Source organism: Nymphaea colorata, chromosome 12 (assembly GCF_008831285.2).
Source record: "Nymphaea colorata isolate Beijing-Zhang1983 chromosome 12, ASM883128v2, whole genome shotgun sequence".
Lineage (NCBI taxonomy): Eukaryota > Viridiplantae > Streptophyta > Magnoliopsida > Nymphaeales > Nymphaeaceae > Nymphaea > Nymphaea colorata.
The window spans coordinates 5,177,369-5,249,457 of NC_045149.1; the positions used below are offsets into that span (position 1 = coordinate 5,177,369).

Sequence of the window (72,089 nt, forward strand, 5' to 3'; positions counted from 1 at the left end):
AAATGAGACTTAATAAACATAGGAAATAAAAATCACTCATTAAGGGATGAAGGAGGGAACCAAAGAGTCACCTTGGTAAAGAGGAAGAAAAAAAAAATGGGAGTTGAAGGCTTGTGGCCTTGTAAATAGCTTATTTAACTTGGTGTGACAACTTTTTACTTATCCTTTTGCAGCAGTACTAGTAGAAAAAGTTCTAGCAACAAAAAATTTGGAGAAAGGGAGATATATCTCCCATGTTCTATAGTATCTTTGGTTGGAAATGAAGTCGGTAGTGTCTGGGTTGCCCCTCACAATCTCAGCCACAGAACAAGGAGCTGGAGGAATTGATGATTGAGGCTTGGTTTTATTCAGTTTAGTCCATGATAAATATCTAGGTACATAGAGTTTGTCATAATGTTAAGGTTGTAATATGAAGAATTTTAGGTTGCAAGAAGTGAAAGGTAGTGCTGGCAGAACAAGGACTGCTCTGATTAACAACCGAAATCTAGTAAGTGGCTTTTACCTAGCTCGATGGTTACAAATATTAACTATGTGAGTTTGTTGAGAAGACATATAGTATATTTATTTGCAAGGGTAGGAGCAATTTAATTGATCTTGGAGGATTGAAATGGAGTTAGCAGTTTTGCAAGCAATCTAAATCAGATTCATTTTAGATTTACAGGCAAGTGTAGCATGTATTTCATGTACGTTTTATTAGGTTTCCGAGAAACAAGTAAATATGAATGTGTAGATGTATTCGTGTGTATGCAGAAATATAAATATGTATATTTTAGGTAATGGATATGTTGTTTATGAGCCATCATGTGGAATGTGATATTGCGTTCAAGACATAGTCATATGAAGGATACTAAAGCATCTATGTTTTGGAATAAATCATGAAATATTTTTCTAGTTCCATGAAAGTTTTATGTGTGTCATGATTGAAGATATGTATGAATGTAGATGTACATGATTAGTTTGAAGTATGAGACACATTGAAATTAGATATTATGGATAGTAAATTATGAAAAAAAACTTGTGTAACAAAAATATAGGATATTAGTTAGTTGATATAATTCTACTTGAATACTCATTTCAGATATAGAGAATTCTCACGATGTAGAAAACTGTAATGAAATGTATAGCAGCTCATATTTGCTTAGGCCCAGACATATACCAATGAGTACTCAGCAGTAATATGAGACATTTACCAATAAGAGTATAACTAAAGCACTATAAACTTACTATGATAGATTAACATATACAAAATTAATAGGTTAACACTAATTGACACGGGACATGATTGGCATACGATAAGCCACTAATGAAGCCTAAGATGGGGTTGCATTGCATTCGATATGTAAGATGTGATTAGTTGTAGTACAAAGAACTTTTGTATTTCATGAACAATACGTACATGATTATTATGTGAAAACCATTGTGATAGAACTACTTCTAAGTGATCGAAACTATTGAACTAAGAATGTATGAGTTCTCCTATGATTGATTTTGTTGATCAGTAAACTCCACATGAAGTTACCTATGCAAACAAGACAAACATGCCAAACCAATGAAAAAATATTTCTCCTCTATTATGTTTCTATATTATTCTTATTTCATATTCAAATCATCATGTAATTTCAGCAACCTATATCTAACAAAATAGTTCCATTATTATCTTATGCTAGAGCTTGCATAATCCATAATTTACTAAAAAATGCTATCATAATACATGACCAAGGGAGCTTTGTTGAGGCCATTGTACCCATTCTTATTGACTCAAAACATGACGTGTAGAGGCCCTGGGTGTAGCATAGAGTTATATATATTTGTTGTGATTGTATAGATATAGGAACATCTATGTTTTACAACTGTTCATGAGATTACCATGCTGAAAATGATATAGTGCATCAAATCACCGGTGTACAATTAGTCTTGGTTGTAACTTTCTTGAATTTTTTGTGGAGATCAAGTGATAGAGCCCCTTGGCTCTATTGAATCGTATAGTGATGTTATAAGAGAACATGTGTGAAGTTTGAATTGCTTAACAAAGTCACACAAAATTAATTAGAAGACTTCAGGTTATGACATGAGGTTTCCTTACACTGAGTTCATAAACAATTTTTCTTGATTAGTTTCATCAAACACTAAATTGATAGTCATGCAATCAGACCCAATAAGTTTAGTAAGAAAGAATATTATTTATTTGTATTGATTCTATACTTATAGTTGTTACAAGTTAAAGTATCATTACAGTGCATCAACTCTGTAACAATACCTATAACTAGACTTTAAATTTTGGTGACAAAAGCTTATACAATTGAAAATGCATACAAAAATATGTACACTGCAAGAATAAGGACCTTGTTTTCCATGTCAAAACCATGACTAGTATGGTACTATGTCATGAAGTATAGTTGTGTGAAAACTATCATGTATGCAAGCTTGCATAAGTATTTGTGGAATGGAAAAGACCTGCGCTAAGGTCTCTCTCTCTCTCTCTCTCTCTCTCTCTATATATATATATATATATATATATATATATATATATATATATATATATATTTATTTATTTATATTTATGTATTGGCATATGTACATTCATTGTATAAGACTGAATTTATATTAACAGTGTAGATACGTGAAATAGATTTTATGTTCAGATATAAAGAAAAAATATATGTGTGCACTAGTTTGGGTTGAATGTATACATGGTAAGTATAAATACTTGTATATCAAAATGTTGATAAAAGACTATATATGAGTAACTTTTGATGTGTGGTTTATGTTGGTACACCCTACTACCTCTCGGGTTTGGTGACCCATTAATTGGTTTACTCTTGGGAATTGTGCCCAAGGTCATGGAAATAATAGGCATTAGCAATGTAGGTATTAAATTGAGTCTAAGTTTTTTGTGGATGTCCTGCTAGTTGAGTCTATGTTTGTCTTTATTTAGTTCTTAAATGTGTCTTTGAAACTATTGTACTCACATATTTTGACTTATGCAGTATCATTACTCAAGTTATTATTTTATTCTAATGTTTAGATGTTAATTTTTACTTTATTGAAAACAAAAAATTTGGTAAAAACTTGAATTGTGACAACTTTTGTATCAGAACATAGTGCCTAGAGTCCAATGCCAATTGCCAATCACAAAAAGGCTGAAAGTCATCTGAGCCTATTATAGAAGGGTATACTTATGGTTAAGTATGGGGAAAAGTACCCAAAGTTTTATTATAAACTTATAGGTTTTATTTAGCTACATTTGCAAAAGTTTGCCTAAGAAGATTTTTACTACTTTGGATGTACCCAATAACAAAAATGTTCAATTTGAAACGTTTATCCTGAAAGGAGACTCTAAAAATTGGTCGCTAACACAATGTAAGGTGAAGTTCACTGATCACAAGGTGACTTGGGAGGAATTCAAGGATGCATTCAAAAATTCTTTCATACCAGCATTCATGCAAGAAAAGCACATGAAAGAATTTTTAGAGCTTCAACAGATAAATACGAGTCTATACGAGTACATGGTCAAATTCAGGCACTTAAAGAAGCACTACACACACTATAGATGCAAGGTGACGAGTAGATATCAAAAAGATTTGGACGATGCAACTGACATGGCCACACACTTTGAAGAAGACTATAACGTGACTCATGGAACATGCAGGAAGAGCAAAACTTTTTCAAGTCTAAATCGAAGTCAAATATATTCAAGAGGAAGCATGGTGACACGATGAAGTAGGGGGGAAGGTTCAAGAATAGGGTATGACATAATCCTAAGAATAGATTGGTTTTACTATCATTATGCAAACATATACTGCAAAAAAAAAAAACTGAGTATTTTTGTGGCAAAGGATCAAAAATAAGAATTTGAAGTGAAGATGCCTCAGGATGAAAGCAAGTTGATTATCTCAACAGTCAAGGCAATAAGATACACGGAGAATTGGTGCATAGCCTACTTACTCAGCATAGATGCAACAAAAGTACAATTAATAACTATTGTGGAGGTACCATGGTGAAGAACTATGGTGATGTGTTTCTTGAAGATTTGCCCGCATTGCATCCTGTACATGATGTAGAGTTATGGTGAAGAACTATGGTGAAAACAAACATATACCTAAAACTACACTCATATCTAAAGCTCCTTATAGATTGGCACTAGTAGAATTGGAAGAGTTAAAGAAATATACTCAAAATTGGGCAAGTAGGGTCTCATTTGACTGAGTGTGTCAACATGTGGTGCACTAATTTTATTCATGAACAAGAAAGATGGATCAACATATCTATGCATTGATTTATCGAATGTTGAACTAGGACACAATAAAGAACCAATAGTTGTTTCTTAGAATTGAGGCTTTATTTGATAACTAAAAAATGTAAATGTGTTTTCTACTATTGACCTTGTAGATTAAGAAAGAAGACATTCCCAAAATATTTTTTCGCATATGTTATGGGCATTACAAGCTTCAAGTAATGTCATTCAAATTAACCAATAGACTTGCAGCTTCCATAGACATCATGAACTAGATATTTTATGATTATTTAGACAATTTTGTCGCCATGTTCATTGATAATGTGCTATTGTACCGAGAGTGCGAAGCGTCACATGCACTGCACTTTGATCTGGAATTAGAAATATTGAGCCAAAATCAACTTTCTTACAAGTACTCTAAGTATGAATTTTGGCTAAATTGGAAGTTTTCATGGTTTGGCTAGTTATATGAAAAGTTTATCCATGATTTCTTGAAGATTGCAGCCCGATGACTAAATTGTTGCAATGAGTTTTCAAACCTTAAAGGAAAAATCGACAAGTGGTTCAATTCTAACCTTGTGAAAAGGATAAAAGGTGTTTGTTGTTTACACTTATGCGTCAGGAATGGGTTATGGGCAGTGCATATGCAGGAAGACAAAAAGATAACAATTAAAATCACATGAGAAGAACTGCCCCACTCATGACTTGGAGTTGAGAGACTTAATGTTTGCACTAAGGATGTAGATGCATTATTTCTATGGAGTATTTTAAGGTATTTTTTGTCAATAAGTCTCTTAATTATCTATTCTTTTAAAATCAATTGAATCTAAGACAAAGAAGATGACTCGAGTAACTAAAAAATTATGATTTCCAAATAAGGTACAATCCTAAAAGGGCTAACGTAGTGGCAAATGCACTTGACAGAAAGGCTCATGCAATGGCCTATGGCTACTATAGACGTGGAACCTAATAGAAGACCGTACACAATAGCATCTGATGCAGGATGATGGTAAAAAGGTAATGTGTGCTGCATTGATTGGAAACACGTTTTTAGAGGAAATCATTGAGAGGCAAAAGCAGGATGCTAAATATGAAAGGTTGTTGACTGAAAATCAAAAGTTGTAGCATATTATCAAGATGATGATAGTTCTATATGGTTTAATAATAGGTTATGAGTTTCAAATGATCCATAAGTGAAAAATAAACTACTGGAGGAAACACACAAGACAAGGCATACATATGAAAAGCAACAAAATATATCAGTATATAAAGAGAAATTTTTGGTGGCAATGAATGAAGAAAAAAGTTGCAAAATTTGTCTTAGCATGCTTAGTATGCTAGCAAATTATAGTGGAATACCAAGAGCCAAGTGGTTTGATGTAGGAAGAGATCTCTCAGTGAAAGTGGGAATACATTACAATGAATTTTGTACTAGTGGTGGACTGCTTGACCAAATTTGTGTACTTCTTAGCATTTAGGATTTCACAATCTTTTGACAGCTTGATAGGCTTATACATTGAAAACATAGTTAGACTAAATGAAATACTTGAATCAATCATCTCAGATAAGGGTCATATGTTCACATGTAAGTTTTTGGAAATATTACAAGAAGCATTAGGCACTAAAGTGCATATTATATTTCATTTCCAAACTGATGGACAATTAGAATGAACCATCTAAACATTGGAAGATATGCTGAGAGCTTGTGTATTACAATAAAATCGTGAATGACACAAGTATGGGATGCTGACAAAATTCACCTATAATAGCAGTTACCAATCTAGTATTGGGATGCCTCAATTTGAAGCCTTCTATGGTCAACTTTTTAGATCAGCAACTAGTTGGACTGAAATTAGAGACAGCAAGATTGAGGATTCCCTAGTGGTCCAACATTACACTGAACAAGTTCACATGATAAAAAAAAAAAGCTTTTGCCTGCCCAAAGTTATCAAAAGAGTTATGCAAAGCAACGCAAAGAGAGTTGGCATTTGACATGGAAGTTCAGGTATTGGTTTCACCTACTAAAAGTATATTATGGTTTGGAAAAAAGGGAAAACTGAGACAAGATATATTTGCCCATTTGAAGTTTTGGATAAGATTGGAAATATTGCATATTGGATTGCACTTCCACCATAAGATAGCCATGTCCATCTAATATTTCATGTGTCAATGTTCTAAATCCTTCACACGTGATAGACTATGAAGAAGTAGTTTTGCAGAGGATATGACTATGGAAGAAAATGCCACTTCAGATCGTGGATTGAAAGGAATGTGAATTACGAACAAAGAAGATTTCAAGTACAAGTCGAATGACAACATCATGGAACCAAAGAATGTACTTGGATCCTTGAAGATGACATGAGGAAGAGTCATCCTTAGTTGTTTGAAAAAGGTATGCCCGAATTTCAGGGACAAAATCTTTTTTATGGAGAAAAGGTGTGAGGACCTACAATTTCATCCAAGGTGAAATTATATATATGCATGTAAATACATATGGCTTAAAGATAATAATAAGTAGAGGCAACATATATATAAGATCAGGTGCAATTCCCCTGATCTTCTACAAAGGATTGGAGGTTAGGGTTTGATATAGTAAGGTCAAGGAGGGAACATGAAGATGAAGGAATCGTTGATGGACATACCTTCAGATGTTGGGAGATCAGGGAATCAGGGATTTGTGATGTCACTTGAGGCTGAAGCAGAAGCCCTTTCAATCCAACTCCTACCAAATGGATTCATGATGATGCCCCATGTTGGAAGGAAATGGGGATATCGGTAGAAGAAAGGACGGGAGACAAAGAGAGGGGTTCATAGCAATCAGGGGAAGAAGGGTTTTCCCCATAGGGAGGGAGAACGAGAGCAACAGTGGAAGTGGCACTTGAGAGCTGGAGAGAGTGAGCAAGAAGAGAGATCATGAGATCGGGGGAGAAAGAGAAAGAGGGAGGGCAAGAGTGAGCAGGAAATGCATCATTCCTTTATGTGTCCTTATTTTTTAAGGAATCAATGTTGGTTGTATGATGGTGTCAAACCAAACTTCCATCATTTGGTGTCCCTGACGTCATCATTTGTAGTGTCACCATATATATATATATATATATATATATATATATATATATATATATATATATATATATATATATATATATATATATATATATATAACGTTGATAATGAGTATAATATTGTGGTCAATGATACACGATGCATTGAAATATCTTTGACAGAAACTAGGTGGAGTTGCAATGCATTTAAGATGTAAGATGTAATCAGATTGTACAAAAACAACTGAACTCATGTATTTCATGAAGCATATATACATGTGTGTTAGGTGAAATGATATTGTGGAGGTAGAACTATGCATGAGTAACCAAAACTGTTGAATTGAGAATGTCAGAGGTCTCTTTGTTATTGGCTTTGTTGATCAATAAATTCCAAAGAAAGTTAGATGTGCAAACAGGACAAGTAGACCAAATCAACCGAAAGTATTGCTCCTTTATTATGTTCATGTGTTATTCTTATTTCAAATTCATATTATCATGTCATTTCAACAACCTATATTGGATGATGAAAAATAGTTCCATGATTACCTTATGCTACAGCTTGCATAATCCATAATATTACTAAACAAAGCCATCATAATACATAATTGCGGTGCTTTATTGAGGCCGATGTAAATGTTTGTATTGACACAAAACATGACGTATAGAGATATTGGGTGTAGCTTGGGTGTTATGTATATTTGTCATGACTGTATATAAATATAAGAATGTGTATGCTTTATAGTCGTCCAAGAGATTGCTATGCTGAAATTGAATTAGCGCATCAAATCACAGGTTTATGAAGTTATGCCTGGTCGCAACTTTCTTGAAATTTTAGTAGATATCAGATTATAGAGTTCCTTAGTCCTATTGAATGGGTATAGTGATAAGAAAACACATGTGAAGTTTGAATTGCTTAACAAAGTTACGAGAGATGATTTAGAAGACTGCATGTTCTGATATATAGTCTAGAAAATATGATAAAGAGAGTGTAAGACAAATTAGCCTGTCTTTGAAGTAAAGTGAAAGAACATGTCAATGTCATCCTCTTTGATGTAATTTTATAATTTCATCCTCCTTGATGCAATTATTTTTATATCGATGCATTTGTTTGTATTATGACATAAGAATATGTACAAAAATATGTACAGTGCTAAAATAAGGATCTTGTTGTCTAGGTGAGCATGATGACTAAAATATATGGTACTATGTCATGGAACGTAGCTGTGTGGAAAGTGCCGCGTGAAGAGGCTCGCACAATTATTTTTGGAAAGAAACTTGGTATAAACCAGACCATCAAGTCATGGACAAAAACTAGATTGTTTAAATGTGATGTTTAAGGTACTCTTTAAGCTAACCTTACCGATATGATTTTAAGAATATGTTGATGCAAAACATATTAAGTTTATGAAATTTTTGGACTTTAATAGTGTTTTATAATAAGCAAACATGAATGACTCTCACATCATCAACATTTTGATAACAAAAAAAAATCCACATTTTTCATAAAAACAACTTGAATCAAAGCATGTTTTAGATCAAAATAGTTTTTAAGATATATTAAGTTTAAAATACTTTTTTAGGGTTTGGTTTTGTCCCTAATCTAATGGTTATATATATATATATATATATATATATATATATATATATATATATATTGAAATGATTGTTCTCACACATTTTGGTTTGTTATGTACTATCATTACTCAAGTTATGATTATATTATAAAATTAAAATGTTTATTTCTGCTGTTTTGAAAAAAAAAAGGATAAAAACTTGGGTCGTGACATCTCCTAAAGTTTGTCTTCGTGTTCGAACTAGTGTCCATTTATGCTCTGTATGCCTTGATTCATGATTCACTTTTTTTGGATCTCTCTTTCAGTCAGGGTTTAGTACTTATGGGATCCTTATAGAATCTGTTAAAAGTATTCATATGCTTTGTTTTCACCTAGAGAGATCCTTTACTTTTCAATATTTATCTTATTTAATGTCAGTGACGTACATAGCAACTCATTGTGAGATTCTGTTTAGAGGACAACTGGTTCCCAACTGTGTGTATATTCCCCTTTTATTATTTTAGTTATGTGAGTTTTAAGAGTTTTTTCCTGCATGGCTGTATGATTTCTTAAGTTACTCAGCCATGTAGTCATTGTGCATCCATTTTCCTGCTTCGGGATTTTTATTGGTGGTCTCCTTTTAACCGTAATTGCCAGTGGTACCCTCTTGAAGTCTGTCGTCCTCTGTGGTTCACGAACCCCTGATCCCTACATTTTTGTGATTACAAGTCTTATATTATTTGAATTCAGGATCCTGCTTTTGTCTTTTGCACTGGGTTTGCCTGATCATACTCAGTTTTTTGTCAAATAAGACATTGTATTCTTTATAGAATTTTTTTTCTTTATGTATGATGTGCATCCTTTTAGTGTTACACTTGTTCCCCTTTTCCATATGCATGTGGCATTGTGCCTTTAGTGGTACCTGAGGAGCTCTTCATTACGATGATTCCTATTCATGAACTATGTGTTCCATTGATAACTGAAACTTCTTGTTCTCTATATGACTGTATATTTGCATATGGTTTAATTTGAGGGCTAATTAATTCATGTCCTATCCTGTGGGTCTCGGTTTTTGTATTCATTAAGCCGTTGCGAGAACCTATGCCTGGTTGCTTATTTATTTGAGTCTGATATTAGATATCAAGTTAATAACATCTGATATCAGCTGTGTGGTGTGAATGCTTCATATATATTCATGTGAGAGAGACATTCGGCTACAATCAAATGGTTTTAGAAGCCAACACATTAGGCAGACGGGGTGTGCGACAAAGTAGTTTGTGGAGCCCGGCGCTACTATTCCTAGACTGCAGTTTCGAGCGAAGAGCTTGCCCGAGTGCACTCCCCGCTCAGTCGCTAAGATTAGGATTTAAAAAAAAAAAAGTGCACGTTTTACCTTTCACAATATAAGTCTTTATCCCAATCTCTCCCAGCATTTCAATGTTATTTCTAACATCCTTTGTACTGTTTTAAATACTCTTAAAGTTTCTTGAAAACATTTCAAAATCATTTTTAAAAAATTAACCCCTGAAAGCCATTTTTATGGGTTTCAACAAAAGCAAGGTAGCTGATCCAAGATTGAAATCCAACTTCCCAAACTGGATTAGATCAAACCCTTAATCCAAATCGTAGGTCCAAATCCAACCGCTTAGACTAGATCAACTTAGACCCATGATCTAGATTATAGATTCAACCCTAACTTCAATACATAGACCAGATCATATTAGACTTTTGATCAAACCCATTTGACCTGTAATCAAATTCCACATATGGTCAGATCTTTTACCCAAATTTTCATCATACATCCCAGATTCAACCCTTGGCATCAAACCCAGATAAAGGAAATACTCCTTAAAATAGTTCCATGGCAAACTTGTAGTTCCCATAGGATTCTACACAAAATTTTCACTTATGGATAAACACAAATGTCTACACACAACATGATCTCCCAAGAGATTAGAAGGTAGGTACCTGGACTTGAATGAGCAAAAGTCCACTATAGAAAAGGTACTATATCTTTAATATTTCCTTAGATGCACCTTGCCATTTTGAAAAGCTTTGATGAACCTTATTTTAATTGAAATCCTTCTTTGGTAATTTGGAAACATGTAGACTAAAATTTCTTTATTTTCAAATTTGTATTTGGATGCTACTTTTCTTGAGTAACCATTGGATTGTTTAAATCATAAGAAGTATATATTTAATTCTTGGTTTGATTACCTTGGTAAAGGTCCAGGAATGGTCAGACCTTATACAGACAATACAGGTCTCATCTCCCCATTGGTCCCATATTGGGATCAATTGGAAGAGTTCAGGGACATGATCACTGACAATTGGCTGAGATCCCCTAGGGGGTGCCTGACGATCAGGCTAGTTATGAAGTTGCAAGCAATGAGAGACAAGCTGTGATAATGAAGCAAGCAAGTTTGGATATTTTAGATTTGCAATATTTGGAATCCAATCAGTTTGGATATTGAATCTATTAATTAGATTTCAGATTTCAGACAATTGAATCTGGATTTATAGACATGAACATACAAGTGCAAGCTGACCATTCAGCTGAACACATACTGATTTGGGCTCTCACATCCAATATGTAAGCATTTCATTTGCATATTTTTAGTAGTTGAAAGACTTTCAATTGGGATATGAACATTTTAATAAATATAATGCACTTGCTATTAGCCAGACCAGCTACTACATACCATGGTTGCCAATGATGTTGATAGGCTAGCAGTCTGGATAGAACCAGATCTGACACAAAAGAATTTGCTAATTTATGCCTTTAGTTGATACAGAAAAAAGCCTAGTGCCTTAGCTAGCTTGCGCAGGTTCGCACGAACTTGACCTAACCTTGATCAACTAGTGCTCGTTAATCAGAAAGATCAGGCTGCTCATTCACACAACCAACTAAAAAGTCTGAAGCAACACTATCCAAAAGATCTGTACAGAAAATTATGATTAAATGGCATGAATGAGAAACTCACCATATTAATTCCAAGATGGAATGTTGTTCTATACACTGGACAAACTAAAATTCATTCATAGAAAGATCAAGCCACTGAATAGCAAAGATGGAAGAACTAACAAAGAATCTTGAAGGATGAACTTCTTGCAAGACTTTGAAGACCTTGGTGGGGTTTCTCCTGTCCCCGATTGTGTCTCATCTGCAAACAGAGACTTGCTTTTAAGTAATCACAATAATGAAGCCAATGCTTAAAGTCTCTCTCAGATCTTCATACGTTTAGCAAGATATCTAACTATTAGAAGAACTACATGAATTCCACAAGGGTCAAATACTAGTGAATTCCCACGAACCTTGAAGAATATTAATTACTCCAACAACTTGTACTTTAGCTTTTGAATGGTTAATTTTGTGCCGTTTTTTAAGTTAGAACTAATTAATTCCAAGTATCCACCTACAATTTCTCTACTCATATAGGAGTTTGGTTGGATTAACACAAATCGACTAGATAATCATGACTTGGTACTTAAGATTCATCTTTCTCACCATCAGCCCAAAGCAAAGGAGAGACTTTTCTTAACTGAGGATAAGTACTTTTTGGCTTTTGCAATTGTGCATCAGACACTGAAACAGGTAGAATACAAAATAATCGTGTTTTTCTCCTTAAATTAAAGCAAAAAAGAAACAGTAGAGATCCCTGGCCAACAGACTGCTGATCGCACAAGGCTTACAGTGGGGGTTAAAGGGCACCTAGCACGATCCAGACTCTGATCCTAACCGGGATATAAGCATCCTGGAGAAATACAAACTCTGATCGTGATCCATATAGCCCGAACCCTTGAGCTTGCCTATGATCACCAAACATAAAGGCAATAACACGTCTTAAAGATGGGTTGCAATAACGTTCATTCGGATTTGGTGGAACTGTGAATTGGATTCTGTATTGGATCCATTTAGGAGATTGGTTTCCTATATATGGTAAGGAAGGAAAACAAGAATGATTAGCTTGGGAACCTGCATGCCATGGCTTTCTCTCTCTCTCTCTCTTGTTAAGAAAAATCCAAAGCATGCGGAAAATGTCAAGATGTATTAAACTTTTATTCTCAAACTACCAGGCCTTACGGGAAAACAGCACGATGTGAAAAATCAGAAAACAGAGTGATAGACTTGATCGGCTTGACACCCATTACAATCCCCCCTTTTACTGAACTTTGTATAGATTAATTTTAATTGTAGGTTCTGTTGACAAAAAATATATATATATTTTGCTCTGGGCACCCACATATTTCTTTCGGTTGCCCATATTATTCATTTAAAATTGTCATAATAATTGGCATGGACATGAATTGAGCCATGGCTTCGTTATGTGAATCCTTGGATTCCATTAGGATTGCACGAAGCGGGTTGGATTTGCTATGAAGGGCTTCGACGTTATCGACTTGTAGTACTTTGGGACTCGTCCAATTTCAGAACGACCTTCAATGTATTTAGCTGTCTCGGATCCGAACCCTTTGCAGTTTTTCACATCTCTGGCTTCACCTCGGCTTGTCGAGAAGGCAGCACGGGTTCTACATTAAAAAGAGAAGGGAGAAAACGTTTATTCAAGCAAATGAAAGGCCCATTTTTTCACATTGAGGAAAGGAGAAATGAAGAACTGAACAAGTTCAAGATTTGTTAGTTAAGCCCATGTTAATAATGAGAATCGAATGGAAGGTGTTGGATGGTAGGTGCGACGCTGCCGCCAGTGAACAGTACCTGTGGCCGGCGGTGTTCTCCTAGGTGAACTGGGGACACCTGGAAGTCGGGGACGTCCCGGCGGTAATCCTCTTGACCAAGGGCGTCCAGGGGCAGAGGGAGGCCTTTCATGCGACGCCACTGCTTTGAAGAAAAATAACGACGGAAACTGTTACTGTTTGTTTGCTTGTGTTCATATGTACATAAGAAATGAGTAAAATCAGTTTCAAAATGAAACTCAACTTTTAAACCCCCTTTTAAGATTTCACTAATCTGAAAGTAGAGAAATGGTTGTGAAGAGGGAAAAACGAAAAAAAAAAAAAAAGAGAGAGAGAGAGAGAAAGTGAGAGAAAAAAAAAAGAGTTGGACAAGCTAACCCTCTCTTTCTCCCTGTTTTCATTGTCCCAAAATCTATATCTCTAAAAGGTTGAAACTTGAAAGAACAATCGTAGAGGTAATTTACATGTATGAAGCGTATAAATCAACAAAATATCATGTTTCTTGGAGATGTACTTCACAAATTGATCTTACAATATTATAAATTTCATATATACATATCAAAAAAACCTTGTTTGTTATTCATTTATAATGTTTCCAAAAAATGTAAACAGTTTTACAATGAAAATTTTATGTTTGTACGTCAAATGAACTTAAATCAGATGACTCACATATAAACAAATGTTGGTAGCTGCCAACTCACCAATATAACTATCATTGTCTTTTCAAGTGAGTTATTTGGTATGTGTTTATTTATGAGTTATCTAATTACATTGATGGGATGTCCCATGGTGGTGCATACAAGCACTATATATACACACTGACACACAGAGAGAGAAACGCACGTGCACAGTTTTGAAATATGAGCATTTGTGTGCACTTACCAGTTACCACTGCTCGATCATCTTAGAACAGCTGTTATCGACTGTCACTTAAATGGAAGTTGTTGACCAGACAGAACGACTGCCATCCAACCACTGGGAGAAAAGTTCTTTACTAATAAATAAAAAATAACACGTTAAATTTATTTAAAAGCACCTTCAGCTCTTTTATATATGTAGTTCAGAGGGGTGTTATGTAGCATATTTCATTTTGGAATATCTCGACTACATCTTCTAAAATTCCAATTGGTTTCTTTTACTTTTTTTGTTTAAAAATTGTTAACACACATCTTTCTCATCAGATCTTAATGGTTTAAGCTTACGAAAATGTTTGAAAACAGCTTAAAATTTTGGAATTATGGCTTGAAAGCAGGGATGGGAACCGGTGGAACTTGAGACAGCTAGATACATCTGCAGCCGCATTGAAATGGACCGGGTACAACAAAACAATGGCGAATATCATACCACATTCCGCAACCCCATTTGAAATTTTGACAGGTATCAGCAGACCAAATGATCCCTCTCTCTCTCTCTCTCTCAGCAATATATACATCTCATCAACAAGGTTGAAGTTGATACCTGTTGGGGTCTCTAACATATTATGACAGGTATGATCACATGGATAAGGGCAATCGGTTGCCTTTATGGTTCCCCTCTCAAAATACCAATCTCCAACAGCCTCAGCAATGGTCTGGAGACATAATTAAGCTTGACAAGTTATTAGGTGAAGATATTAGTATACAAAAATAGCACAAAACATGTTAACATTTAAAGCAGATGCTATCAAGTGCAAAACTGAACTGTCTATCCAGTGGAACAAGTATATCAGTACTAAACCCACCAAGACTGATGGTCTATTTTACAAAGCACAGCTAAATCAAGAAAATTCATGAAATCAAGGACATATGAAGGGCGGTAACTTCTAAAGCACCACTCGTATGTTAAGACAACAGAATAACATATCAAGTTCAGTGCCGAATGAAAACCACTATACTGATTGAGCAGAAAGTGCTCTCTCTCTCTCTCTGTGTGTGTGTGTGTGTGTGTGTGTGTGTGTTCATAGTGGTCACCTCCAGCACCATTGTTGCATCAGTTCAGCCTAGATTCATGGTCAGATGAAAGCCAGCAATAGTATTCTTGCCGTAAAAAGAATGCCGAGTTCCTAGAGAATCTCCATAACGCTGGACTATCTCCTCCTACAATGGACTATAACTGAACCAACACAAGGTTGTATATGACCCAACAAGTGAAGAAGAATGAATAGTAAATTGAAATATTTTTTTCATCAGCGCATGATCCTAAAGTGGGGAAGGGTACTAGAGGAGTTTTAGTGGTAGCTAAGTTCTAATAAACTGATCTCTTGAAATAATACAGTCAAAGGAAAAACTGTAAGCTAGAATTGTGAAGCAAGAGAACAAAACAATTTGACCTCACAAGAACACAAGGAGAAACTAATGAGACCTTTCCTCTCTATGTACAGACTTGAGTTGAAGGAGCTAACTTCATCTTGTAGAACCAGGCAGCTATCCGGCCTGGGAAGTAAAATAAACTCATAGGCTGACAAGAAGAGTCTTGTCTTAGTTAAAGAATGAGGAGCATTAACCAGAAATCTAGAAATTTCACAGAATATAACTATCCAGCATGCTGAAATCAAATTGAAAACTAAACCCTTAAGTCTGTAAAAATTGGTCCAATATAAAAGGCTACCTAATCTCCATTAATAGACTAGCTGTTCTTTCCATTGGTAAGGACAGACAATGGACTGCAATTCTGTATCAGACTTGCTATTATACCCCAGAGGAAAAGGACAGCTGGACAGGTGACAGGTTAAAGACCGGTGCCGCACTTTCCCCATCAAAGAAAGACTAACCACCATGAAATTCAGCCCAATCCATGTATCATAGGAGGAACACAGTCAGGATGAAGGTCAAAGAGCTAAGAGAGAACTTATTTATGGGCATCACCAAGAACCAAAGACTGAATAATTTGTATCAAGTTGAATAAATCTTCAGATGTGACCATCCATAAATTAACCAGGCCCGAGTTACACAGTAGAATCAAGCAGGAATCAGGACAGTGAATTACAGAAAGAATGATGACACCAATTGCTCAAAACGAAGAAGAAAAAGAAAGTTGGAAACCGACCACTACAAACAGATTCAAACCATTTACAGATTGGCACGCTAAGCTTGAACTCTGCTTACAAACCTTATTTTGCAGCCTTGGAGAATCTAAAGCAAACCAAGTATCTTGTAGCTCACTCTGGCAATGAGTGAAACATGAATTTATGAAGGCACCTCCATTACGTGAACCTAGAAAGGATCCCAATGCCATTAACATGTCAATTCTAAAACCTGTAAAGACAGGGAGAGATCAGTATTAGAAATTTTGAACCATGTTTCATCAAAATCCAGAATTCATCCAATGCAATTTTAAAAAAGAAAACCCTGAAATTATGATTGTAGGATTCATAAATAAAGAAAAAACAGAGTAAAATTAATCATTCATACTCTTGTTATTTGCCATTTGGTTTTCAGACAACCCAATCAAGTCTCAGTGAATCACCTTGTTTTGGCAGAGCAAAATTTAAAAAAAAAAAATGAAAAATGAAAAGAAATGCATCCAAATATTCACTATGTTTGACATAATTGTCTTAGGAGGATGCCTGTGGTAGAGACTGCCATCGGCTATATGTGAATTGACCAGTTTATCATATAGTTAGGTCCTTGGAAATTTTGTACACCAGTTGTATGATCTACTACTAAGGATGGTCATACGTCATGGCTTTCTCTAACTAGGTGCCTCTTCCTCCCACCCATTTTCCCCAAAGCCTCACCTTCAAAAATTCAATTCAAGTAAGCAAACCTTGTGTATTCCAGATAGACTAGTAGATAAATGAATCATGATATACATGGTTTTATAGTTCGGACATTATAGCATCTACCTCCCCATTCAACCAAGAGTGCAACATTATATGGTACTGGGCATAAACAACGCAAACATACACGCCCAGAGTCCTAATATTACAGTAGGAAGAAGGTATGAGTAGCTTGCATATTCCATTGTGCAACTAGCAATCATCTCAGATCATGTAAGCCTTCCTACAAAAGTGCTGGTAATATCAGATTTGGGTATTTACAAGAAAGTACAACTTTCATTTGCCAAACATATCGTATGGTGCAGATAATGAATGATCCATCTTGTCCAGACATTAAGACAAGCCAAATACCAAGTTCATTGAAAACTGCTTTCAAATTATAATATCATTTCTCTAGAAGGAGTTTCTTCCAAAGTCGCAGTCTTGCATAATCTCTATTCAAGTTATTCAATTTACAAACAAACCCCCGTAATCTAACCCCACATCATAATGAATCAAATGGAGAACTACTTATATCAGTGTTGTACGTATCGTATGATTTCGTATCGTATCGTTTATAAAATACGATACAATACACCCCCTATATCGTAAATAGGGGTGTATTGTGCATGTATCGTACGGTACGTACGATACATGCTGATTTCAAAAAAGGGAGCTTGAATACCCCTTTTTCGATTTTCTTTATAAAAACCTGCCCCTTCTTCATTTCTAACCTAGAGATTGTGCCGCCATGGAGGGAAATCATCGATTTCCATCGTTAAATCATCGATTTTCAAAGTGAAATCATCGATTAAACCATGGATTTATGCGTGGGTGGCTGATTCCCGTTGGGAGGAAAGGGGTTTTTATAAATCGTGAAGATGAAGATGAAGAAGAAGATGGAGATGAGGATGAGAATGAATATGATGAGGATTATGAATGAGAGTCGAGAGTGCTTTCATTTTATATGTATTGACATTGAACATTTTCACAATTTCATTATCTTGTTGAATTTTGATGTTTACAAATGATGAACCATAACTTTATAGCAATAATAAGTCTATCATTCTGTAAAACATGTTTTTTATGAAGAACATATTATTCTTGATTTTTACTGATTTTTTAATAATTTTTCGAATTCTTTTCCTATTTTTTCTGATTTATTAAAAAAACGATACGTTTACGATATGTTATGATATTTTACGATACGGTGTATCTTAAAGGCAGACTAATACTGCTTAGGATACACTTTTTACAACATTGACTTGTATAAGTATTGTTCTTAATCAAGATATGTTATATCTGTCTAAAATAGCAAAAATGAGTCAATAAATAGCTCAGAAACCTAAATAAGTGCCAAAAAAGCCTCCTAGTCAATATTCACACTAGAGCACAAGAAAACAACTAAATAAAATAAATAAGAATCTAACCACGATAATTTTTCAAAAGGGAAAAAATGATCACTTTTGGATGCACTAACATTTTAGGAAATATGTGCAGTGTTAAGGAGTTTTTCGTTCATAGAAATAGTTAGATTAGCAAGTTCCTTTTGGTTGTGCTTAAGCAAGCTTTGCAACAATAAATGATGGTGTAGAATTGATATTCTTGTATGTTTAACCGTTTTAGGAGGAAAGTCGTATCAGAAACATGAAACAGCAATAAAAATCCACTATAATCATTTTTCTTCATATTGCCTTAGATCGCAAAAATTTAAGTGTTGAGTTGAAGTTGACAAACTTAAAAAGGAAACACTGGAAGCATAATTAGATTTTTTACGCTAGTATGTGAAAACATTCTCAGTAATAGCCTCGTAACTGAAAATATAGTACAACATTTTCCAACCTTAAAGACAAGTTCTAGCAAGGGAATGGAGAATGATATTTCACATCATGATGAACACATGAACTTTTAGGGCAAGGAAAAACAACCTTGAAGAGTCAGTATTTCATCTGATGTACACAAAGCAGGGTTCAATTTGCATTTGCCCCAATGTCCTAGTGGATCAGCTGAAGCAGGAACTAGAATGTGATTGAACTGTTGGCAGGGAAAAAATCAGCATTCCTTGCATTATACATGCCATAACAGGATATTAGTTATGCAATAGGAAAACACAAGCAGAAAAGGCAACAAGACTCATCAGAGGTTGCATGTAAAAGATAGACAATTTAGCTTATCAATAATTTGTAGCCTAAAGTAATATTTCTCATAAGCATTTTCCAGTGACAGCATAAAGGAAAAGTAAATCACCAGGATATGTCATTAGAGATAGATAACAAACCAAAACTACTTTGATTTTGGTTTACAGTTTCCAAAACAGCTGAATTCATTAAGTAAGAGCATTTCAACCATATGCCTTCCATATGTCAATATTTAAACACAGATATAAGACAACAAACTGAAAGGGGAAATGAAAGAAAGGTATTCATATCTTTATGCATGGCGTGCTAAAAGCTCACGGCTAAATAAAAATCTCTAGATTGTTCAGGCAAAGGCAGATGAAGGATTTTCCTAGCCATCTTCACAACTCGACGTGAAAATGAGAACATGCAGAAGATGGTAAATGGCACAATGACATTAGACAAATAAATCCTACCAAATATCAAATACCTGTTTAAGGAGAAACCCTGGTGCCAATTTTCTATTGATCAGGTCAGGGTTGGAAAAAAAATGTCAAGTCAAATAGAGGTCAAAAGCTCAATAATCATGCTACATCTCTTAATTGGGTATAATTTAGAAAGGTACCTAACATTAGTTAACAAAAGTAATATACCAAAAACGTGTAACATGAAAAATTTTCTTTTGCATGTTGATTTGGAAGCCTTAATTTCAAAATAAGCCTATGACATATGACCTGCATGCTACTGTCAAATAGGAGACAACCTTTATTATTATTATTATTGTCTCTTGTCTCAGGTTAAAAGCTCAGTTAGATTGTACGTTATCTGGAAAAGAAGGAGCTTTCGCTCTCTTGCATGAACTTAAACTTGTCATAACTGCTTTAGAATAATATTAATGTATAACTATAACATCCTTTATTAAACTGAATAAACACCCTTCAGCTCCAAAGAATGCACATTTTCATGTTACTTAAAATTATAGATTTTTACCTAAGGCCCTCTTTTGTCTTGGAAAAAGGGATTGACTTGAATGATTTTTTTCTTTAAACATAACAGATCAAAATAAGAAGTACTTCCTGCAAGTCACAGTTAACTGTCTTTCATTGATATTCATGGAATAAATAATTTTATATATCAGCTACATAGAAGCACTGCAAAATTTCAATGATTGGGTAAGCATTTGCCTATTTGTAAGGATTATGTTTGAGGCACACAAAGGTGTTAAGAGCATCTGATTAACCTTTCTTTTAGTGGATAGATGGTTATGTTACAAACGAATGCTACATAACAAGGGTATGTTGTGCAAAAACATAAAAAATGACAGGTACATGACACAATTGAACACATTAATCAACATTAGGAAGTTTCTTATAAGTGACATCATGTAGAACATAAACAAAGGCCTTATAGGAATAAGTAAACACAAGCAAGTGGCACATATTAAAAATAACCTTTTAACCACCAGAGCTGAAGATACACTCTTACCTGATACACATCATATGCTGCATTGAGAATAAAAAGTGGTGTTTGTATATAAGCCGATGCATACTGTGGGAAAAAGCACTGGCAAGAAAGCAATATACTCAAATCATGCAACTCTCCTCATAGCATTAAAGAATTAGTGTTGTACAGAGGGTGTTAGATTGAGACCTGAGAAGGAAAATGCTGAAACATGGTGCAATTCTTTGCAAGATTTTGAGTCACCTCCTACAAAATTACACCAAAGGAGAAGAATGAAAGAATCAACTGCAGAACTTCCAAGATGAGAATAACTACCATGGAGACTATTGAAACCAAAACACATCAGTCTTCATGGGCTCTAACATGGGTTCCAAATTGTTGCATAATACATTTAAGTGTGGAACTTCATCTGATGTAAAAACCAAGGATTTAAGATTGTAAAATGATTCAGGATTAGGGTCTCATCATGTACCTAAAGCAAGAATAAGCAAGTTGTATGGCAAGCATTAACTATAAACCATACCTGAAGCATGACCACACCTTGGAAGAATGACCTCATTGTATAATTACCAGCTATGTCTCGTCTGAAAAATGGAGAAAAAAATATAAAAAAAAATATGGGTTTATCTACAAAGGACACACATGTACACCTAAAAAGAGGTTCATAAAGATCCTAATAAAGGTAACAATATATTTTCAAACTTAAAAAGGGGAAGGATAATTACGCATCAAGAAAAAAACCGCCATCACTTAAGCATTTTACAGTAGTGGTTTCTGGAAGTAGGCTGGCGAAATCATCACAGTGTAGTATGGCAGACAGACCTCCAGCAGAGCAACCAGAAAGTAAAGCCTGAATAGAACATGTATGCACAGCAACATAGAGATACTGGGAATCAATATAAGTCAATGGATTTTCTTTTCTTTGAAGAGAAAAGAGAAAACATGAACAGATACAAAGAAAGTACAGGTCAAGTACCATATTCTATTAAGCAACCATCTTAGACAGCCAAGAGTAATCTAACAAATATTTTAACCATGACCAGCAAAACTATTGCTAATATTTCTTTCGTTCTAGTAAAATGAGCAATAACCTTTCCCAAACCACCCCAATGGGATAAGTTAAAATGGAACAATACATTTATAGTCTTTGTTGCTTGACGTGGAATCATGATGATGAACCAAGTAAAGCAAAGTACATGTACCTGTGCATGCTCAGTTGAGAAATATAAAAAATTCAAAAAAATTGAATAAGAAGTCTTAGGTCCCTTGAAAGTCTACATTAGTACCAAAATGCATCAATTGAAGCTCAAAACAAAATGAACAAACAAAACAAAATTCCCAGAGAACTAATGAAAATGTGTTCCAATGTGTGTTCATTATGTTTTGTTAACCATGAATTTTTAGTATAATCATATTTTTATTTGCAATTCATGGTGGGTAATTATGCATCCATATGTTCTGTAAAATATAGATCTCATTGCCCAAAGTAAATTGCTGATTTAGACCAAGGGAACTCCACATTGCAAATAAGGGATTTTCAATAATTGTTTAGTTCATATATTTTATAGATATCTAGTCAATTAGAGAGCAAGCGATGACTGAATTTATGAACCTACTGACATTTTGAAGAGGAAAAGTGGAAAGTGGGACTTTTTAATATGGTAATGGGTTTCTTAAGGTAGCCAAAATTTTAAAATAAGAACTGTCATGTCGCATTGAAAAACATTAAACTTTTGGTTGTACTACAATGGTTGTGGAAAAAATGGAACCACAAGTTCTAATAGAATAACATGATTTGAAAATAATAGTCATGGTTCATCCCTGACATTGTATTAAGGGCAAAGAGACATAAAATGATAGTCACATACCTTCTTTGCTTTTGACATTCCTTTGGAAAGGAGGTCAGCAACAATGGCACGCCATATCCTTTGCCCTCTGAAATATAGTTTTATAGTCTGAACCAAAAATCCAAAAGAAAATGAAATTAGTAAGAGAAGAAACTTTCAAGTACCCTATTAAGAAAAATTAACTTAATTAGCAAAGTATCCACACTTCTAACTATGGATTGCTTCTTTCAAATACGATCTATTGTGCTTCTTTTCCCTTTAACTTTACATTTTTTAGTAACATCAGTTTAAGTGTTCCATTGCTAAGGGATCATTTTGTATTTAACTGACTAATCAGCTCCTGGCATCAATTTAGTGATGTGATTGATTATTTATCAATTTGCTTCCAAAAGCCATAAACTACTTCGAACTATTTACAATAAATTTTTTCTGTTGTCTGAACCTGAAATTTCACTTCTGATCCCTCTATTGCATCTTTCCTTGTAGCAAGTGTTATTCTCGTCTCTCTTTGAAAAGGTAAACTAATGCTGGTGCTTCATTCTGTTGAGGTTTTGATTTCTCTCTCCCTCCCCTCTCTATCTCTCTGATCTTTTTCCCTTTGGTTATTATTCATTTGTAAAGACAATTTAAAATGTAAATAACTAGTTTGATCAAGGGGCAGTGTGACTGGTAAGTCTTTGACTAAAGATTTGGTTACTCATAAGTTAGTGTCACAGAGATCGCAATATTTTCGAAACGATCGTGATATTAACATCAAAAATAAGAAAAACGAAAAAAGGGGAAAAAATCATGACATTTTAAAAAATGGGAAAAATATTTATTGCGATATAATCGCGTTTTTCAAGTTTTTTTTTCCCCATTTTTCTATTTTTTAGTATTTATATTATCATGGATTCAAATTTAAACTTAAAACAAATTATTTTCATCATTTTTATTGTCATTAAAAAATTTTTTTTATCACTGTTATATGTTTTTATTTATGTTTTCCTACTAGTTTCTCATTTAGTTCATTTATACCTAATTTTTTTTATTTTTTAAATTTTTTCCGAGCTTTTCCTTCCCCAAAAAACACCTTCGTGGTTAGAAACCCAAGAAAAATCTTTCCATTCAAAACCTAAGAACGATATTTGTGACAATGCTCATAACAATTGAAGGGTTTTTAAATTTGTTAATGGAACTCATTTGATTACGCAATCTTAGAAATAAATAATATAAGTCCTTTCAAGTGGTCAACCATATAGCACTACCTACTTTTCATGTCACAGAATGTTCTTACCAAATTTACATAATGGTTATATACTTAAAATTTAGGATTTGATTGGAAACAGAGAAAATATATTTATTCCTTAGAAAGAAAGTATGCATGACATATTATCCCCTTTCATGTTCATTATGACACCCAAAACAAAAAAAAAGAGAACACATTTTCAGTAGAACATCATGAAAAGAGAATCTCATAATATTCCGCATGATAACTTGTAGTTGTCTAACTATTTGACGGAGTGATAGTGTCGTCTTACCTTTGACCAAGTTGTGGACCAAAACAATGTTCAAACTTAATCCACAAATTATTTTGCATTTCTTTGACAACTTTAAAGTTTAATGCCATTCCACCAACTAGATCAATAGGAACCAAGAGATTAGCATAGTTTAGGAGCTTTGATAAGTAGGTGGGAGGTTCAAACTTCATTGTGACAGCCTCTGAGTGTAGGGCCCCATCCCTCTGTGGAGTGAAAGTTCCTTGGGTTCAACCAAGCCCTGCCCGCAGGGTTTCAGATTGTTGGGAAACAACCTTAAGCATGACAGATTAAACCAGAGCCACCAGGTCTCCCATGTATATATATATCTATATATATATGCAGGTCGACAAAATTTTCCACCTTGAACTAAAAGAAATCCTCTTTATGTCTACCGAGATGTTTAACATACGAGAAATGTATAAACAGAACAAAAATGTATACTGTTAGAGAAATATTAAACAAAAAATAAGACACATGATGGTGAAAAAGGCAAAAGAAGCAAGTAGAATTATACTCTAGTACTTTGCAGGGAAATTGTTAACAGCCAACAAAAATGATCTCACGGGACTTACTCCATGACGAAATTCGGAATCTCCTGCAAAAGATGCTCCGTCACAGTACCGAAGTTTTACGCGATTCCAATTATAAAAGTCTGAAGATGGCGCCAAATTGATCAGTCAATACATATGTCGCCCTAAGAGAAGGTCGTGTATGCATAAAAAATGAGAAGATTGATAAAACTTTTGAATATTTGCTAACGTTTTTTGTTAGTATTACTGCATAATTGGGACAAGTGAATATGTTTTTCCTATAGATACAGTTTCACATTTTCAAATTTTTTACTTATATAAATTACGAAATGAAATTCGAGAATCTGCACCAGTTTCAGGAGACGTTAGAAGACGCTCGCGCCTCGGTTTCCACATTATTTGGTGCATCTGGACAACTGGCAACAGGTGGATGTTCGATGGCCCCGACAGGAGTGTAATTCTGCTGCGAGAGGTATATCGGGGAGATGTGTTGATCGGTTCATTGCGCAACTACATCAAGATCCTCTGCACTTTAAGGAGATGCAAGCTTGTAACCACTGGAATCACGGTGGAGGATTGGGCTGATTTTGGCGAGGATGAAAATTTATCGGCAGATATTAACCTAGAAAACTGCCAGGAAGGTCCTTGCAATCAACGAATTTATACGGGAGAATAGGGCTCATCCGGTAACTGGGACTCATCGCTTCTGCGCTGACAAGGTCATTCCGGAGATGCAAACTCTTCGTTTCTAACAGCCGCGATTGTTTTCGAAGGACTTAACTCCTAACAGCGCTACCAGTTCCTTCCTTGGCTCTGCCTCAGAAGTTCTCGGCCATTGCTACATTGCGCTTCTCAAGAAACCATTACAAATACATTTGAAAAGTGGCTTCTAGGTCACGTTTTCTCGCGAATAATAAGATTTTAAGCATTAAATCATCTTCTGATTGAAATATTTCAAATTTAATTGGTTATAATCTAAATGAAGTGATCCAAAAACTAGGCGCGTGTACATATAGAGAGATGATGTATAAAGAGAAACAGGCAGCTACTAAACGATGGTATACCAAATCTAATGGAACCATTTGAACCATCAATGCTTTTCAAAATATCAAAACACCCTCAAATAAGTTAATTGTCCACATTTGCTTCTTTTTCCCTTTGTCTTTCCTCCTTTGAGAGGTAATTTGTTTCTATAGTTTGAGACTTTGAGTTTGATCTTTTCAACTTAATTTCCACCATCTAAGTTACTTAGAATCAAAGGATCAACAATTCTCATTAACCCTAATGCATAACAATCTTGTAGCTATTTTGTATATGTATGTCAAAATGGTTCTAACATCCATAGGGCCTCTCACGGCACGTGAGCAGGTGCGTTGTCCTGCCCATACGCACCAAGGCACATGCTGTGAGTCCACCCGCTCTAAGAACTATTTAGGCTGTAAGAAGGGAGGGAATCCCATATATATATATATATATATATATATATATATATATATAAAAGTGAATGATGAGTGATGACTTTAGCTCTCTGGAGTCAATTAACTCATTAGGATTGTTTGATCTATCGCTGATCATTAAGAAGAAAACAAGAAAAAAAGTATGAACTAATACTAAATAATAAAAAAAAATTGTAATCCTCATAATGAATTATGAGGTCTCATGATAGTCAAAGTCACCATTCAATTTTCCTATGTATATAAAAGGTGGAGAAAACTATCCTACCTTCTGTCCAAGTAGTAGAGAAATCTAATATTTATTATATATAGATTAAGGTTGGGCATCGGGCCGGGCCCGACAGGCAGGCCGGACAGCGGGCCCGGGCCGGAGAGGCCGGCCCGGTAGGCCCGACTACCTCCCCCCTTCCCGTCTCCCTCCGGGCCTCCGGCCTCCCCCTTCCCCTTCCCCCCTTGGCCCCTTCCCGTCTGAGCCATCTCCCTCCCCGTTCCCCTTCCCCTTCCCGTCCCCCTCCCCCTTCCCGTTCCCCCCTTCCCATCTCCCTCCCCCCTTCCCCCTTCCCGTCTCCCTCCCCCCTTCCCCCCTTCCGTTCGCGTCGTAGCACACCAAGCACGCCATCGCCGCCCCAACGGACGTGCCGCTGACGATGGCCTCTCCTCCACTGGGTCGCCGGACACCGTGACAGTCGCGACGAAGCCGGCGGTGGCTCCTGCGCCCCATCTCCCTCTTTCTCCTCCTCTCCGCTCGCTGCTGAAGTCCGGCGGTGTCCATCCTCTCCTCCACTGGATCGCCGGACGCCGTGACAGTCGCGACGAAGCCGGCGGTGGATCCTGCGTCCCATCTCCCTCTTCCTCCTCTCCGCTTCTGTGTCCATCCTTTTTGGGCCATCAGGCGTCGGCACGCCAAACGGGCCGGGCTGGGCCTCGTTTTGGGTGGACCGGCCCGGCAATATTACGGGCTGGGTCCGGGCCCAGGCTTCAGGCCCGACGGGCCGACCCGGGCCAAGGAAAACCTGGCGGGGCCGGCCCAGCCCGGCCCGATACCCACCCCTAATATAGATGAACTGAAATTGTCCAGCCCATCAACCCTCCATAGTTATGGGTCAGTCGTTGGAAGATTTTTCTGTCTAACCCAAATGGATATATATATAGCAGTTTCGGTTTTAATCCCAAAAATGTTAGGAACAAAAACAATCATCTATTCAATAAATTCAATAACATCCTTTATAAGTCTTTGAAGACCCCTCAGAATCTTCCATACAGGACTAACTTTTTATTTTGTGTTACAATCTCCACCTCATCTTAAGGCACACGCGTCCACGTGTGTGGGACCCTAGGTCCGAGTGTTGAACCGGCCCTGATACCACTGTAACAATCGGAACCACTTCTAGGTTCGAGCCCCTACTTTGGCGGATTCCAACCTGCCCCTAGCAGTTTTGGTTCCAACCCTAGAAATGATAAGAACTAAGACAACCATCTATTCAACAACCCCCTTTAGAAGCCCTTGATAATCCTTCACAAGAGACTAAATTTTTTAGCGATGTTACAAGTAGCTACATGTAGACCTTCATATATTAAATTTGATGAGAATTGTATTGTTGTTGATTTTAAGAAGATCTAATGGTAAGATGGAGATTATGTTGAAAAAATATAAATCATCATGTATGTTCAAAAGACAGAAATACCCTTCAAAAGAAGTCAAGAAATATCGATGATCTTCTCATGTTGGCAGTTTGTCTCTAGAAAACACAACTTGTTCCTATTTTCTCAACTTAATATCCCTCATCAGGTCCTCTTAAAATAATTGTTTGATTTTCATCTACCCTGATAGCTATTATCTATATATATATTGAAAGAGAGAGAGAGAGACTGGTAAATACCAGACCACCTTAGGTAAAAGACAAAAACAGACCAACAAAAGTTAATTATAAAAGTGCTTTTATGCAATATAACTTTATAGATATGATCTTAAGGTAATTTGATGAAGAATAGAAATTAAGTTAGCTATTTTTAGAGTTTATCATGACTTTTTTAAAATAAGAATGAATGGCTCTTATAACATCAAAATTTTGATAGTAGAAAAATCAAACTTTTTTTTACAAGAATCATTTGAATCAAAACATGATTTGCATTGATTTATTGTTTATAAACATGTTAGGATGTTCACATTTTGATTACAATAGTTTTTAGCAAAACATTAAGAGATCTAGTTTTTATCTCTTGCCTTAGTAGTCTAATATTTAGAGAATACTCACTTTCCTCTCTCTCTCTCACCATATATATATATATATAGTAAGTGAATTGTGAGTTTAGCTATCTACAAAAAATATGAACCTAACATTAGACGGTGAAAATGTCAATCATATTTTTTTTCTCAATTGTTCATCATAATAGATCAAATTGTCCTCATAAGCAAGCTCGATGATTTTAGATAGCTAAAGTTGTTACTATATATATATAAAGAGAGGGAGAGAGAGAGATTGGGCGGCCGACCCCAGCAAGATTGCATTGGAGAGGGAGATACTAAATGCTGAGTCTTCCTATTTAGATGTTTGATGGACAACCCATTTTTTTTCCCCACCTATCCACCTACCCAATCCTCCCTCGCTCTCTCCTACAACCAACCACCAGTTGCCCCTCTGCCCTTTGCCATCAGACGGTCTCCTTGCGCCGAAGGTTGCTTTTGGCAGAGGGAGGGTGACAGTGGTCTTAGTGGGGGAGGGAATTGGTGGAGGAGAAAAGAGGGGCAACGGTTGCCCCTCCCTCTTTTGTCATGGTGTCTGCAGGCCACTTATACAATGCATCAGGCAAATGTGATTAAATATGTCACTCTATTCACTGCATTGATCCATATGTCTAAATCCAAACAGCTACAAATTATATATATATATATATATATATATATATTATATTCTAACATTTTTCCCTGTCTTTTGGAAATGTTCTATTTGCAGGAAAAATATTTCCGTGGTCCCATGTGACTAGCTCAATGGAGACTAGGCAGTCAACTGAAGAGGCTCTTGCATCAAGAGAAACCCAAATATTGTCCCATGTGACTGGTTCAATGGATACTAGGCAGTCAATTGAAGAGGCTCTTGTTCCAACGGAAACACAAATAGGTAGTTGATAGCGACATTGGAGCCAAGAGGAGGAGTTGCTTTTAGGAACAAGAAATCCAACTTAGGACATGTCACCTTCTAAAGTGAAAAAGGCACTCCTGTCACTTGATCAATGAATGTCAAGAAAATGGTAATTATTCTGAGGAATAAAATTTTTAAGTTCCTGTTATTGTGTATTTTGGTGATCTAACGTGCGCACAAGAGATTGTTAACAAATTGAAGTTTAAGTGATTGGCTTCCAATAAAATTTTGGTGATTGGTAAACATACATGCTAAAGCCTTCCATGCTGATAAAGAGCATCAAACTTTCCTCATGATAAATTAAAACCTCCATGTTATTTTTTGTCAAGCGAGTGAATCATTAACGTGTTCAAATTACTACTTATTCTCTAAAAAACAACAAGAATTGATCATGTTTCTCATCGAATGCATACCAAAATCCATTGATGAAATGGAGGGGGTCCTCTGGATCTTCTAAAGGCTTCCATAACGTGTACAAGAAACCTATAGGATCTGAATAGAAGTGGGTGGATGCAGGGGGGCTGGTAAGGGCCATGGCCCCCACTCACATTTTAAAAAATTTAAAAATTTTACATGTAAATTGTAAAAATTTTAGTTTAATCTATGTAAAAATTTTTGAAAATTATATTTTGGCCCTTATTAAAATTTTAAAAATATGTTTTGACCTTTGCAACAAAAGATTTCTAGCAATGCCCCAGGCCATGATGACCATAGGAAAAAAAAAAAAAAAAACCATAACAGAAAACATAGGAGAGAAAAGAGAAAAGTTTTAACGTGGGACGTCCATGATCCTACCCATCAACACTTCACCTGGTAGGGATTTCATTCACATCTTTATATGATCGTTTTCATTTTGGAGATGAATAAATAACTTTTCTTATTTTTTGGCATTTTTTTACAATCAAATATGTGCATGCCTAACTGAACTTTATCTTCATCTTTAGCTCCTTAACTTTTTCGATGATCTTGCTGGAGATTTGATGCTGTTAATATCCATACACATTCCTATCTAAAGATACAGAACGAAATATAAACAGGCCTATCCAAACAAATAGCATGAATGTATTAAGACATATGTGGCACAAGTGGGAGGTTTGAGGAACATTACAATGTTTAAATAAATTTTGAAAACCTACAATATAGTTTGTCAAGAAAATACATGTAACTTATTTGATAACAAACTGATAGTAGGAATGGGAGACATTGTTAATAAGATTGATGAGAATAGTAAACATTAGTATGACTTACTTTAAGTATTTTGGTTTTTCTAAACTCATTAATTCGGCTTGAACTGGTAGCACCAAGGTTAAATTGGATTAAATGACTTTCCCATTTGACTATAAGAAAAGTTGGTTTGGCAATGGAACATCTACTGCCCCCACTTTCTTGTTTAAGAAGCACATAATTACTGCGTTCAACTGATCAATACTAAATAATAGCAAGTATCTTCGACTAGCCACTTTTCTCGTTTAGAAATTGTGTCTGACTATTCTTTGTTTTTTCTTTAAAAAGACATTAAAATAAACATAAAAAACTGCATGGTTCATATTTTTTATTGTTTTGATCAGTTGAGGGTGTTCAACAATATACAAACGGTTCATACCCGGTTAACATCTGGCAGCAAATGAATCAGACAATTCAATCTTTCTCAGACTGGTCCAAACCTGCAGCACAATTTCCAAAACTAGATATGGATTTGATAGGAGAGCAAACGTTTACATGTGATTGGGTTGGATCCATGTTGGGACTTGGCTGCATGCTCAAGTCCAGTCAAAACTGGATTATCGGATTGAAGTCTAATTCCTATTACAGATCTCTTTTCTTTGACAGATCAAACTAAATAAGCCTGGATTTGAGTCAGTTTATCAAGTAATTTCTGACTCGTTGCCCCAGCTGTTAGTACCATCTTGTTAGCCAGAAAAATAATTAAAAAAAATTGCTGCCTATGGTTGTCCTGGACACCTATAAGGAAGCAACCAACCAACATCTCCCCTACATGTGCGCCTGTCTGCTAACCTAAGAGAACGAAATATTCGCATATATTTAAATACAAAAGCACATGAAAGCCGAATGTTGTATTTATGTATAGATAAACATAAGCTTATCAGTTGGGCTTACGCCCGGGTGCACCATGATTTGATGAAGATATATATATATATATATATATATATATATCCAAACTTCTAAATTCTTGTTGAAAAAGTTTTAAACAAATGTGAACCTTTTAATGTGTTTATAAACACTAACTTATATAAATCATGCTTTAGTTCAAGTCATTTTTGTACAAATAATTGATATGTATACTATCAAAATTTTGATGTTATAAGAGCAGTTCATTTTTTTACTATTAAAAAAACATTATTAAGTAATATCTACTTCTCTTCAAATCACTCTTAATATCATATCTATAAGGTTATATTAAAAAAAAATCTAATAATTAATTTTAATAGGTTTGGTTTTTGGCTCTTATCTAAGTGGTCAAGTTTTTACCAACTTTCTTTTATCTATCTATCTATAAACCAGACACTTCGAGTAGGCATAAAAACTAGACCATTGAATTTTTTGCTAAAAAAATATTTTAAATAAAATATAAACATCCTCATAAATTTATAAAAACTAGTTTGATATAAAAAATACTTTGAATGAAGTAGTTTTTATAGAAATGATTGGATTTTCTATTATCAAAATGTTGATGCTATGAGAGCCATTCATTTTTGCTTATTATAAAAACATGATTAAAACCCAAAAAATTATCAACTTAACATATATTTTGCATCAACCTATCCTTAAGATCATATTGGTAAGGTCAGATTTTAAAAAATAAAACATTTTTTATATCATATTTTAAGGGTGTGGTTTTTGTCCTGACCCTATTGGTCTGGTTTCTACTAATATATATATATATATATATATATATATATATATATATATATATATATATATGGAGCTCATGTTTAGCCCAGCTAATATATATATATATATATATATATATATATATATATATATATATATATATATATATATATATATATATATATATATATATATATATATATATATATATAGTTATTAGCTGGGCTAAACATGGGCTCCACCAGTGTTATTGGACTAGCTCTTTCTGCCAAGCAAGGCAAGAGGATTCTGGGGCACGTGGAACCTCTGCATCCATTAATCAATCTGCCGTCCACCTGCTTTCCTACTGGAGGTCTGGAACGTTACTTGCCAGAAGTTCTGTTTCTGTAGGTGATTGCTCAAGAGCACCATCGGCCACATGGGGACACAACCAGGAACTGGAATAACCCTTGCCTAACCACAAATAAGTAAAGGCTAGCCAATGTAGAAGTGAGGGCCATGAACAGTTTATATTCAATTCAGATGATGTCCTTATTGAATTCGGCCCCATCTTTTTGGGCCAGCTATGTGATGACGAAGATCATGCCAGCCGGGTCCCAGCCCAGCCTGCTCGGACACATGTTCATTATCAAGCTGGGATCCTGGCCAGACAAAAGTTTCGGGTCCAAACATGAATAGATTCAGGCTGATGCTAGACGGGTTCTGGCCCGATGTTGGGCCTTACCATAATGATACCGATTCCAGATTAGGCTCACTCTTTATGTAAGATGGAACTACAAGATTCTAGTGACGAGTTCACAGGATTCAAGTGATAGCTTATACACTCGAGTTTGATTAATAAGACGCCTTTTTTCCTTCTCTACAAGCTCAGATGTTTTGTTTTCAGTGGAGATGATGCTGAATCGGGTTAGTGGGCCCCTTCCCGTTCTTCAGGTTCCTATACATGAAATGGTTTAATGGTTGGATAGTCCATATCCAACTGAAAATAAGTCTACGGCAGTTTCAGCTTTTCTTAGTTTTAGATGAAGATTTATGGTCATTTTAGTGATGAATTTTTAATCATCGGGCAACTAGTCAACGTTGGACAACAACAACTTTTCATATATATATATATATGAAAAGTCAATTTTTGCCGATGCTGGGTTGTTAAGATTTAAAAATTTGTAGCTAAAAGGACTATAAATCATTGTTGAAACTACAATAAGTTGTCACTTATGCCAATATAATGATGGTCTCTTAATGATTAGTTTTTAAATTTTAATTATCCGACAACATCCGCGTGCATATACACACGCATATGAATTATGAATTGAAATCATTTTGTCTAAACAGCATCATTCAAAATTTTTGAAAAAAAAAATGATAATATAGTACAATACAATACAATGCGATATAATATAATATAATATAATATAATATAAAAGTTTAACAATCTTGTCACATTCAATTCTGCATATATATAAGGTAGATGCACTTATCCCTTTTGATTCCCTTCGTTTTCTTTTTAATTGACAAGCGAAGAAAAGAAAACGAAGTTTAGTTTAACTTGTCAAGACTTACCAAACTAAAGGGTACCGTAGATGGGTTCGTATATGTTGTTCCATAGGGTGCATCACCGGGGTTAAACATGGAGATCTATCTAGCTTACCACGTGCACTAGGTGACGCAACGGAAAAGTACAAGTAGTGGAACCCTTAAACCAGGTCCCCTTCATTTGCAGCCATAATAACACACTGGAAAACGTGTCTTCTCCGCTTCCATTCTACAGCTAAGAACTCACTAATAAAAATCGAATCCAAACAGCTAGGCACTGACTTGCCACCAGCCTCAACTCAAATCTGCCAATTCTAAGTTTTTCTTTTTTTTTTAGCGTGAGAAGGATGAACATTCAACTACCACATGAGATAGAAGCTCCGGTCTCCATGTGGTGGGGCATAAAGACCTCAATAGAGGTCACCTAGTGTACAGCTACTCGGAAGAAGAAAAGATGATACCCTATTGTGCCGCTCGAACCACTAACCATTTGCCTACTACCTGCTACCCCAAGCCAGTGCGCCAAACCAATTCAAGTCAATTTTGACAACTAATAAATACCACGGTCCAGACTTAACAGGCTACTTCATTCGATTTGCCAGCTAGGCAAGTGAGGGAAGTTCTTTGGCAATCAGAACACCACACAGTTCGGAAAGTGAAAGAAGGAGAAGAAGCGCACCTGGGTTAAGGGATGGGTCGTTGCTGAGGATGCCATTGAAGGCCTCATATTTGTTCATGTAGAGAGAGGAACCCCGATGTGTTCTGGCTCTTTCCAAACAACTCCCCACATCGTTGCACCATGCACCTCCCTGTTTCTCCCACGTAAAGGAATCAGTTACTACCAATCGCCTTTGATATGCTGGGCTAAATGTAAATCTTTACTAGTAAAGCACCCATCGTATTTAATTTAATTTATGGGGTCAATTAGAGTTCTTATTAGAAATCCTTTTTTTCTCCCTTCAAAACCCATCAGAGGGGTAGATTTCTGGCAGATACCAGATTTTGTTCTACATTTTGGACAAAAAGTTCGTTATACATAATTTATATCTATTGACTATAGGAAACAAAGACTCTTTCGAAGCGAATATGTCTCCCAGTAGGGGTTAATGATCTTAAATCTAATCCGAGTCCGGAGAATATACAGACGGTAGTATCTGGTCGAACAGAAATAGTTAAAAAAAAAAAAAAAAAAAACCGACTTTGCGTCTAAAAACGTTATTTGTCTACAATACTGACCTGAATCTATTAAACATTGTACTCTGACCGTGAAGCGCAACAAAATCCAAAGCCATATTCGAATGTTACTCTAATTATCTCAATCGGTCCCAGAGTAATGGTTGAAGAATGGGACCGGGTAATCCTATGAATCTTGTTTGGTGCCGTTGGGAAATGTTATCCACAGAAGACAGAGTTCATAAGACTTACATGGTTAGACTTAGTGGGCCAGAACACCTCATGAAAATCACATTGAGATTCCAAACACACGCAGAAAAATATACAAAGAATTATAAGAAAAGGTGCCTAATCTGTAGGCAAATAGCAACTTACTAATACTGCTCAACTTTGAGAAGTTAATAAATAGATGTTCAACTTTTTATAAAATTCTCACAAATACGTCTACTAACAAAAAATATTGATTTTGATATAGAATAGTAAATTACCTCTTTTAAAGACAAGAAGTACTTTTGTAATTTTATATCGAAAGATTAATATTTCTACCTGTAGCAACTCTTTGAGAATTTCTCTCAATAGTTGATCACCTACTTAATGATTTTAAAAAATTGGGCAGTGATGTGTTATTTGCCCAAACATTAAACACCATTTTTTATAATTTTTCAAACATATATATGCAAGTTAGATACATGGAGAGTGGAACAGGATCATATTCAGACTGCTAATAAAAGAATACTAGAAACCCTTACCGGATTACTCCATTTAGACCCCTACATACAAAAAATGCGCATATTTCAATTAATGAACGACAAAATCCATTGTGAGAGCTACTTATATAGACAATTAACATATTTCTAAAAATTTTATCAGAAGGATGCACATCTTGGTTTGAGTATTTTTGTATTTTATCACTTGAACTCTTCATTTAAGAATTCAAAGGATCACGAATAAGTATGTTTGATTGGTGGTGATCTTCAGCATGTGGAACACCTAGAAATGTTTGCCACAACTCAAACCAAGTGGTTCAAGTACTCTCTCCCTACAAAAACACAAAAAAGGGGCACACCAGTGCCGAGTACACAAACGAGAGAGTACTGGTCAATAACTCTCTCCACCTGGCCTGTTGGTTGGTAGGGCAAGCTGAGAATGAGTGGGTGCAAACAGGGGATCCATTTGAGAATTCCATCCCTTTTGCACTAGAGAATGCTAAGATCCGGTGGAACGCGTGGAATAGAAAAAAGACGTCCTGTTCCGTGCCAAACAGAACACAGTTTCGTGCGTGGAATAGAGACTGGCTTGCTGAACAGCGATTCCATATCAACTTAATTTTGAATCTGGCTGAATGCCTGAATCGGCCGATTTTTTTTTTTTTTAAAAAAAAACATCAAACCATAAAGGAGGAATAAAAGTACTTGCAGTGTCACGCAGACCATCCACCTTTTTGTCAAGTTGAGACTATTTGGAGCCCAACTTACCTGGACGTGAATTGAGAAAAAAATAAAAACTAAAAACTTCAACATTCGTTGAGTTCCAACCAAAACAGCCTTTTAAGAATCATTAATGCATGGAAAATTGCTATAAACAAAAGAAAGAAGTGGTTAGAACCATGTGCAAGGAGTTGCTTGTTCACTAATCAAAACCAAAGTCGTTAATTTTGCCACCTAATTGAGTACAATATAATTAAGAGAATGGTGCAGTCCCACGTGAGGGGTCTTGCGGGTAAAAGGGAGAACGTTTTGGGTGTCGTACATGAAGAGAGCGAAGCCGTTTATCCAATGACCGACCCATCGACTGTCATTAGATGTAAGTATCGAGCCGTAGTAACAATGGATAAGAAAAAATCGATCTCTGGTTAATTTCCATAAAAGGAGGCTCTAGCTTGTACTTCAGTACCCAAGTCTTTCATGTCAATCCCCAAATACGAGAGGTGGCAGCCCGTTTAAAGTGTTCACAAAATTTTCATAGGTTTTCATGCATAAAAAAAAAAATCAAAATTAATCATGGAGGGTTGCTTTTCTCTAAGTTGCAAAACGATAGCAAGCACCGAAAAGAGAGCAAGCAAAGTTAAAAAAATTAGAAACATAGGTATGAACCGGAGCAGATTTATAGATTTTTTGTTGTAAGAACTGAACTATAGTTTTAAAATTTTAACAAGAATCAAAATAAAATTTTTTAAATTTTTTATATATGTTAAAATAAAAGTTTTAAACTTGACATATATATTTTAATTTTTTTTTTTAATTTGAGAAGAGGCCAAAGCCCCTTGCCTAGCACTAAGTATGAATTTGAGGATTTTACGTTTAAGCGAAACATTTAAAAAAAAAATCATCAACGGCAGTTACAAGGTTCGAAGGCTATTTACTTCTTATGCCCCCTTCTGCTGTCAAAGCGTGCTTCCCTATACCAAACAGAACGCGGTGGGCCCTGACAATGGGCCCACTCTGTTGCGTATCGCTATCGGTTGTGGTCCTACACAGCCACCCTTTTTAGGCATAATACATGACCATCGGAACACAGCCTTTGACTTTAAATTTTCCTTCATGAGTCCGTAGCTAGCATTTTAATAAGATTGTTAAGGCTTCTTTGTTTCCTATTCAATGATGAGAGAGGGAATAAATAATAAATAAATAAAACCATTCCTAACAGCCTAACATTTGACTAACAACCTTACGGAAAAGGCGCTACAAACACATACATATACACATAAAGAGAGAGAAATTGGTGGTCCTTAGGTTATGTTTGATTCACCTTTAAAAATCCGAACGTGAGAACTGTAAATTTAAGATCGGACCTCCCCCTTCAATTTTAAATCTGATATTTTTCTCAAAGTAAAAAAGATAAATAAGGTTCTTAAGTATGAATTCTGACCTAAGATCCTTAATTTGATAACTATAAATTTTATCATAGATATGTTGTTACATTAGCAAAAGCATGTCCCAGAAATCCACATCAAAACCATAGATTTCAAATCTAAAACATTCAAACACATCATTAAGTGTTAGACTAGAAATGAATCATCTTGACATTGATATTTTAAAAATGGATGGTTGAGAAAAAAAACAAATGAATCATCTTGACATTGATATTTTAAAAATGGATGGTTGAGAAAAAAAACAATGAAGAAAATAAATTGTTAATTAATGCTAGACAACTATAATATCATATTTCATTTCCTTCTTGTTTTTTTTCTCAACTATCAATTTTAAAAAATCAATGGTTAAAATAAGTTTTACCAACTCACTTAGGAGAACCATCCCATCCATTGTGATGGACGATTAAAACAAAAAGAACGAAAGTATAAAATATTCATGCCTTTTTCTCATTGTTGTTCTTTCAACGCTCATGAGGATGAATCAATAACCCTGTTAAATGAGTTAAGTGACTTTGGATAACTTTATCAATCAATCAATTATATATATATATATATATATATATATATATATATATATATATATATATATATATATATATATATATATATATATATATATATATATCAGCTGAAGGCCTCTATGGTTGGATTATTCTTTTCAGTTTCACGTTGCTAAAACTGTTATAAAAGGTACACTGGCATTGCTTAGCCACGGTTTTAAAAAATAGAATGTATCTTTTGTGATAGTTTTTAACGAAATAAAATAAAAAACCATCTGGCCATATAGCCTGCTGATGATTTCAATATGTAATAAAAATTAAAATCAGTCAGCTACCTTTGTTATCTTTGTGACTGAATAGGTGCGAATTTCAGTTTATATATATATATATATATATAGATATATATATATATATATATATATATATATATATGTGTGTATGTGTATTTTGCTGGAAATTAAAAAAGAAAAAGAGACGCAGATTGCCAACAAAGCTACTGGTTCAAGAAGGGAGCGATTTGTTACCTCAAATTGCAGAAGCCAGTTGTTCTCCCCGGAGCCGAAGCCTCTATGGAGGTGATAAGCCGGCGGGCTCCCGTCGATGCACACTGGCAAAGGAAAAAGAATGTTTTAAGCATGCAAGTGAAATAAAAAGAAAAAAAGCTATTTTAACCAGCCATGTCTCATGCGGCACGGCATCACGTGACGCTTTTTTTGTTGCTTTGTGCGGCCTCATACCGACGATTTCTGTTGGCATCTAAAGCATCTTCCCGTGAGCCAATGGCTTCGCCCACCATTTGTGTGGACCCCACACCCCCCCGGGAAACCGTTTCCCAGGAGCGCCAGGCCCCACCATATCATCTCAAACAAAATCACTCGCTTCCCCCTATCTAGTGTCTTTGGGAAAAGATACTTTGCTTCAACCAGAAGAAAATCTCATACAATTTCCAAACGATCTCTCAGTGAAACCATATCTATGCACAGAAACAGTATGGAAGTTCTCTCTTTCTCTCTTTTATATATATATATATATATTATATATATATATATATATATATTATATACACACACATTGAACGAACAAAAATGAAGTACATACAAATGATTGCAACAAATATACATAACTTCATCAATCATTCATGTATTTTGTCACTATTGAACGACCATACAAAGCTAGCCTTAAATTGTGTTTTAGGTGCTAACCGCATCATCCCCAAGAGACACGAAACACGGGTAACTGATTATTGAAACTTAAAGAAGACAGGACAAGGAAAACGTTGTGATGGGATGAAGAAAGCTACCATGCGTATCACATGATTGACACAAAATTCTGGGTCGCTCTCTCACCCACACAGACACATACATATTTGGCCATTGAAATTCGTAATCTAAATTCTGATCCTGTCAATTTTGGACGCAAAAGCAAACGGTTAAAAATGGGCTGTCAAGACAAAAGGGTGCAAGCACCTCTCTGGTTCTATCCTGTCAAAAGTAAGAGGTTAATTCTGAAAGAGAGTTGAGCTGCCGTTTACTCGTTTCGAGGGCAGGGTTTCACTGACAAATGTGGAAAGAACAAAAGGGCTGATGATGAACCAGGCAATAGCGGAGAAAAAGTGATGCGTACATCAGGTTTCCCCACACGGTACCCTCTATCATGGCTTCTCTTCATTCCCGGATATGTCTCGTTGGTCCCTCTCTTGGTATTCCTCTCGTCCGGCCGACGAGATTTTACCGGGAACGAACGTTCCGTCTTTCGACGACGGGTTTCCTCACTGTATTGTTACTCATGAGTATGACAGAGAAGCGAGAGAGAGGGACTGACCTGCCCCTTCATTGGCGGCTTCGTGCAGCAGGGTGATGCCGACTAAAAGGCGATCGTTGAGAAGGGGGCTTCCGGAAGAAGATGCTGCTACTGCCGGCGATGCAATCCCCACCAGCATGAACAGGACGGCTACAGGATTCGTCGTCGTGAAGAGAAACAACAAGAAAGTGACAGAGAAATCTCCCCTGAAATGCATCCTCTTTCTCTCCCTCTCTCTCTTTTCCTGGCTTCCCACCACTACAGAAATTCGAAAAAAAAGTATCTTTCTTTTCCTAATTCAAAGCTGTTGTGAATGTCCTTACTTTTTCTTTTCTTCCGCACGATGAAAAAGGGAAAAGAGCCAGATGAAACGGAGATGTTTGACAATTTATGTTACGGAAGCTTAATTCGGAATCCGTTAGACAAAAAAAAGGTTATGAAAACAATGAAATCTCTCGGGAAACTCGTCCTTCTTGGTTTATTTGTACCCCGTTTCCCAATAAAGATGTTTGAAGAAGAATTTCAAATCTGAAAAAAAAAGCAGGTGTTTCGAAAATTTTTCTGATCGGAAAACCTCCAAAGTGCAAACTGAACAGGCTTAATGAATTGAACAATTTAATGCGGAAAAACTTTCATGAATCGTAAGGAACTAACTGGTAGAGTTCTGGATGCCTGTGGAAGAACCTCTCCAACGGATTTCGTTCACTCTCAGGCAATAGTGGAAATGCCAAAGGAATGAGGCGTTCCTCCGGCAATTCACGCAATGGAGGAGGAGGGAGCAAATGTCGGCGACGTTCCGGCACACTCTTTTTCTAATCGAAACAAGAAAGCAGAGGCGGCCCGCATTCGAGCTCCAGCGCTCCTGGTTGGACAACTTTGTGCGAATGTATACAGAAGAAGAAACTTCAGCCGTTGTTTCCCACCTCTTTTTTCAGTAAATTTTCCTCCAAACTATGAAAAACAGTTGATGAATCAACAAAATTCGTGAAAGGATAAAATTGTATCAATTCTAAACAGCTTCTCGTTCTCTGCAGTTTTAGCAGAGAGGGAGAGACGGACAGAGAGAGACCGCGCGAGAGAGAGAGATAGAGACATCGCAGATGCAGCGGGTTTCCGGGAGCAACTTATTCGTAATTTAATGGCGTAGGGAGGGAAACTGAGATCTCTCAGATGAGAGAGAGATTGAGAGAGCTTACAATAATGGAGGTTGAAGGGGATCTGCAACCAATGGGTGATTGGAGAGAGTGGGGGATTTTTTATTTACCTAAAATACCCCTATTGGTGGGAATGACGGAAGGTGGCGTGCTTCGGTTTCACGCTTCCCCAAGTCTCGTCCCGTCGGCTTTTTTCTTTGCTTCGCTCCATTCTCAGTACGACCAAGTTGGAAGTGGAAGGTCAACTTAGTTGATTTGACGGTTATCCATATTATCGCCGATTTTTTAAAATCCTTTTTCGACGTTAGAAGTTTAAATTGCGCAATGCAATCCAAAGAGAGCACGCAATTAAGGGTGGGTGGCGTTCGGCCAGGCCGGTCCGACCCGATCCGATTTGAAGTTTAAATCGCGCAATGCAAGCCGTTAGAAGTTTCGAAGTGTTTCACAAGTAATTTATAAATAGATTATTCATTTCAGAAGTAGATAAGATTTTAAAAAGTTTAAGCATTTAGAAAAAATGTTCTACGAATGCTCTGAATTTATGTTTTTGCAAATCAAAGTTTTGAGGCACGCAAATCAAATTCATATGTATTCCTTCTATAAACAAAGCAAACCTATAAATATTACATTCATACGTATTCCTTTTATGAAACAAAGTTTTGAGGGAAGCAAATCAAATTCATAGGCATTCCTTTTATGAAAACAAATCAAACCTGTAAAGTTCTCATTCATATGTATTCCTTTTATGAAAATAGGTCAAACCTAAATGTTTTGAACGAAGAGATTGAATATAAATGTATTTGTGTCAAGAGCGAAATCAGAAATTTTTAGTTTAGAAGAAGGTATCAGAATACTAACAAAATAACTTGCTCAGTTTTAGGGGCATTAGTATTTAAGTTTAAATTTTTAAGATGCAGAAATATATAAATAACAAAAGTAGCCATGAGATATCAATGTAAAAAATAAACAGATTTTGTGGGTCTGTGTAGGCAACTGCCTACACCTGCCTCCACCACTGATTTATGTTACACAAGTTAGATTTTGGATTTGCTCGACTGGCTGGCTTCTTCATTCCCAAAAAGTTGCTAATTCAAGCTCCTTGTCAAGAAGTTTTTTCAGAAAACTGCAGTAAGTACACTATCCTTTTCTAACCTATTCAAGTGTATCAAAGTAGACATGCCAGTTATATTTTTAGATGATCTAAAAATATTCTGATTGAAACAACCATGGTCGCGCACTTCATTCCCAAAATTGCTAATTCAAGCTCCCCACAAGTAGACTTTTCAGAAAACTGCAGTAAGTTGTAGTTTTAATTTTTCTAAATAGTACCTGTTCAAGTATTTTTAAAGTTGACATGCAAGTTACATTTTTAGGTGATCTAAAACCACTCTTACTGAACAACTATGTATATCAGAAATATGAGGTTAAATTATCGAAAAAGAGAAAATAACCAAAATAAAACTTGTTCAACACCATCCAGCGACATTTATCTCAAGTAAATGGCAGCCCCTCCAATCGGATGTGTGACATGTGCCCACCTACAAATTTGTGACTTTCTTGCTTTCACTTCACTTTCTTTTCAAAATTTGATTATTTTAGCAAAAGTCTGGCTTGGGGTACTAATTTTTTTATGTCCTCAAATTTTTGTTTCTTAAAAGCTTATTTCTGAAAACGAAAATGGCAAAATGCCCATGCACATTAGATTCCGTAGGGCATGTGTCGGTGATGCTGTTGGGTTGCCTTCAAAATGTGTTTTAGGCATGTTTGGGCCACTATTGAAATTGGATTATGAAAAATAATCAGTCGTGATAAAGCGCCATTTTCCAAACTGAGTAAGTAATATTTTGCCCCCCCGCGGCCCTCTTTTTCAAGTTATATATTCGCACATAACATTTTTTTTTTTTTCCCTCGTCCTCTAAATATACAAACTTGGTTTCAGAAACTAGTTAAAAAACCAGATTGTTCCAATGCTTGGTTCTCATAAAATGTCGTTTATTGATACAACCTTAGCCTTAATGGATAACACATAAGATAAGAATGAGTCTGCAGGTCATTTCAAAATATGATCTGGGTTGTGATAGCATCACGATCTGTCCAGCCTCGTCTATGGTCTTGGTAAAATGCAAGCGACTTCTAAGGCACCACTGACTGAGTCGGACGAGCACACCCTTCCTCTTGCACCTAGGTCTACACAGGTCTGGAGTGAGGACACTGTACCATCAATTTGATAGTATTTGTATTGTACCATCAATTTGATAGTATTTGTATCCCACCCTATTGACCCATGAGCATATAATTGTAATCACAAGAATCGAACTGATTATAAATCCAACATATTATGTTATGTTATACTTCTAAAGGCTGATTCTAACGGCATCTCATGGGTTTCAGATGTTTGTCCCTTCTTATGACTAGATGAGCGGAAGCTTAACAACCCATTATTAGGAAAAAAAGGTTCAAGCCCGCCTCCATTTCTCTTGCTCCTAGGTCCTGGGCTGCATTTGGGCGTAGGTGGGTATCATACACCTATCAGTTAAAGTAGCATCAACGAGAATCAAATTGATGACATGCCTTTTATACGTACAATCAGCTATGCTACACTCTTTGGAGCTACATGATGCATTTGCAGTCGCAAATGATGATCTCACTGCTTCCAACTCAAATGAATGGCGCAGTCAATAATCGTTAAGATGGTGGCTTCTTATAATCAAAACGAATTTTGGAGATTGCTAGCCGTTTGTGGGACTTCGGTTTCTTGGACTATGGAGCCAGTGGGTGTAGTGGGGCTCGATGGAGATGGAGTACTTATTCTTCTTATACTCTGGATAGGCACAACCGAAATATAGCCATCATCGTAGAACCCCGAATATCGCTATCACGTTCTCATAATTAACAAGGACTTTTGCCAAACGATTGGAAATACATGGCCATAGGTCGTCCTTATTATTGTCTTCCCCTTCTCAAGTTGATCAATCAACGTTATCCCATTTGCGTTAGTAGCCACTTCCCGCACGCCTCTCCAATCTTATCCACAGCTCGATGCATCTGAACCAAAATTAAAAGCACAAAAGTAGAAGGTCTAAATGATCTATCAATGATAAGTCTCACTATATATATATATATATATATATATATATATATATGAGAGAGAGAGAGAGAGAGAGAGAGAGAATTTGGATGGGCCGCTAAAGAAAGGTCTCTGTCAGCATGTTTTCCAAATCAATTTTTTATTTCTCCTTTAAAATTAAATGCCTCTAATTGATGCTGGCGTGATAATGGCGTACAGCATTTACTCAAATAATGAAGCAAAATGATGGCAGCTGCAGCCACTTACATTTTATCGAATACGAGTTCTCTGCCATTGCATCATAATGATTTTCGCATTAGTTAGATGCTCGATTGTGGAAACAAAATGATAAAAATGTTGCAAAATAAAAAAAGGCAGAAGAGAAGGACCGCTTGATGGCTGCGAAAAGTATGAACCACAAGGACAAACGTCGATGACGAAGAAGAGGACTAAGAAAAAGAAGAGACATCTACGCAGACGCCAGACGGGTTTTACTACAGTAACGACACTTCCTTGTAGGTTAAAGAAAAAGGCTCATTAAAAATTTGCAGCATGATCGATCCGACGGTGTTGTTCGTTGCATTCCTGTCTCAGAAAGAAACTCTGACAGATACCAGTATATACACACAAAGGTGATTCAGATCGAGCAGAATCAACAGATTCAAGCTTCAAACTGTTACATTTAATCATCATTATAAAGTCAGAAATTTTTCATGAACGGAGTCTAATTTTAGTTTCAAAATTTCTTTTTAAATAAAATTTTATATGCAAATTTAAGATATTCAAAAGGACGGGGAGTGGGGGGGGCCAAGGCCCCTCCATCCCCGGTTGGCTCCGGCCCTGCTCACACTCAATTCATCACACCGAACTTATCTGTTGCTCGCCTTTAACCATCAAAAAGCCACAACAGCAAGTTCTGAATCGTCCCCATCGACCTGCAATAACTTGCACTATAGGATTTAGAAAGAATAACGTTTAATGGAAAGTTTAATTTTCACGTTGGCTATTAATGCTGTCATTTTTATTCTTCACTTCACCTTTTGGATTCTACCCGCAAATCTCTAGAAAATTGCTCTGGAGTTATTTATCTCTCATTAAAGCTGCCAAAGTTGGGTGCCTTTTTAGGAATTTTCAAATGGAAGCAACCAAGTAGCAACAGCGCGCTGCAGTCGATCCAATAAATGTATCCTTTTACAACAAATAATTGTGTTGCTTTTCATTGCTTACGGGTGAAAACCGTTCGGTTCTGGATTTGAAGTTTCTCTTGTTTCGGCTTTAGAACAAAATCTGATCTTTATCCAGTTTCTTATATGTACGGACGATCCAAACCCCGATCCACATGCATCTCAATAATATTATTTGTCGATTACTATTGCAACCGACAAAATCTCAAGAGTGGGGGAGTCAATGGTTTGGATCATGATCCAAACATGCTGATCCAGATCCATATTTGGCATTTGAAATATGGTAAAATGTGAAATATATATTCAGGCAGCATCATGAGTATATATATCATTTTCATCTTAATTTCCTCTTACGCAGTCTTACCTCTCAGACATTATGAGTATTGTTTTTTGACAAGTCTAACTGTTTATATTGAATGTAAAATCTCCATATTTATAAATTTTTTAAAAATAATAAAGAATACATGCATGCACAAATAAGATTTTTAAGTTTTTGAATTTAACCGTCATAATTTATTGACTTATCAAATTCAATAACATCAGATTTGACGACAATTTTTTTCATATATTGTCATAAATTTTACATCAATATATATGGTTACATTCATGAAAAAAAAAACCCCTTACAGAACTACCTAAAAGGCACAATTACAGAAGCAAGATCTGAGGATTTTTTAAAAAAGAATTATTGCCATGCCTACTGGAGCATTCGTAACTTTATATGTCAGCAATGGTATTTGTGAAACTAAGCGGCCATTTGACAACAATAAAACAGGGTTACAATCCACAGGGTTACAATCCGGTATTTGTGAAACTAAGCGGCCATTTGGCAACAATAACACAGGGTTACATACGCCCAAAACAATGACGCAGATTCATGTTACATGGTAACATACTGTTCTATGAATCTACAACTTTTTTGGAACAAATTTATGGGACACTAACAATATGTTTGTTGCCAAAACATGTGATCACCATATTTGGAAGACCTAGAAATCAGAAAAAAACATGTTTCTTTCGCAGCCATAAATTGTATCCGTTAAATATCTACAAATCCATGTCCAAATACCTCTGGCTTATAAATTCTTATCTATGCATAAAAAGGAAAGTTGCTTTTGGTTCTCAAAATGCGCCACATCTATGTCGTCACCTGTATCATAGAGAAAACCAGAAACAGATATCTGCGTATAGCAAATAGGACTCAAGCATCTAACTAAATTTGTAGAAACTCACAAACACATTTCTCTCTGACATTAAGCAAGCCGATTCCGCAGGCCGGGCCTCTGAGCTTTCGAACACTACCCGATTTTATGCCACAAATCGATTCGCATAAACATCACCAAATTTTTTTGGCATGTGGATATTAGCGGCGGTCTATGATGCAGCGACAGTTTATGGTGCTTTTTTTTTGCAACGATTTGTGGTGGTTTTAACAACAGTTCATGCACCAATGCAAGCATGTGAATATGTAGCATAAGAATATAGAGGTTAACCTTTTGTGCCTGTCTCCACTCTCATTGAATCCCCTCTATACAGTTTGATTTTGCACTGAAAAAGAAAAAAAGACCGGTAGACAAACTCAGCTACATACGCATCGATGGGGTGTGTGTGTGTGTGTGCGAGGGTGCACGTGGATGGTAGTGGTGGCAGATACTTAGCAACTCTATTCATTTACTTGTATGATATATTATGCATACCCAAGAAATGCAATTGCGGTGACAGCAGTTATCGGTCACGTTCAAAGATGTTCAATTGGAGAAGTTCCGTTTCACCATCAGACATGCAATTCCGTACCGCTAGTAAAGGTATGAAACGGATAGAATCTGGATCGAGGCTGGTAAACGAGCATGAAAGACGTGAGCCAAGCTTAAGCTTGGCAGGTTGAGCACACATACGCTAATTCTTTTGAAGAAAAATGGATTTTTTTTTTTCCAAAGTTTGTTCTTTGTAAACGTTATATATTTAATGCAAGTTATTTTGGAAAAAAAAATCGATTTTGCTACTATCAAAATTTGGATGCTATGAAAGCCGTTTGGTTATTAAAAAAACATGACTAACTTAATAAGTGTTCCTCATCAAGTCACCCTTAAGATCATATCCGTATAGTTAGATAGCATAAAAAGTACTTTAATAATTATTTTTGTCTCTTACTAGGAGCAAAGTTTGGATTCTATGCTGGAGCGTATATCAGATATTGCCAAATGGCTACAAAAAAAAAAGTGTCTACGCAAAAACAAGCATCACATGAGCATTATAGAAGGTTTAAGAGCAACAACGATTCTGATATGAGCCTACCATGGACCTTGTCCAGGATAGGCGAAGAGCTCGCCGGCTGTGTGCCCAAGCAGCAACGAACACAGCAGCACATGGCCTAAGGCCATGCCAAGGTGGATCGGGTGCATAAAGTCGCACATACAAGCAGGGATGGACTAGCGTCGAGTGAGGTTAACCTCCACGACAAGAACTGAGAGCATCAGGCCGAGGCCACGAGCACTACCAAGAGTGAAGGGCATTCGACCATAAGGGAGGCAGGCGTGCTGACGAAGGCTAGAGCACTGCCGAGCGCAGCCGAAGACAGGCCGAGGACGTGGGTGTAGGCAGCCGGGTAAGGTCGGCTGAAGGTGACAGCAAAGGCCGTGAGCATCGATCGTAGGCCACCAACAACAGTGCGGGGGCTAGCTGCTGAAGGCGACGATAGGCTAAAGGAGGCTCACGAGGGAGATGAAGCATTTGGCAAGTGCGACGAGCGTTATGGAGAGGCCGACTTCGATAACCTTCGACATCAGGAGGCAGCGGCAAAAGTTGAGGGGTTAGGGTGTGGACCAGGCAAGAAGGTTGACCAAGGTGAGATGGAGCAGGGACGACCAGCGTCCAAGCAGGGCAACGAAGAAGGACCTCAACCCGGTTTAGACCAAGTCAACCCGAATGCCGAGACCAATCCCAAGCTCAATGGATTTCTATTCTCAACGCCAATGGCCCATCTACCTTCTTCTTTCTTGTTTTCTAATTCACCTTTATCCCCTATGGCCGAATGTGAAGACAGTTTGGTATTCTAGAGAGGCAATCAGAATCCGCTACCAGAGCATCAAATCACGCCCGATCCAAGGTGCATTCTCCTCTATCCCGAATGAGTTTAGAGGCTGAGATTGGCAATAGGGGCTGCAGCAAAGAAAGCCAATGCCCGTGGTTCTGGCGAAGACATCCACGGCTGCATTCGACACCAGCGCTCCTTGAATTCGGCAAGTACTCGATTCTCTCCTTGATACTTCCGATTAAAGGTTGTTTTTGCAGACCTAGCGTCCTAGCATCGCTGACATACGCTCGATTCCGTCCCAAACAGTCTAACGAGGGTGTAGATCGGGGGATTTCGGTTTCGATCTAGCATAAAGCAAGGTGGAAGCACGAAGTGTGATCGATGCATTCATCCGTCATATCGGCGGGTGTCTAACACCTGTGGCATTTGGCTGGAACGGCTGTAATCGGGCTGCTTTTTGACTCATGGCTGGATTGCTTCATACCACATGGAAGGCAGCTGTTCAAGTTTACGTTCCCCGCCACCAGTGGTAGATCGAAGGGCTGGACCTATCTACCTAGCATTGCCTTATCACGAGGATTCATTTGTCTAAATTTGAGTCGATTCTGACCACTTTCGGAGGAGTTTCACCCCACACACAGATTTGGCATTTTTGCGGCGGCACTAGGCCAAACCCCGCCGTACATAGCTTGCAGGTGGCAGCCTCACCAAGCTCTTGCTAGAATCTTGGGCAACCCACGAGATTTGGATCGGTTTTCCCATACTGCCCTTCTAAATTAATTAGTCTTTGAATTTGCGCTATCCAAGTGTTGCCCTTGTGGTCTTTTGGTGGAGAACGTGTGCTCGAAAAGGAAGGGAGTGACGCCTACTTTAGAGGAAGGAGATAACGTTCCAAAAAGAAAGATTTCTCGTGCCACGATTTGAGGATCTTGGAACGGCTAAATAGGCCTCGACATCGGACCAGGCCAGGCAGCTCAGCCCGGCCCGATAGCCCGAGACCCGGCCCGGGCTCGACCTAATAGCTCGAGAGCCGGCCCGGGCCCGGCCCGCCCTCCTAACCCCCTTTCCCTGCCCTCCCGACCCCCTTCCCCCCGCCCTCCGATGGAGGAGGAGGGGGAGGGAGACGGAGGAGGGAGGGGGAGCGGCAACGGAGGAGGACGGGCAGGGAGACGAAGGAGGAGAGGGAGACAGAGATAGAGGAGGAGGGAGAGGGAGAGGGGGAGCAGGAGGGAGAGGGAGAGCGGAGGGCGGGAGTCGGGCTGGCCCGGCCTGATGATCAGGCTTACGTTTAAAGCTCAAAAAGGCAGGTCCCACTCGCACCATGTGGAGGAGATTTCAGAACGGTTAGGGTTCTGATACGAGCCAAAAATCCAGCCAGCTTGTAAGGGCTGAACCGAGGACCAAGCAAGGTCTGACTAGGCTCGTAAGGGCTGGACGTGAGTCCAGCAAGGCAGCTAGGCCAGCTACAGAGGAAACTATACAGCTTGGAGTTCTTGCAGTGGGCGGAGCGGGCGGAGCAACAACGGCCAAGCGCGGGAAAAAATGGATTAAACCTCAAGGTGGCCTTGATTCGTTTTAGGACTTTCCCGAACTTGAATGGTCTAACCTATGGTTGAGTCCTAACCCGAGTTCACACGAGGTAGTCTAGGTCGAACCTAGGCAAAAGGGGGTTGAGCCGGTCCAAGCTCAACAATGCGCCCAAGCAAGTGGATCCGAGTGATCCACAGACCATTTTATTTGGACGGATAGCGTCCTTTAGATCTGATTTATTTGGATTCGTTTTTAGATCCATTGAGTTTCGTTTTTGGTTTTAAGTTGCTTCTTTAGTGAACTGGTTCGGAATGTGAACCGAGTTGCTTAGGATGTTATTTAAGTCATTGATTTCATGTAATCAGTATGCTTTTAGAAAATAATGAATTGATTGGAGGTGTGTTGGGCGGAATGCCCATTCTCTCTCTCGTATTCCCCTTGGCTCACCCCTCTCCCGCGGTGGTCTCCCTTCTCTCCTTGGCGTCCCTCCTCACCCATGGCGCAACGTCTTCTTCCTCAACTCGTCCTCAAGGATTCTCCACGCCCTAGCGTCACTCCTCATGGCGTCCTCTTCAATCCAGCCCCCTAGGTGAAGGACGACATCCCTTTCACCCTCTATCCAGTCGAAGGTCTTCCTCTTCTCTACCTTGTTTTCTGGTTTCTTTCTCTTCCCCTCGACCTAAGGAATACGGCCTAAGGGTAGCAGCAAGCTCCGGCGCGCGGCATCTCCAAACGGACCACGAGAATACCCCACGAGCATTTCGAAGTCGATCGGTGCATCGCTTCTCAAGCACAAAGAAGGTTGTGAGGCTGTCTTCTTCCCGGGAAGGCTGCAGCAGCTTGGGCGACCTGGTTTCTGCAGCATACGACATCAAAAGTAGCGCAAGAGAATAAGGTTAGTACGTAGAGAAAACAAGAAGAGTTGGTGAGCAACACGTTGCTCGGATTTGATATTGAGTTCGGCTAAAAGGTGGATTTCATTCCCTCGGTGTACACCCGAGAGTTTGAGCTCTCATCCCACGGCTGAAAACAACACCAAATTCCTGCTTACGCGTCTCAAGAACTCCTTGGCATTCTTGAGTTCTTTCCCTCACGCTACGCACGAAGGTTTCCAACGAGCGTCCTCAAAAAGGGCCCTTTGGTTTCCTCTGTTTTTCTCAAGGCTGATGCACAAAACCAGCAAGCTAGGAGGCTTGCAAACGTGCAGCAAGGGGCGACTAAACAATAAGAAAATTACTTAGAAAAAGGTCGCCCCATCAAAAGGAATCCAACAGCGAAAGTAGAGCTTCAATCGGATCGCTATGCACACGTTTAAGGTCTCGGCCTGAATTCTGCAACTCCGGTGAACATTCAAGTGATTCCGGTCAAATTTTCGTCAATTCCGGCGTGGTCCATATTACCCCTGATCGTGGAAAGAAGAAACTTCAGTTTTTTGGTATTCTGGTCATTGTTTGGAGGAGCGCACTAGGGCAAAACACCCTAGCCGCCGGCGCATACTCGCACGTCCCTTGGCAGTCGGTTCTTCATTTGGTAAGTCTCATCTCCTTCCTTGTTGTGTTTAATCCCTACCGTTGGAGTCGCAACGTGTCAGCCATCCCCTTGGCCTTCCTGATTGACCCAGCCACCTGTCCCACTTGGATGATTCGGTCCCAGCCGAGAATCCTCCAAGACCCCATCGTATTCCCCAAAATTAGCGAGATCCCCTCTTGTCGCTACCCAATTCCGATTTTGTTGCCTTGCCTTTTGTCAACTGAGATTCCTCTTTGATCTCAGCCCTTGGTGTTGCCACATGTCCTAATCCTAGCCTACATCCCCTGCCACCTCACCAGCTAGCTTCCCCCTCGACGAGTAGCCTGACCCCACACGTTTTCTCATTCTCCATCGCCAAGTCCCCTTACCGCTTCCTTAGCCCCTTCACGCGTCTTTCCATTTTGGTGGAGCTTTGTGAAGGCGCCACCTGCTGCTATCCCCTAATCCGGTCCCTACCATCACGCCAGTCGAGTCCCTCTCCATCTGCCACCTCAAGAGCCAGCCCTTGCCCCTGGCCTCACATGAGATTCCCTCCTCCATCGTCAAGCCCCTTGCCGTTTTCTTAGAAGCCTTCACGCGGTTTCCCATTTGGAAGTGAAGCCATAATGGACCGCCACCTCCTACTTACCAAAACCCATTCCATTCCTTTACGCTAGTCAACCCAGCTCATCTCCACCAAGCATGTCTCCACCTCCAGCTTCCTAATCATTACCCACCTAAACCGAGCAAGCTCCCTCCTTCCATCTCGCCACCCATTCCCTTGTAGGCCCCACGTGTTCCACTTGTCACCCGTGGAGTCCACCTTTGTCTCGCATCTCCTTTCCCCTTTCCTTTTCCCCATCGTCCCTAAATCCTCTCGCATAAGATATAAACCCTGCCACCTCATGCTCTCCCCTTTGGTATTAGTCAACCTTACCCTTTAGCCCTTACCTTTCCAAATCTCACCTGGTTTACCCCCTTGGTCCGAGCAAAGGAGAAGAAGGAGTCCCCACGCGCCTAACGTTTAAGACTTAACTTTTTGGCATAGGCCACGTGCCTCCCCTTCCTTACGAATTAGGAAGAAAGCCGAGCCAATTCCCTCCTTATTCTTTAGGAAGGAAATTGGAATCAATTCCTGATTCGCTAGCCTCTCTCTAGCGATCCTCTTAGCTCTAATTTCCATTTTGGAATTAGACGCCCCTTTTTCCTCCTCTACCGTAGGCAGGAAATCTTCGCGCCACCCCTTGCCTCTTGGTAAGTGGCGTCCTCTCATCTCCCTCTTTCTTATTTAGGAAGCCGCCACCTGGCCTCATCACACCTTAGGAACTCTTGACCAGTCGAGTCAATCCTCACCAGCTAGGAAAGACCTTAGCCGAGTCCACCTTGCTCCCCCTTAGGAAAGTCCTCACCGCGTTAACACTTACTCGTTTTGAGCAAGTCTTCACGCGCGAACTTAGACAACCTCTCTAAGTCGACCTCACCCATTTTGGTAACCCACGTCCTTGAGCCTCTTTTCCTCTTATTTTGGAAAGTAGCCCACGGTCATAAGGCAGCCACAGTCAACGTTGCCTAATTGACTAGAACCCACTTGCACGGCTAGACCCAAGCCGCACCTTCCGCACGCACCTACCTCACGACCTTAGTGTCTTGATTTGATTCAAGTCAACCCAGCCGCATCTGATCCTAAGCCGAGTTGTAGTCAACCTTGTCCCTGCTGACCCTTAGCCTTGACTTAGCTCACCTAAACCCGACCTAGCCAGCCATCCGTAGCCGGACCTCCCTCGTAGCTAGGTCTGCCGAGCTCTAGACCGAGCTCTTATCCTTCCCGTAGTTAGGATCTCCCGGGTTCTAGATCGAACCCTTCCCTGCCCGAAGGTTCTCCCCATTCACAGCGGGACCCTTCCACCTCCGGCACACCTCTTGCTGCCGCCTCCCCTTCACGGCCAGGAGGGCCTCTTCAGCAGTAGCACGTCACTTGCTGCTGTCTCTCTCTCACGGCCAGGATGGCCGTTTTCCAGCAACTAGCCGGCATCCCTAGCCGGTCACTTGGAGACTTCCGGCGTCAAATCCATAACGCTGCGCGGATCCAGCTGCAGCCCTCTTCCCCGGAGTCATCCCCTCCTTGTTGCTGCATTGCCCGAGGTCAGGAATTCACCTCGCGGCACCTTGCTAACAGCCAAGACTAGCTTGGCCGGTAACGCCCTCTCACTCCCTTGTAGTATCGCGGGTCGGGTGCACTTTGCTTGTGTATTTGCTTGAGCCCGGCTTCGGCCTTGGTTGATTCCAGCGGTTCCTCGACGGCCCTTGGCCTAGACACGACCGCTAATCGACGAGCCTACCTAGGGTATTGGGTGTGGTTCGTTACGTGTAGTTATGGTTTGTGTGGTTTGATGGTTTGCATTGAGTGAGTTGCGAGAGTACTTTTGTATCGCGCACGCTTGTACGGCCTCACATCCCACGTAGCTTTCTGTAGTAGGTTTTGCTTTGGTTAGGTTTTTGGGATTACCCTTCCGTGTATTCACGTCCTATTGGGTTTGCGCCGGGGTCCTGTCCGGCCGGGTAGTTTCTTGTATTGATTTGTTTAGGGTTCTTTGGTCTAGATTCCTCGAAGCATCCACGGACAGTGCAGCAATCAGGACTTCAGATTTTCAGTAGGATTTCATTTCAGTTGTTAGACGGAGCTTAGAGTGCATCTGTGGTTTTCTGGTCTGTGACAGTTAGCGTCAGTGTATCAGAGTTCTCAGGAGGCAAACGAAGTCGGATTTGCCTCACATTTGGTGGACAGACTCGTAATCATATGTGCTACAAAATTTGTTTAGGGCATCATAAGAGATTCTGCCCTTAACAAGACGTTTTTGGCCCTGCAACATGCTAAAAGCCTGAACGGACAGAACCTGTCCGCGGGAGCAGTTCGGCCAAAAGATTACGTAGTTTCAGAGACTTCCCGAGATCAAAACGAGCTGAAATTTTCAGCATAGTCAGATAACTATCTCCTCTTAGTGCTGACAAAGTTTGAAGTCAAAACTCCATCGTTTGATATTTCTGTGCGTCAGTCCTTGGGCTACCTTAAAACAGTCTGGACTAAGGGTGTGCACAACGGCACCACCCTAGGGTACTTGAGCTCGAAGTTGCTGTCGAGGCATCAGGCGGATGCGACAGTTAGGCCTCCCACTGTAGGCCCAGCTAAGAGCAAAAGATAGTCACCGAGGTGCTAGGCGGGCACGGTGACAGGTGGAACCAGTTTCCTCCTCCCTTAGCGCACACAGGGCAGAAGTGTGGCTGATAGACAACGGGCAGAAAAGTTGATTACAGTGAGTTCTTCGCAGCATAGGATTTTTTTAAGAGTGGCAGTGTGTCAGTGTGTTTGGTTTCAGCAGTAGCATAGGATTTGCTTTGGCAGTTTGCTTAGTAGATTAGAAGACAGAATGAGGTGCTCGTCTAGTAGATCGAAAATGACATTTGTATTCGTGAAGATACGTTGATCCATGGATAGAGTTGGGACCAAGGCCCAAAGTGGACTTATGTCCAAGTACGCAGTAATCCCGAGTGCGACTTGAGACTCCGACACCCTAGCATAAAAGGGCGTCACTTTTAGTTGGCCATACATAAGGACACCCAAGAAATGTGGATCGCCAAAATCACTTATACGGGTAGACTTATAGTGGCTGGATACGAAGTAGAACATCGAGATTGGGCGCCAATCTACCATGGAGAAGTTATCCAAGTTGGGTTCTCAAAATTCCGCCTAGTGCTAGAAGAAAGACTCTCCCCCGTGGCCGAGAAGCAAAAAGAATATTATTATGAGCCCAACGACGAAGATGAGCATTATGTGCAGAATGACCAAAGCACAAGGTCTCTTACGTGGGACGAAGTGCTCAAAAAGATGAACGCGATGCTCGACAGGATGGATCACAGAGTGTCAATCAGAAATAAGAAAACAACCAGCGATAATAGACAGACTGAGCTTGCTACAGAGTCGGATACTGACACGGAATCAGATTCGTCTAGTGAGGATGAAAAATCCTCTCCTTCTCCAAAGACGCCTATGGAAATTATGCCAAAAGAGTATAAGTCTGAAAGCGAAAAAGAGACTTCGTCCAAATCTGAAGATAGCAGTAGTACCGGTTCTTCAAGTGATAAAGAAATAGAGTCGTCAAGTAGAGGGCGCACAAATAAAAACGCCCTCAAGCCTTCAGATCGTGCGAAAGTTGAAAATTCAGAAAAGGGGATTCTTGGAGCCCCTCCTACCTCTATCCCTAGTAGCAGCACGAGTATCACGTCAAAAGATACTAAAGACATACTTGGCCCAGCCAAGACAATCAGTGCTACACGGCCTTTGGAATGGATTCAACCTAGAGCAACAAATGAGAACCAAAGGCCCAACCAGCAGAACGAGTCAGTAAGACGAAGAGACACAAAGCCCTCCAATGGCATTTACGAAGGACTACTTCCCTTACCTGAACCTTCCAAGACGACAGAACAAGAGAAATTAAGGGAAAGTAATAGTGCGTGTCCAAACTCGAATGAAGGGTGCTCATCTAGCCTAACACGAGCAGAAAGTAGGGCGACACCTCTTGAAGGACAAACGCCTGAGGGAAGTCCTAAAGAGAGGCTAAGACAGAGCAACGAAGAAATCTTCACCCTAGCTTCACCTTTCAGATGGGCAGATGAGCCATGGAATCATGAAACCCGTGAGCGAACAAAGATAGAAACAATGGGGCAGCCAGCCACGGGCAGCAAAGGGTTATTACCACCTCCTAGTACCCTTACGAGTAAGAACCAACCTAAGGAGGGTGGTATGGATCACGACTTCTTATAGTCTCCCAACAAGAAAGTGCAGAAGAAACTCCAACACTGGGCGACTCAAGAATTGGCAAGTCAAAACGCCAAAGTAGATAGAGCCCAAGACAAGAGACTCCCTCTTGTTGCGCACCAAATAGGAAAAGAGGTAGTTGCCGCCTCTATCAGAAACAATAAGGGCTCTAATAAACCCGGGTGTAAGCAAAGAACCAAACCGCTTAACTTCTGGGAGCAGTTCGAAGAAGAGCTCCTCGCAATGACAGATGGACTCCTCCCTGAATCAGAAGATGAAAAAGAAAGCTCAAGTGAGGAACGTCATGACCTTAAGGTGACAGAAATAGGAGCAGCCAGTGATCAGTACACCGTGTCCACCTTCACCTCTTCCCAGCGCAAGATACAGTCTAGGAAAGGTGGTCGGCAACGTAACTTACCAACTCTGGGAAATTATATAGAAAAACTCTACCCAGAGCGTTGGAGAGCGTACCAGTTTCCAGACTCTCCAAACTGTAGTCGGGAGTTAAGGGATCATCAAGACTCCCTTAACCAACACATGCAATGCTTATTACTAGGCCCCAACTGCAGTGAGCGCGCAACAGAAGCGCAGTGGCTTGTCCTAGTGAGCAGCAACACTTGGCAATCGCAGAATCACGGGCAGACCACCACACGGAAAGCGAGCTTAAGCGGAAGCAAACAGCTGCAAGCGCAGCAAAGGCTTCACATCGGGCAGCTGCCTAGAGATTACGGCCCCAAACGGATGCATCAAGAAACCACGAGTAAGACAACTCGGGTCTTCACTCGGGAATTTAAGAAAGGGCCGAGAGGATGCTTCCTCAACCAGAGGAACTCCCTTGCCATACTACCCCGAGATTATGGACCAAAGGAAAAACTTATGTGGGTAGCACGTGGAACTCAGACCCATCCAGAGAAAGGTAAAGTAAGAGCTTTGGGGACAAGCTCATTTTAAGGAGGGTGTATATGATACGAGCCAAAAATCCAGCCAGCTTGTAAGGGCTGAACCGAGGACCAAGCAAGGTCCGACTAGGCTCGTAAGGGCTGGACTTGAGTCCAGCAAGGCAGCTTGGCCAGCTACAGAGGAAACTATATAGCTTGGAGTTCTTGCAGTGGGCGGAGCAGGCGGAGCAACAACGGCCAAGCGCGGGCAAAAATGGATTAAACCTCAAGGTGGCCTTGATCCGTTTTTAGGACTTTCCCGAACTTGAATGGTCTAACCTATGGTCGAGTCCTAACCCGAGTTCACACGAGGTAGTCTAGGTCGAACCTAGGAAAAAGGGGGTTGAGCCGGTCCAAGCTCAACCATGCGCCCAAGCAAGTGGATCCGAGTGATCCACGGACCATTTTATTTGGACGGATAGCGTCCCTTAGATCTGATTTTTTTGGATTCGTTTTTAGATCCATTGAGTTTTGTTTTTGGTTTTAAGTTGCTTCTTTAGTGAACCGGTTCGGAATGTGAACCGAGTTGCTTAGGATGTTATTTAAGTCATTGATTTCATGTAATCAGTATGCTTTTGGAAAATAATGAATTGATTGGAGGTGTGTTGGGCGGAATGCCCTTTCTCTCTCTCGTATTCCCCTTGGCTCACCCCTCTCCGACGGTGGTCTCCCTTCTCTCCTTGGCGTCCCTCCTCACCCATGGCGCAACGTCTTCTTCCTCCACTCGTCCTCAAGGATTCTCCATGCCGTAGCGTCACTCCTCATGGCGTCCTCTTCAATCCAGCCCCCTAGGTGAAGGACGACATCCCTTTCACCCTCTATCCAGCCGAAGGTCTTCCTCTTCTCTACCTTGTTTTCTGGTTTCTTCCTCTTTCCCTCGACCTAAGGAATACGGCCTAAGGATAGCAGCAAGCTCCGGCGCGCGGCGTCTCCAAACGGACCACGAGAATACCCCATGAGCATTTCGAAGTCGATCGGTGCATTCCTTCTCAAGCACAAAGAAGGTTGTGAGGCTGTCTTCTTCCCGGAAAGGCTGCAGCAGCTTGGGCGACCTTGTTTCTGCAGCATACGACATCAAAAGTAGCGCAAGAGAATAAGGTTAGTACGTAGAGAAAACAAGAAGAGTTGGTGAGCAACACGTTGCTCAGATTTGATATTGAGTTCGGCTAAAAGGTGGAATTCATTCCCTCGGTGTACACCCGAGAGTTTGAGCTCTCATCCCATGGCTGAAAACAGCACCAAATTCCTGCTTACGCGTCTCAAGAACTCCTTGGCATTCTTGAGTTCTTTCCCTCACGCTACGCACGAAGGTTTCCAACGAGCGTCCTCAAAAAGGGCCCTTTGGTTTCCACTGTTTTTCTCAAGGCTGACGCACAAAACCAGCAAGCTAGGAGGCTTGCAAACGTGCAGCAAGGGGCGACTAAACAACAAGAAAATTACTTAGAAAAAGGTCGCCCCATCAAAAGGAATCCAACGGCGAAAGTAGAGCTTCAATCGGATCGCTATGCACATGTTTAAGGTCTCGGCCTGAATTCTGCAACTCCGGTGAACATTCAAGAGATTCCGGCCAAATTTTGGTCAATTCCGGTGTGGTCCATATTACCCCTGATCATGGAAAGAAGAAACTTCAGTTTAAGGGTATTCTGGTCATTGTTTGGAGGAGCGCACTAGGGCAAAACACCCTAGCCGCTGGTGCTTACTCGCACGTCCCTTGGCAACCGGTTCTTCATTTGGTAAGTCCCCTCTCCTTCCTTGTTGTGTTTAATCCCTACCGTTGGAGTCGCCACGTGTCAGCCATCCCCTTGGCCTTTCTGATTGTCCCAGCCACCTGTCCCACTTGGATGATTCGGTCCCAGCCGAGAATCCTCCAAGACCCCATCGTATTCCCCAAAATTAGCGAGATCCCCTCTTGTCGCTACCCAATTCCGATTTTGTTGCCTTGCCTTTTGTCAACCGAGATTCCTCTTTGATCTCAGCCCTTGGTGTTGCCACATGTCCTAATGCTAGCCTACATCCCCTGCCACCTCACCAGCTAGCTTCCCCCTCGACGAGTAGCCTGACCCCACACGTTTTCTCATTCTCCATCGCCAAGTCCCCTTACCGCTTCCTTAGCCCCTTCACGCGTCTTTCCATTTTGGTGGAGCTTTGTGAAGGCGCCACCTGCTGCTATCCCCTAATCCGGTCCCTACCATCATGCCAGTCCAGTCCCTCTCCATCTGCCACCTCAACAGCCAGCCATTGCCCCTGGCCTCACACGAGATTCCCTCCTCCATCGTCAAGCCCTTTGCCGTTTTCTTAAAAGCCTTCACGCGGTTTCCCATTTGGAAGTGAAGCCATAATGGACCGCCACCTCCTACTTACCAAAACCCATTCCCTTCCTTTACGCTAGTCAACCCAGCTCGTCTCCACCAAGCATGTCTCCACCTCCAGCTTCCTAATCATTACCCACCTAAACCGAGCAAGCTCCCACCGTCCATCTCGCCACCCATTCCCTTGTAGGCCCCACGTGTTCCACTTGTCACCCGTGGAGTACATCTTTGTCTCGCATCTCCTTTCCCCTTTCCTTTTCCCCATCGTCCCTAAATCCTCTCGCATAAGGTATAAACCCTGCCACCTCATGCTCTCCCCTTTGGTATTAGTCAACCTTATCCTTTAGCCCTTACCTTTCCAAATCTCACCTGGTTTACCCCCTTGGTCCGAGCAAATGAGAAGAAGGAGTCCCCACGCGCCTAACGTTTAAGACTTACCTTTTTGGCATAGGCCACGTGCCTCCCCTTCCTTACGAATTAGGAAGAAAGCCGAGCCAATTCCCTCCTTATTCTTTAGGAAGGAAATTGGAATCAATTCCTGATTCGCTAGTCTCTCTCTAGCGATCCTCTTAGCTCTAATTTCCATTTTGGAATTAGACGCCCCTTTTTCCTCCTCTACCGTAGGCAGGAGATCTCCGCGCCACCCCTTGCCTCTTGGTAAGTGGCGTCCTCTCATCTCCCTCTTTCTTAGTTAGGAAGCCGCCACCTGGCCTCATCACACCTTAGGAACTCTTGACCAGTCGAGTCAACCCTCACCAGCTAGGAAAGACCTTAGCCGAGTCCACCTTGCTCCTCCTTAGGAAAGTCCTCACCGCGTTAACACTTACTCGTTTTGAGCAAGTCTTCATGCGCAAACTTAGACAACCTCCCTAAGTCGACCTCACCCATTTTGGTAACCCACGTCCTTGAGCCTCCTTTCCTCTTATTCTGGAAAGTAGCCCACGGTCATAAGGCAGCCACAGTCAACGTTGCCTAATTGACTAGAACCCACTTGCACGGCTAGACCCAAGCCGCACCTTCCGCACGCACCTACCTCACGACCTTAGTGTCTTGACTTGATTCAAGTCAACCCAGCCGCATCTGATCCTAAGCCGAGTTGTAGTCAACCTTGTCCCTGCTGACCCTTAGCCTTGACTTAGCTCACCTAAAACCGACCTAGCCAGCCATCCGTAGCCGGACCTCCCTCGTAGCTAGGTCTGCCCGAGCTCTAGACCGAGCTCTTCTCCTTCCCGTAGTTAGGATCTCCCGGGTTCTAGATCGAACCCTTCCCTGCCCGAAGGTTCTCCCCATTCACAGCGGGACCCTTCCACCTCCGGCACACCTCTTGCTGCCGCCTCCCCTTCACGGCCAGGAGGGCCTCTTCAGCAGTAGCACGTCACTTGCTGCTGTCTCTCTCTCATGGCCAGGATGGCCGTTTTCCAGCAACTAGCCGGCGTCCCTAGCCGGTCACTTGGAGACTTCCGGCGTCAAATCCATAACGCTGCGCGGATCCAGCTGCAGCCCTCTTCCCTGGAGTCATCCCCTCCTTGTTGCTGCATTGCCCGAGGTCAGGAATTCACCTCGCGGCACCTTGCTGACAGCCAAGACTAGCTTGGCCGGTAACGCCCTCTCACTCCCTTGTAGTATCGCGGGTCGGGTGCACTTTGCTTTTGTATTTGCTTGAGCCCGGCTTCGGCCTTGGTTGATTCCAGCGGTTCCTCGACGGCCCTTGGCCTAGACACGACCGCTAATCGACGAGCCTACCTAGGGTATTGGGTGTGGTTCGTTACGTGTAGTTATGGTTTGTGTGGTTTGATGGTTTGCATTGAGTGAGTTGCGAGAGTACTTTTGTATCGCGCACGCTTGTACGGCCTCAAATCCCACGTAGCTTTCTGTAGTAGGTTTTGCTTTAGTTAGGTTTTTGGGATTACCCTTCCGTGTATTCACGTCCTATTGGGTTTGCGCCGGGGTCCTGTCCGGCCGGGTAGTTTCTTGTATTGATTTGTTTAGGTTTCTTTGGTCTAGATTCCTCGAGGCGACCTTGGCAGTAGGACCTCGACTCCTTGGGTCGGCCAGTTGGGGTCGGGATCCTAACAATTGGTATCAGAGCCTGCTTGGGGTTTAAAGTCACAGAGACAGCGACAGATTTCAGAAGCTAGTACTTTCAACGGAGTAGACATCGCGGTTTCTAGCTAGTACTTGGACGGCTTTTTGTGGAGTGGCCACCAATAACCGACTGATACCAATCTAACAATTGGTATCAGAGCGACCTTGGAGAATTAATCTTGACTTAGCGGCGCTTGGACCAGCAAAGAGTAAGCATCCACGGACAGTGCAGCAATCAGGACTTCAGATTTTCAGTAGGATTTCATTTCAGTTGCTAGACGGAGCTTAGAGTGCATTTGCGGTTTTCTGGTCTGTGACAGTTAGCGTCAGTGTATCAGCGTTCTCAGGGCCAAACGAAGTCGGATTTGCCTCAAATTTGGTGGACAGACTCGTAATCATATGTGCTACAAAAGTTGTTTAGGGCATCAGAAGAGATTCTGCCCTTAACAAGACGTTTTTGGCCCTGCAACGTGCTAAAAGCCTGAACGGACAGAACCGGTCCGCGGGAGCAGTTCGGCCAAAAGATTACGTAGTTTCAGAGACTTCCCGAGATCAAAACGAGCTGAAATTTTCAGCATAGTCAGATAACTATCTCCTCTTAATGCTGACAAAGTTTGAAGTCAAAACTCCATCGTTTGATATTTCTGTGCGTAAGTCCTTGGGCTACCTTAAAACAGTCTGGACTAAGGGTGTGCACAACGGCACCACCGTAGGGTACTTGAGCTCGAAGTTGCTGTCGAGGCATCAGGCGGATGCGACAGTTAGGCCTCCCACTGTAGGCCCAGCTGAGAGCAAAAGATAGTCACCAAGGTGCTAGGCGGGCACGGTGACAGGTGGAACCAGTTTCCTCCTCCCTTAGCGCACACAGGGCAGAAGTGTGGCTGATAGACAACGGGCAGAAAAGTTGATTACAGTGAGTTCTTCGCAGCATAGGATTTTTTTAAGAGTGGCAGTGTGTCAGTGTGTTTGGTTTCAGCAGTAGCATAGGATTTGCTTTGGCAGTTTGCTTAGTAGATTAGAAGACGGAATGAGGTGCTCGTCTAGTAGATCGAAAATGACATTTATATTCGTGAAGATACGTTGATCCATGGATAGAGTTGGGACCAAGGCCCAAAGTGGACTTATGTCCAAGTAGGCAGTAATCCCGAGTGCGACTTGAGACTCCGACACCCTAGCATAAAAGGGCGTTACTTTTAGTTGGCCATACATAAGGACACCCAAGAAATGTGGATCGCCAAAATCACTTATACGGGTAGACTTATAGTGGCTGGATACGAAGTAGAACATCGAGATTGGGCGCCAATCTACCATGGAGAAGTTATCCAAGTTGGGTTCTCAAAATTCCGCCTAGTGCTAGAAGAAAGACTCTCCCCCGTGGCCGAGAAGCAAAAAGAATATTATTATGAGCCCAACGACGAAGATGAGCATTATGTGCAGAATGACCAAAGCACAAGGTCTCTTACGTGGGACGAAGTGCTCAAAAAGATGAACGCGATGCTCGACAGGATGGATCACAGAGTGTCAATCAGAAATAAGAAAACAACCAGCCTATGTCACCTGGGTGCGTTTCCTTTGAGCTCGCACCCGCACCCGACGCGTTGCGGGTGCGGGTGCGCTCCAGGTGCGCACCCAATCAGCACCCGATGATGGGCTCGCACCCAAACCGCACCCGGGGGTTGGATCTAGTTCCGAGTCGAAACCAAATCCAAACCAAGTTCATCTGCGTGTATGGTTTGGATCTGGATCTGATTTCAAAATGAAACCAAATAAAAAATCCACAAAATCAAATCCACCATTCTCACCCGTCGCCGTTAAATCTAATTTAAGACATCTATAGATATATTATATGTCCTCTTTTTTCTTTCAAAAAAAACGATAAAGGACTAAAGAATGGTGGCTTTCATATAAAACGATCAGTTTGCCTTTTTTTTCAAACATTTCTTTTTTTATTTTTTCCCACTATCATAAAATGTATAATTTTAACTGTGTTATTCAATTTCTACGAAAAATTAATAATAATAATAATAATAATATTAATATTAATATTAATAAAATATCTTTACCGCACCGCCGCACCTAATTTTTTTGAGATGTGCCGCACCGGCATCGACACCCGCACCCCGCACTCAGGTGACATAGCAACCAGCAATAATAGACAGATTGAGCTTGCTACAGAGTCGGATACTCACACGGAATCAGATTCGTCTAGTGAGGATGAAAAATCCTCTCCTTCTGCAAAGACGCCTATGGAAATTATGCCAAAAGAGTATAAGTCTGAAAGCGAAGAAGAGACTTCGTCCGAATCTGAAGATAGCAGTAGTACCGGTTCTTCAAGTGATGAAGAAATAGAGTCGTCAAGTAGAGGGCGCACAAATAAAAACGCCCTCAAGCCTTCAGATCGTGCGAAAGTTGAAAATTCAGAAAAGGGGATTCTTGGAGCCCCTCCTACCTCTATCCCTAGTAGCAGCACGAGTATCACGTCAAAAGATACTAAAGGCATACTTGGCCCAGCCAAGACAATCAGTGCTACACGGCCTTTGGAATGGGTTCAACATAGAGCAACAAATGAGAACCAAAGGCCCAACCAGCAGAACGAGTCAGTAAGACGAAGAGACACAAAGCCCTCCAATGGCATTTACGAAGGACTACTTCCCTTACCTAAACCTTCCAAGACGACAGAACAAGAGAAATTACGGGAAAGTAATAGTGCGTGTCAAAACTCGAATGAAGGGTGCTCATCTAGCCTAACACGAGCAGAAAGTAGGGCGACACCTCTTGAAGGACAAACGCCTGAGGGAAGTCCTAAAGAGAGGCTAAGACAGAGCAACGAAGAAATCTTCACCCTAGCTTCACCTTTCAGATGGGCAGATGAGCCATGGAATCATGAAACCCGTGAGCAAACAAAGATAGAAACAATGGGGCAGCCAGCCACGGGCAGCAAAGGGTTATTACCACCTCCTAGTACCCTTACGAGTAAGAACCAACCTAAGGAGGGTGGTATGGATCACGACTTCTTAGAGTCTCCCAACAAGAAAGTGCAGAAGAAACTCCAACACTGGGCGACTCAAGAATTGGCAAGTCAAAACGCCAAAGTAGATAGAGCCCAAGACAAGAGACTCCCTCTTGTTACGCACCAAGCAGGAAAAGAGGTAGTTGCCGCCTCTATCAGAAACAATAAGGGGTCTAATAAACCTGGGTGTAAGCAAAGAACCAAACCGCTTAACATCCGGGAGCAGTTCGAAGAAGAGATCCTAGCAATGACAGACAGAATCCTCCCTGAATCAAAAGATGAAAAAGAAAGCTCAGGTGAGGAACGTCATGACCTTAAGGTGACAGAAATAGGAGCAGCCAATGATCAGTACACCGTGTCCACCTTCACCTCTTCCCAGCGCAAGATACAGTCTAGGAAAGGTGGTCGGCAACGTAACTTACCAACTCTGGGAAATTATATAGAAAAACTCTACCGAGAGCGTTGGAGAGCGTACCAGTTTCCAGACTCTCCAAACTATAGTCGGGAGTTAAGGGATCATCAAGACTCCCTTAACCAACACATGCAAGGCTTATTATTAGGCCCCAACTACAATGAGCGCGCAGTGGCCTGTCCTAGTGAGCAGCAACACTTGGCAATCGCAGAATCACGGGCAGACCACCACACGGAAAGCGAGCTTAAGCGGAAGAAAACAGCTGCAAGGGCGGCAAAGGCTTCACATCGGACAACTGCCTAGAGATTACGGCCCCAAACGGATGCATCAAGAAACCACGAGTAAGACAACTCGGGTCTTCACTCGGGAGTTTAAGAAAGGGCCGAGAGGATGCTTCCTCAACCAGAGGAACTCCCTTGCCGTACTACCCCGAGATTATGGACCAAAAGAAAAACTTATGTGGGTAGCACGTGGAACTCAGACCCATCCGGAGAAAGGTAAAGTAAGAGCTTGGGGACAAGCTCATTTTAAGGAGGGTGTATCTGATACGAGCCAAAAATCCAGCCAGCTTGTAAGGGCTGAACCGAGGACCAAGCAAGGTCCGACTAGGCTCGTAAGGGCTAGGCCAGCTACAGAGGAAACTATACAGCTTGGAGTTCTTGCAGTGGGCGGAGCGGGCGGAGCAACAACGGCCAAGCGCGGGGAAAAATGGATTAAACCTCAAGGTGGCCTTGATCCGTTTTTAGGACTTTTCCGAACTTGAATGGTCTAACCTATGGTCGAGTCCTAACCCGAGTTCACACGAGGTAGTCTAGGTCGAACCTAGGCAAAAGGGGGTTGAGCCGGTCCAAGTTCAACCATGCGCCCAAGCAAGTGGATCCGAGTGATCCACGGACCATTTTATTTGGACGGATAGTGTCCCTTAGATCTGATTTATTTGGATTCGTTTTTAGATCCATTGAGTTCTGTTTTTGGTTTTAAGTTACTTTTTTAGTGAACCGGTTCGGAATGTGAACCGAGTTGCTTAGGATGTTATTTAAGTAATTGATTTCATGTAATCAGTATGCTTTTGAAAATAATGAATTAATTGGAGGTGTGTTGGGCGGAATGCCCTTTCTCTCTCTCGTATTCTCCTTGGCTCACCCCTCTCCCACGGTGGTCTCCCTTCTCTCCTTGGCGTCCCTCCTCACCCATGGCGCAACGTCTTCTTCCTCCACTCGTCCTCAAGGATTCTCCACGCCCTAGCGTCACTCCTCATGGCGTCCTCTTCAATCCAGCCCCCTAGGTGAAGGACGACATCCCTTTCACCCTGTATCCAGCCGAAGGTCTTCCTCTTCTCTACTTTGTTTTCTGGTTTCTTTCTCTTCCCCTCGACCTAAGGATAGCAGCAAGCTCCGGCGCGCGGCGTCTCCAAACGGACCACGAGAATACCCCACGAGCATTTCGAAGTCGATCGGTGCCTTCCTTCTCAAGCACAAAGAAGGTTGTGAGGCTGTCTTCTTCCCGAGAAGGCTGCAGCAGCTTGGGCGACCTGGTTTCTGCAGCATACGACATCAAAAGTAGCGTAAGAGAATAAAGTTAGTACGTAGAGAAAACAAGAAGAGTTGGTGAGCAACACTTTGCTCGGATTTGATATTGAGTTCAGCTAAAAGGTGGATTTCATTCCCTCGGTGTACACCAAAGAGTTTGAGCTCTCATCCCACGGCTGAAAACAACACCAAATTCCTGCTTATGCGTCTCAAGAAATCCTTGGCATTCTTGAGTTCTTTCCCCCACGCTACGCACGAAGGTTTCCAACGAGCGTCCTCAAAAAGGGCCCTTTGGTTTCCTCCGTTTGTCTCAATGTTGACGCACAAAACCAGCAAGCTAGGAGGCTTGCAAACGTGCAGCAAGGGGCGACTAAACAACAAGAAAATTACTTAGAAAAAGGTCGCCCCATCAAAAGGAATCCAACGGCGAAAGTAGAGCTTCAATCGGATCGTTATGCACATGTTTAAGGTCTCGGCCTGAATTCTGCAACTTCGGTGAACATTCAAGTGATTCCGGCCAAATTTTGGTCAATTCCGGCGTGGTCCATATTATCCCTGATCGTGGAAAGAAGAAACTTCAGTTTAAGGGTATTCTGGTCATTGTTGGGAGGAGCGCACTAGGGCAAAACACCCAAGCCACCGGTGCTTACTCGCACGTACCTTGGCAGCCGGTTCTTCATTTGTTAAGTCCCCTCTCCTTCCTTGTTGTGTTTAATCCCTACCGTTGGAGTCGCCATGTGTCAGCCATCCCCTTGGCCTTCCTGATTGACCCAGCCACCTGTCCCACTTGGATGATTCGGTCCCAGCCAAGAATCCTCCAAGACCCCATCGTATTCCCCAAAATTAGCGAGATCCCCTCTTGTCGGTACCCAATTCCGATTTTGTTGCCTTGCCTTTTGTCAACCGAGATTCCTCTTTGATCTCAGCCCTTGGTGTTGCCACATGCCCTAATGTTAGCCTACATCCACTGCCACCTCACCAGCTAGCTTCCCCTCGACGAGTAGCCTGACCCCACACGTTTTCTCATTCTCCATCGCCAAGTCCCCTTACCGCTTCCTTAGCCCCTTCACGCGTCTTTCCATTTTGGTGGAGCTTTGTGAAGGCGCCACCTGCTGCTATCCCCTAATCCGGTCCCTACCATCACGCCAGTCCAGTCCCTCTCCATCTGCCACCTCAACAGCCAGCCCTTGCCCCTGGCCTCACACGAGATTCCCTCCTCCATCGTCAAGCCCCTTGCCGTTTTCTTAGAAGCCTTCACGCGGTTTCCCATTTGGAAGTGAAGCCATAATGGACCGCCACCTCCTACTTACCAAAACCCATTCCCTTCCTTTACGCTAGTCAACCCAGCTCGTCTCCACCAAGCATGTCTCCACCTCCAGCTTCCTAATCATTACCCACCTAAACCGAGCAAGCTCCCTCCTTCCATCTCACCACCCATTCCCTTGTAGGCCCCACGTGTTCCACTTGTCACCCGTGGAGTCCACCTTTGTCTCGCATCTCCTTTCCCCTTTCCTTTTCCCCATCGTCCCTAAATCCTCTCGCATAAGGTATAAACCCTGCCACCTCATATTCTCCCCTTTGGTATTAGTCAACCTTACCCTTTAGCCCTTACCTTTCCAAATCTCACCTGGTTTACCCTCTTGGTCCGAGCAAAGGAGAAGAAGGAGTCCCCACGCGCCTAACGTTTAAGACTTACCTTTTTGGCATAGGCCACGTGCCTCCCCTTCCTTACGAATTAGGAAGAAAGCCGAGCCAATTCCCTCCTTATTCTTTAGGAAGGAAATTGGAATCAATTCCTGATTCGCTAGTCTCTCTCTAGCGATCCTCTTAGCTCTAATTTCCATTTTGGAATTAGACGCCCCTTTTTCATCCTCTACCGTAGGAAGGAAATCTCCACGCCACCCCTTGCCTCTTGGTAAGTGGCGTCCTCTCATCTCCCTCTTTCTTAGTTAGGAAGCCGCCACCTGGCCTCATCACACCTTAGGAACTCTTGACCAGTCGAGTCAACCCTCACCAGCTAGGAAAGACCTTAGCTTAGTCCACCTTGCTCCCCCTTAGGAAAGTCCTCACCGTGTTAACACTTACTCGTTTTGAGCAAGTCTTCACGCGCCAACTTAGACAACCTCCCTAAGTCGACCTCACCCATTTTGGTAACCCACGTCCTTGAGCCTCTTTTCCTCTTATTCTGGAAAGTAGCCCACGGTCATAAGGCAGCCAAAGTCAACGTTGCCTAATTAACTAGAACCCACTTGCACGGCTAGACCCAAGCCGCACCTTCCGCATGCACCTACCTCACGACCTTAGTGTCTTGACTTGATTCAAGTCAACCCAGCCGCATCTGATCCTAAGCCAAGTTGTAGTCAACCTTGTCCCTGATGACCCTTAGCCTTGACTTAGCTCACCTAAACCCGACCTAGCCAGCCATCCGTAGCCGGACCTCCCTCGTAGCTAGGTCTGCCCGAGCTCTAGACCGAGCTCTTCTCCTTCCCGTAGTTAGGATCTCCCGGGTTCTAGATCGAACACTTCCCTGCCGGAAGGTTCTCCCCATTCACAGCGGGACCCTTCCACCTCCGGCACACCTCTTGCTGCCGCCTCCCCTTCACGGCCAGGAGGGCCTCTTCAGCAGTAGCACGTCACTTGCTGCTATCTCTCTCTCACGGCCAGGAGGGCCGTTTTCCAGCAACTAGCCGGCGTCCCTAGCCGGTCACTTGGAGACTTCCGGCGTCAAATCCATAACGCTGCGCGTATCCAGCTGCAGCCCTCTTCCCCGGAGTCATCCCCTCCTTGTTGCTGCATTGACCGAGGTCAGGAATTCACCTCGCGGCACCTTGCTGACAGCCAAGACTAACTTGGCCGGTAACGCCCTCTCACTCCCTTGTAGTATCGCGGGTCGGGTGCACTTTCCTTGTGTATTTGCTTGAGCCCGGCTTCGGCCTTGGTTGATTCCAGCGGTTCCTCGTCGGCCCTTGGCCTAGACACGGCCGCTAATCGACGAGCCTATCTAGGGTATTGGGTGTGGTTTGTTACGTGTAGTTATGGTTTGTGTGGTTTGATATTTTGCATTGAGTGAGTTGCGAGAATACTTTTGTATCGCGCACGCTTGTACGGCCTCACATCTCACGTAGCTTTCTGTAGTAGGTTTTGCTTTAGTTAGGTTTTTGGGATTACCCTTACGTGTATTCACTTCTTATTGGGTTTGCGCCGGGGTCCTGTCCGGCCGGGTAGTTTCTTGTATTGATTTGTCTAGGTTTCTTTGGTCTAGATTCCTCGAGGCGATCTTGGTAGTAGGACCTCGACTCCTTGGGTCGGCCAGTTGGGGTCGGGATCCTAACAATTGGTATCAGAGCCTGCTTGGGGTTTAAAGTCACAGAGACAGCGATAGATTTCAGAAGTTAGTACTTTCAACGGAGTAGACGTCGCAGTTTCCAGCTAGTACTTGGACGGCTTCTTGTGGAGTGGCCACCAACAACCGACTGATACCAATCTAACAATTGTTATCAGAGCGACCTTGGGGAATTAATCTTGACTTAACCGCGCTTGGGCCAGCGATGAGTAAGCATCCATGGACAGTGCAGCAATCAGGACTTCAGATTTTCAGTAGGATTTCATTTCAGTTGTTAGACGGAGCTTAGAGTGCATCTGCGGTTTTCTGGTCTGTGACAGTTAGCGTCAGTGTATCAGCGTTCTCAGGGGGCAAACGAAGTCGGATTTGCCTCAAATTTGGTGGACATACTCGTAAGCATATGTGCTACAAAAGTTGTTTAGGGCATCAGAAGAGATTGTGCCCTTAACAAGACGTTTGTGGCTATGCAACGTGCTAAAAGCCTGAACAGACAGAACCTATCCGCGGGAGCAGTTCGGCCAAAAGATTACGTAGTTTTAGAGACTTCCCGAGATCAAACGAGCTGAAATTTTCTGCATAGTCAGATAACTATCTCCTCTTAGTGCTGACAAAGTTTGAAGTCAAAACTCCATCGTTTGATATTTCTGTGCGTAAGTCCTTGGGCTACCTTAAAACAGTCTGGACTAAGGGTGTGCACAACCGCACCACCCTAGGGTACTTGAGCTCGAAGTTGCTGTCGAGGCATCAGGCGGATGCGACAGTTAGGCCTCCCACTGTAGGCCCAGCTGAGAGCAAAAGATAGTCACCGAGGTGCTAGGCGGGCACGGTGACAGGTGGAACCAGTTTCCTCCTCCCTTAGCACACACAGGGCAGAAGTATGGCTGATAGACAATGGGCAGAAAAGTTGATTACAGTGAGTTCTTCGCAGCATAGGATTTTTTTAAGAGTGGCAGTGTGTCAGTGTGTTTGGTTTCAGAAGTAGCATAGGATTTGCTTTGGCAGTTTGCTTAGTAGATTAGAAGACGGAATGAGGTACTCGTCTAGTAGTTCGAAAATGGACAAACTCCTTAGCACCTACGAAAATGGCATTTGTATTCGTGAAGATACGTTGATCCAAGGACAGACTTGGGACCAAGGCCCAAAGTGGACTTATGTCCAAGTAGGCAGTAATCCCGAGTGCGACTTGAGACTCCGACACCCTAACATAAAAGGACGTCACTTTGAGTTGGCCATACATAAGGACACCCAAGAAATGTGGATCGCCAAAATCACTTATACGGGTAGACTTATAGTGGCTGGATACGAAGTAGAACATCGAGATTGGGCACCAATCTATCATGGAGAAGTTATCCAAGTTGGGTTCTCAAAATTCCGTCTAGTGCTAGAAGAAAGACTCTCCCCCGTGGCCGAGAAGCAAAAAGAATATTATTATGAGCCCAACGACGAAGATGAGCATTATGTGCAGAATGACTAAAGCACAAGGTCTCTTACGTGGGACGAAGTGCTCAAAAAGATGGACGCGATGCTCGATAGGATGGATCACAGAGTGTCAATCAGAAATAAGAAAACAACCAGCAATAAAAGACAGACTGAGCTTGCTACAGAGTCAGATACTGACACGGAATCAGATTCGTCTAGTGAGGATGAAAAATCCTCTCCTTCTCCAAAGACGCCTATGGAAATTATGCCAAAAGAGTATAAGTCTGAAAGCGAAGAAGAGACTTCGTCCGAATCCGAAGATAGCAGTAGTACCGGTTCTTCAAGTGATGAAGAAATAGAGTCGTCAAGTAGAGGGCGCACAAATAAAAACGCCCTCAAGCCTTCAGATCGTGCGGAAGTTGAAAATTCAGAAAAGGGGATTCTTGGAGCCCCTCCTACCTCTATCCCTAGTAGCAGCACGAGTATCACGTCAAAAGATACTAAAGGCATACTTGGCCCAGCCAAGACAATCAGTGCCACACGGCGTTTGGAATGGGTTCAACCTAGAGCAACAAATGAGAACCAAAGGCCCAACCAGCAGAACGAGTCAGTAAGACAAAGAGACACAAAGCCCTCCAATGGCATTTACGAAGGACTACTTCCCTTACCTGAACCTTCCAAGACGACAGAACAA

General features: G+C 40.6%; 3 protein-coding genes across 6 annotated transcripts in view; 2 read left to right on the forward strand and 1 right to left on the reverse strand.

Moving 5' to 3' along the window:
• Positions 1-11,820: 11,820 nt before the first annotated feature.
• On the reverse strand, positions 11,821-41,292 carry LOC116265538 (pectin acetylesterase 9). 4 transcript variants are annotated; one of them, XM_031646209.2, is made up of 15 exons: positions 40,714-41,290; positions 40,081-40,317; positions 38,784-38,866; positions 34,394-34,523; positions 24,777-24,856; positions 22,706-22,792; positions 21,563-21,687; positions 21,361-21,421; positions 21,027-21,083; positions 20,862-20,939; positions 19,188-19,293; positions 16,611-16,756; positions 14,982-15,093; positions 13,546-13,668; positions 12,992-13,358 (listed from the first exon to the last, which is right to left on the reverse strand). In XM_031646209.2, coding segments are annotated over exons 1-15 (1,473 nt in total). In that variant the 5' UTR covers positions 40,715-41,290; the 3' UTR covers positions 12,992-13,311. The 4 variants fall into 4 exon arrangements, with proteins under 4 accessions (XP_031502073.1, XP_031502069.1, XP_031502071.1 ...); XM_031646211.2 differs by having other exon boundaries at positions 13,546-13,665; positions 40,714-41,288; XM_031646213.2 differs by lacking the exons at positions 12,992-13,358; positions 13,546-13,668 and adding an exon at positions 11,821-11,992 and having other exon boundaries at positions 40,714-41,292.
• A 13,867-nt stretch (positions 41,293-55,159) lies between these two features.
• Positions 55,160-56,356, forward strand: LOC116265846 (uncharacterized). The gene has a single exon (XM_031646798.1). The coding sequence runs from the start codon at positions 55,160-55,162 to the stop codon at positions 56,354-56,356; it is 1,197 nt and encodes a 398-aa protein (XP_031502658.1).
• Positions 56,357-71,489: 15,133 nt separating this feature from the next.
• The window catches only part of LOC116265849 (lisH domain-containing protein C1711.05-like), a 738-nt gene continuing 138 nt past the window's right edge, over positions 71,490-72,089 (forward strand). Inside the window, exon 1 of the mRNA XM_031646802.1 lies at positions 71,490-72,089. This exon is cut by the window's right edge and continues 138 nt beyond it. Within this exon, the coding sequence (XP_031502662.1) occupies positions 71,490-72,089 (600 nt within the window).

What these genes read in the sequence shown, in the direction of transcription:
- LOC116265538 (XM_031646209.2), bottom strand. An exon ending in CGACCCATCCCTTAACCCAG is followed by an intron (nt 24,857 to 34,393) that starts GTGCGCTTCTTC and finishes CGCCATCTTCAG; the next exon opens with ACTTTTATAATTGGAATCGC. An exon ending in AAGGTGTGGTCATGCTTCAG is followed by an intron (nt 21,084 to 21,360) that starts GTATGGTTTATA and finishes GTAATTTTGTAG; the next exon opens with GAGGTGACTCAAAATCTTGC.
- LOC116265846 (XM_031646798.1), top strand. Translation starts at nt 55,160, where the DNA reads ATGTGGATCGCCAAAATCACTTATACGGGTAGACTTATAGTGGCTGGA.